Source organism: Onthophagus taurus, chromosome 10 (genome assembly GCF_036711975.1).
Source record: "Onthophagus taurus isolate NC chromosome 10, IU_Otau_3.0, whole genome shotgun sequence".
NCBI classification, from domain to species: Eukaryota; Metazoa; Arthropoda; class Insecta; order Coleoptera; family Scarabaeidae; genus Onthophagus; species Onthophagus taurus.
The window spans coordinates 7,304,234-7,376,322 of NC_091975.1; the positions used below are offsets into that span (position 1 = coordinate 7,304,234).

General features: G+C 29.6%; 3 protein-coding genes across 3 annotated transcripts in view; all 3 read right to left on the bottom strand.

Annotated features, from left to right (window-relative positions):
• Positions 1-7,965: 7,965 nt before the first annotated feature.
• LOC111420436 (uncharacterized) lies at positions 7,966-9,279 on the bottom strand. The gene is made up of 2 exons (XM_023053417.2): positions 8,621-9,279; positions 7,966-8,545 (listed from the first exon to the last, which is right to left on the bottom strand). The coding sequence occupies exons 1-2, from the start codon at positions 9,208-9,210 to the stop codon at positions 7,984-7,986; spliced, it is 1,152 nt and encodes a 383-aa protein (XP_022909185.2). The 5' UTR covers positions 9,211-9,279; the 3' UTR covers positions 7,966-7,983.
• A 32,793-nt stretch (positions 9,280-42,072) lies between these two features.
• LOC111419105 (heterogeneous nuclear ribonucleoprotein A1-like) lies at positions 42,073-43,069 on the bottom strand. The gene is made up of 2 exons (XM_023051864.2): positions 42,694-43,069; positions 42,073-42,642 (listed from the first exon to the last, which is right to left on the bottom strand). Exons 1-2 carry the CDS (start codon positions 42,703-42,705, stop codon positions 42,175-42,177), a joined length of 480 nt encoding a protein of 159 aa, XP_022907632.2. The 5' UTR covers positions 42,706-43,069; the 3' UTR covers positions 42,073-42,174.
• An 18,698-nt stretch (positions 43,070-61,767) lies between these two features.
• The window catches only part of LOC111419119 (homeotic protein deformed), an 18,873-nt gene continuing 8,551 nt past the window's right edge, over positions 61,768-72,089 (bottom strand). The window contains exon 2 of the mRNA XM_023051884.2: positions 61,768-62,447. Within this exon, the coding sequence (XP_022907652.1) occupies positions 61,873-62,447 (575 nt within the window). The 3' untranslated portion in view covers positions 61,768-61,872. The remainder of the gene's footprint in view (positions 62,448-72,089) is intronic.

The window sequence follows — 72,089 nt, forward strand, 5'->3', positions numbered from 1 at the left end:
TTGTCTTGTCTCCGTCCGTGAACGATTGGGGGAGGAGTCCGATGGGGGCCTTGGTTCTTACTGAGGCTCCGTCACGTGACCACAGACCTCTATTAATTCCATCTAAAACTTAACAAGAAACTAGAAACCAACCCCACAAATAATTTACTCGATCAAAACTGAATTTTAAACACATTTACTACATAAAAAAAGAATATTTTATCTTACTTTTTTTGAGATGCCTCCAGCGGATGGGGACAAAAAAAGAAAAGAAAAATGGTTTTCGCCGTCGCACGATAAAAGCACGCATTTCTAAAAGCCAGACAAACACGTGTTGTCACCAGTAGGAAAACACCCCAAAAAAAGCTCTGCTTGACTGACTGACTGAGTGACTTGAGGAGATATGTCTTAAAACTCACATTTTGAATTGTTGGCAAAAAAGCTTCGTTTTTTCTGCACAAAAAAAACCTGATAACAAATTGTTACAATAACCAGAAACTACAACAATTCTAGGTCAATTATGTTTTAATTGATTTTGAAAATTTATAAATTTATAAATAGGGGGGCCATAAAATGCAGCCGTCTTAAAGATGCGAGGGGTTTTGAATTTGGGGGATGGTTGTGGTGCAGCTGCTCTCTTCGTCTCTTGTTTCTGCGGCCCAATTCAATTAAACGACCGGAAAAACTGGGCGTCGTTAATTTTTTGCCATTTTCCCCGCTCGCCGAGCGATCCGAGGCAAACAATTCCACGGCTAAACAATAAATTCCTAAGTCACAAACACGTAACGGCATAATTTATTCGGTTGTTGCTCTACGTCTTTACCCAATGAATTTATTATTTTTATTTTTATATCTTAAATGAGATTAAATCTTTTTGTGTATTATCTTTTTAGGTTTTCGAAGAGGAAACGAAACCTTGCCAAATTAAAATTATCTTTCGACGCTAACCAGCTGGACACCGAAATAAACCAAAATAAACCGTTTCAAAATCGTTTCTAAACTCGCCAAGTGATACCTCGACGTTAATTACCCTTCAAAGGGATCGAAATGAGACGGAAATGCCGAGAAAAAAAGAATTTCCTAAAACTGTTTTCAACAACTAAAATTAATACGTAAAAAATAAAACGAATCTGAAGATAAACAACGTCACTGTGACGTTGTGGACAACTAAACAACCAACAAGTTGGCTACAGCAACACCAGGAGCATGAGCAAAAGCAGGAGCAGAAGCAGTAAGCAAGCGAACCCTTATTGGGGGGTCGAACGACGCCTCTGATCCGCAAGAAGGGCCATCCATCACTGCTTGCGTCACCGACGATGTAACGTGCAGTGACACGCCACTGATTGCCTCTTATTGGATAGTTAACATGAAATACTATCCGCAAACCGAAATTCACAAGAAAAAGATCTTTTTACTGACCTTTTAGAAAAAAGATGACTGGAATTGAGGTGAAGAAAAAACGAGAATTACTGCGGAGCTTTGTAATCTTAGTTATAGTAAAAATAAATTTTTGAAAATTAAAGCTCTGTTTTAAAACTTGTATGTAACTCAGCACAAACGTATAATTTTGAGGAACATGTTTAGGTTGGAAAAAAATTAAGTAATAAATTAATAAAACTTACTCGATGCGAGATGATATCAAAAAAAGATTGCCTAGTGTAGTCTTTGTACACCTATATTATATTCTATATGATGTAACCCAAAACGTTTTGTTTTAGGTCTAGTGTTGGTTCTAGATTTAATTACTATTATACTATTATTTAGTTCAATAAAAATTAACAACAATCTAGCGCTGGATAAGAATTAAAACTAGAACTAACACTAGATCTAGAACTAGAAACATTCAGGTTTAGCCGTGCGTTTGAGGACGTTAATATGTAGAACATATTATAGGACATTAATATTATCATATAGTTTTTCGTTAAGCTTCAATTTAACCTATATATCACATCATTACCTTTAAAAATACAGATAATATGATTTTTTGAAAATTTCGTGTTATCTTTGATTTGAAAATTTAACAATTTCTTCTTTAATAATCTTTTGCTGGAAATTTTATTAATATTATCGTATAGTATTTATATCGTATCATAAACTAGAATTTTTAAGCTTCAATTTAACATATATATCACATCATTACCTTTAAAAATACAGATAATATGATTTTTTGAAAATTTCGTGTTATCTTTGATTTGAAAATTTAACAATTTCTTCTTTAATAATCTTTTGCTGGAAATTTTATTAATATTATCATATAGTTTTTATATCATATCATAAACTAGAATTTTTAAGCTTAAATTTAACATATATATCATATCGTTACCTTTAAAAATACAAATGATATGATTTTTTGAAAATTTCTTATTCTTTGATTTGAAAATTTAACAATTTTTTTTTAATAAACTTTTTCTGGAAATTTTATCAATATTATCATATAGTTTTTATATCATATCATAAACTAGAATCTTTAAGCTTCAATTTAACATATATATCACATCATTACCTTTAAAAATACAGATGATATGATTTTCTGAAAATTTCTTATTATCTTTGATTTGAAAATTTAACAATTTCTTCTTTAATAATATTTACTGGAAATTTTATTAATATTATCATATAGTTTTTATATCATATCAGAAACTAGAATTTTTAAGCTTCAATTTAACATATATATCACATCATTACCTTTTAAAATACAGATGATGTGATTTTTTGAAAATTTCGTATTATCTTTGATTTGAAAATTTAACAATTTCTTCTTTAATAATCTTTTGCTGGAAATTTTATTAATATTATCATATAGTTTTTATATCATATCATAAACTAGCATTTTTAAGCTTCAATTTAACATATATATCACATCATTACCTTTAAAAATACAGATGATATGATCTTTTGAAAATTTCGTATTATCTTTGATTTGAAAATTTAACAATTTCGTCTTTAATAATCTTTTGCTGAAAATTTTATTAATATTATCATATAGTTTTTATATCATATCAGAAACTAGAATTTTTAAGCTTCAATTTAACATATATATCACATCATTATCTTTAAAAATACAGATGATATGATTTTTTGAAAATTTCTTATAATCTTTCAATTGAAAATTTGACAATTTTTTCTTTAATAATTTTTTTCTGGAAATTTTATTAATATTATCATATAGTATTTATATCATATCATAAACTAGAATTTTTAAGCTTCAATTTAATATATATCTCACATCATTACCTTTAAAAATACAGATGATATGATTTTTTGAAAATTTCTTATAATCTTTCAATTGAAAATTTGACAATTTTTTCTTTAATAATTTTTTTCTGGAAATTTTATTAATATTATCATATAGTATTTATATCATATCATAAACTAGAATTTTTAAGCTTCAATTTAACATATATATCACATCATTACCTTTAAAAATACAAATAATATGATTTTTTGAAAATTTCGTATTATCTTTGAATTGAAAATTTGACAATTTATTTTTTAATAATCTTTTGCCGGAAATTTTATTAATATTATCATATAGTTTTTATATCATATCATAAACTAGAATCTTTAAGCTTGAATTGGTCTAGTGTTAATTCTAGTTTTATATCATTATAACTAACACTAGACCTAGAACTAGAATCATTCGGATTTAGCCGTCTTAAGAGACACACGGCTAAACCCGAATGTTTCTAGATCTAGATTTAGTTCTAGTTTCATATCATTAAAATTAACACTAGACCTAGAACTAGAATCATTCGGATTTAGCCATCTTAAAAGATGTACGGCTAAACCCGAATATTTCTAGTTCCAGATCTAGTGCTACCTCTAGTTTTAGTTATTAAGCATTTGCTAATTCAAAGTGTGTTGAAAAAGTTTATTGTAGACTAAAATTTGATTGAGTACACTATTTTTTTTTATTGATTCAACTTTTGAATTCGATACTTATTTGATAACAAAAAAGATAAACAGTAAATAAAATATATTCAGGGTTGGGATAAGCGGACAATAAAGCGGAAAGAGGGATGAAAGGTCCGGTGGTGCCGATCTCCTTTTTAGACCTCGCGAAAAGCCCCTCCGTTGTCTGTCAGTTTTAAAAGCAGGATAGCCCGCCCTAAGATGGATGGCGAGCGAAATCGGAATCATGCAGCAGTCTTCGCTATGCCAACCCTCCGGGGGAACCCCGCGCTTTACCCTCCATCTCAATGGATGGCGCTGAAGGGAGATTTTAATAATTTAATTTTTCCCTAGAGCGTCGAGAAGACCTCATTAAATCCGGATTATTACTAAGTAGCCCTAAGAGACGAGTCCAAAAGGGTTGATTAGTTGTTCTAAATATTGTTTAGTTTATTGATCAAGATTTTTATTCGAATTTTTGGTGGAGGAGCCGGTATAGATAAATTTTAATACCCTCTTCCAAAAAAAAAAAATATATAAAATTCCGAATGGTTCTTGATAAAGCAAGAGTAATAAAGAGCGTCGAGGAATGCGACTCGAATAATTTCCTGTAACATTTCGGGCGTCCGCATTGATCATGCATTTTCCGTTTTGAGTATATTCGTCCTCACCCCCTGTTAACGTTTTCCCTTCGACAGGAACGAACCAACCCCCTCCCTCTCGCTTTCACCCCCATCGTTATCGCAAACCCGTTATCACAAACACCTATTAACCGCTCTCTTCGCCTGCACTTGTCATTGATCCCCGATTCGCTTCGCCGAGGCACTCTAGATAGAGACTTGCTCATTACTCACCCCCGACCGAAAGACCAACCCCCAACCCCCGACCCCCTCCGGGAAGCGTCTCTCATTTCCTCGGGAACGTCCCGAAACCACCCGAGTATTTAACGCCTCCTGTGCTTATCTGGGTCCTTGATTATGTTACACCTAACCTCAATAGCTAGGAAAATTTACAATGTGCGAATAACCAGGGTGGTTTTCGAGGGAAATTTGAGGTGGGGGGTAATATGCCCGAGTCGTATCTGTGTTACTGTGTTCAACTTCCTTTTTGGTAGATAAAATACGTTTAAAGTTTTCTTAGTTATCTGGGAGAAGAGGAAAAAAGTTAAATGTTCTGCAACCCAATTTGCATCAAATCTATATCGTATAAAAAGAACATTATTTTTTAAGACTTTTATATCTTATAACTTCATTTTAAAATATAAATTGTCTCTATGTTCTTAACGTTTAGCAATTCGATTCATTCGAAATGTTTTAATTCACAAAAAACAGTTTACGCGTCTACCTGCCAGCTTGAGAAGTACCTTACTACTTGCTCCAAGATCAGGTTATATTGTTGGGTTAAACATTCAATAGATCCAGTACAAAAAATCAAAATTGTAGTTGAAGCCAATTATACCACTCAAAACGACCACCTTAATAGAGGTACCTTGTGTAGATGGGCTGGGTTGGGTTGCTTTAAAGTTTGTACATGCTTTAGCCAAGTATTCTTCTTTTAGCACAAGCAAAAATACCAGTAAAGGACAAATTGTAAAAGTTTGTCATAACCAAATGGCCAGATCATAACTGCTTCCTATTTCCTATCCTGAAATAAATTACTGAGCTCTATTGGGTTGCATAAAAATTTTGGCTGATCCATTTCAGTTATAACGAATCTTTGAACATTGTAACATCTTGTGGAAGGTTTAATGTTTCTGCTTTTTCTTTTATTTGGTCTTCCATGTGGAGCAGATACTGGATTTAATTTTGTACATCATCTGAAAAACTGGTATCATCAATTTTGTGATGACTGCATTGTATCCTTCTAGTATTATTTTCTGTTGTATCGAACCAAAAAATTACTCCCAAAAGTAGTTATACTTACTACCCTGAATTGTGCACATATGACACAACTTTTACAACCATTAATGATTGACTATTAAGAACAATAAAACCTTGTGGTCAACATTTTTTGCAAAGGCACAACAGCATTTCTTCATTTACAAATAAGGAATTTGCAGTTTTTTTTGAAAATCTATTCAAATTTCCATTTCATAACAATTTTTTCTTCTTGGTTCTGTTTATAATATCGTTATTTCCATCTCTATTTGTAATATGCTGGATCTAAATATTCTGCTGCTTCGTCAGCATTCATCTTCTTGGTCATTTCCTTTTGAGGTGTCCCAAGTTTCAGAGCAATACAATAACCTTCTATTATTTTATGGTATATTCTGCATCCAGCTGTTATAAATCTTTATGCCTAAGTATTTTGTCTTCGCTATGTTTATTTCAAGACTCCAGGATTCGTATTCTTCTTTAAGTTTCTTTAAGTTTGCTGCATCTTCTTTATCTCAAGTTCAACCTTGTCCACTGTTTGATTGCATATCAGCATCCTTGTAATAAGCCATTAGTAGTGTGTTGTCTAATACCTTCTTAAGATGAGAACTAAATGTATTTCCCAATTCCTGACATAGTGTTGTTCATAAGTTGTTGAAAAATCGATTAAATTGTAATTATTGATTTTGATTTAACTTAGGGACACGTATGTAGTTAAATTTTTCTTCATTAATTTTGAAACAAGTTCGAATGGACATTTGTAAATGTTCCCTTTTTAAAATTCTTAAATGTGCTCTTAAATCGTTTTGTTATATTACGATCTGACCATTGTTAGGTCGTAAATAAAATTTTCAAATATGAAAAACATTTATGCGATCGACATTGTGTTTGAACCCTTGGACCTTCAACGTGGGTATCCAGACCCTTAACGGTTACCATCGGGGGGTCGGGTTTTTGAAGGGTAACACTTTCGGGGGATGCGTTGATGTTATATGCATGCGGCATAGCGATCGGGTTCGCGCGCGCCCCCTCACCCGAAACGACGAATTTTAATATGTCCCCCAGAAGAATTTTCGCAACTCTTAAAACAAGTGCCAGCTGTTTGTGATATCGGAGATGAATTTTATTTCAATATTTGATAGTTTCCCCGTGTCGGGCCGCGAACTTCCCGAAACTTCCACGACGCGTATATCTAACGTTCCCCATTTACCACCCCCCTTCACCCCCTTTCCTCCTTCTATATGCAAAGCATTTCGAGGCTATAACTTTGCTAAAACAGCGAAAACACTTCTTCGAACTTTTCGCAGAGGAAAAACGTTCACCAAAGGGGAGGGGGTGGAAATAAACTGTCAGCTGCCGGGAATTATTCTGATTATGCTAATTCTTTCGAGTCTACGCCGCGTGTGAGGGTCGCGTCTACGCCATATCCGAAGGACGAGATTTATAATACTCAAATTTAACTCACACTTATTTCAAATTTGTCTTATATAACTTTTAAGATACGATTTTATCATAGTTATTTATATTACAAGTGGGTTAAAAACATAATCACACGAGTACTGTAATTATGTTCTAGCCCACGTGTGATATACAACATTTTATCTACAACTAAATAGATAGCACTTTTTCTTTTGTATTATTGCTCGTTTCAATAAATTAAGTCTGTTCTGATTAAGCTAAAAATGCGTTATGTAATGAAACCAGTGATGTAATGAACTTCATTACGTACTTCAAATTACCTCAAATGAGTGTGGTAATGACGACTTATACAAGCAGATAATAGTTATTTACGTAACCAGTTATGAACAGACTAATTTTATTAATTTTATTTATTTATTAAACAAAATTAGCCGTTTCATAACGTGTTAAGTACAAAATTTTATATAATTTTATTAGTAACAGTTGTCAATTTATTTAGTAGTTAAATAATGGAAATTACATAACTAGTGATGTAAGGAAATCATTACATCACTAGTTATAAAAAAGTGACGTTACAAAACGTAAAATTTAATTTTTATAACGGAATTAGATAAAATTATTTAACGCCATTTTTATTTAAAGAAAATAGATGGGCGTTTAATGAATATATTTAGAGTGGTTGTTCAGAAAGTGTCACAGAAAAGGGTCCGCACGTCATGGAGATGTCAATCATCGTCAAAACGATTCCGTGGGGGTAAAAAGGGGGAGGATGGCGGCCATTTTTAGTTTTAAAAGAGACAAGAATGCTTAAAATTTTTATTTACAATTCTTTATGTACATAAATGTAAGGTTGTTTAACTTTCATTTCTTCGACGTGAAAATGTAAACAATTTCGCGATTCATCAATTTCGTTACAATCATTAAAATCAACGATATTTTTATACAAAGTTCCAAATGAAGATTGACTTTTCCCGGCTAAAAACCAACTGGCGATCAAACTAGCAGTTTTACTAAGCACCTTTTTTACCCCGGGTAATTTAGGATCGTCCTTTTCTTCGGCATTTACGAGGCACATGACGTATCGATCACAATAAGGATTTTCGATTATAAATCTATAAGCTCTATTTACTCTTAAAGTTGGTTCGATTATATCCATGTTTACGGTGTTGGTTAAAGTCTCTTCAAGTATTTCTTTATCGTTAATAATCGAAACTAAATTGTTGAAGTAATTAAATAACGGCTGAATATACTTTTCGCTTTCAATTTTAAAAACATCATTAATGAAAAGTATTATAGTTTCATTTAGATTATTAAATTTTGTTTTGGGATAACCAAATTTCCCGATGAAATTGTTTATGGTGCTTAAAGTTAATGTAACGTATCTAAAAATTGAAATAAAAATAATACTACAACTAATACTAATACTAGTTTAACAAAATAAACTTAACTTAACTTACTTTTCATGTGTTTTTGGATCAACATAAAACGAAATGAACCTTCTTATTTCCTTCGTAGCCTCATTTATCCAATATTTCCTAAACGCGTGATTTTCCATTAACTCAACGAACTTATCGTAACTAAAATTTCGACTTTTTTCGTCCATAAATATTGTTTTAATTTTCTCCAAATCGATTCGTTCCATAATTTGTGTTCCTAATCCGGAAATAAAGAATTCTTCGTATCCCAATTTCAATTTTTCCAACACTTGAGGTACTATCATGGTATTTACCATTTTTGGGACATAATCAACTGAATTTTGGACTTCATTAATAATCGAATCCAAACTTCTTATTGATCGGCCGATTATGGTTGATTCGTGGGGAATTAATTCATTGATGGTGTTCATTAAGGGCGCGTTAGTGTACTCGAGGATATTCGTAATAAATCGAGCGTTTTTGTAGATTGAAAATAACGAATCTTTGTTGTCGTCGAAATATTTAAAGAAATTTTCGATGTTTGAAGAAATTGTTGAGGGAGGAGTTTTATCCCTTAAAACTCCAGACGATATTAATGGGGTTATACTCAAAATTAAGAGGATTAACTTCATTGTACCTATCAAAATTTTATTAAAAAATGTGTTAGAAAAACACGATTTTAGTACTTACTTGTTTTGTCACTTTTAATTTAGGTGTTGACGGGTTTGAGCTTTGATTCGAACTGAAATCCTCAAAAAAATCCCCACTTTTTGAGCATCCTTAAGACAAAAGGGAAAAACCCAGAAATTCTTGGACAGGTAATTTTATTGTAATGTAGGTAAAAGTTATTTTATGGCTTTAAAACCGTAAAATTTTATAACTTCCTTAAAATAAACAAAACGTGCCTTTTTACTCATTTTTAACAAAATCTTTAAGTAGGTATAAAACTAGAATCTTCTTAGTTTAGATGAATCAGACGAATTTGAGACAATCAAAATTGTTTAATTTCAGAACTTAAACTAAAACATTTATGTATCTCAAGTAATGAATTTTATAGCGAATTTTGAAAGTTATCAAAACTTAAAATATTGTTTTTTCAAAAACTAAAAATTATTTTTCAAAACGGGTTGGTTCATTGGAAAGAGGACACTTTAATTAACACTTTGGGAAATTTTCATGCTCATATTCCAACAACTGGATTTTATACGAATTTTTAAAACTTAATCGGCGAAAATTGCAAAATTCGAAAAAATTGTCGATCATTTCAAAAATTTATTTCTCAAGAACTGAAAGCGATTTTTCAAAACGGCTTTTTGCATTAAAAAGAGGATACTTGAATTAATAATTGGTGATATTTCCACAATGTTCCTTCAAGAAATTAATTTTATAGCGAATTTTGAAAATTATCGATGAAAATTGCAACATCGAAAAATTTATCAAAACTTCAAATATTGTTTTCTCAAAAACTAAAAGTTATTTTTCAAAACGGTTTGGTTCATTGGAAAGAGGACACATTAATTAACACTTTGGGAAATTTTCATACTCATATTCCAAGAACTGGATTTTATACGAATTTTTAAAACTTAATCGGCGAAAATAGCAAAATTCGAAACAATTTTCGATCATTTCAAAAATTTATTTCTCAAGAACTGAAAGCGATTTTTCAAAACGGCTTTTTGCATTAAAAAGAGGATACTTTAATTAATAATTGGTGATATTTCCACAATGTTCCTTTAAGAAATTAATTTTATAGCGAATTTTGAAAATTATCGATGAAAATTGCAACATCGAAAAATTTATCAAAACTTCAAATATTGTTTTCTCAAAAACTAAAACTTATTTTTCAAAACGGGTTGGTTCATTGGAAAGAGAACACTTTAATTAACACTTTGGGAAATTTTCATACTCATATTCCAAGAATTGGATTTTATACGAATTTTTAAAACTTAATCGGCGAAAATTGCAAAATTCGAAAAAATTGTCGATCATTTCAAAAATTTATTTCTCAACTGAAAGCGATTTTTCAAAACGGCTTTTTGCATTAAAAAAAGGATACTTGAATTAATAATTGGTGATATTTCCACAATGTTCCTTCAAGAAATTAATTTTTTAGCGAATTTTGAAAATTATCGATGTAAATTGCAACATCGAAAATGTTATCAAAACTTCAAATATTATTTTCTCAAAAACTAAAAGTTATTTTTCAAAACGTGTTGGTTCATTGGAAAGAGGACACTTTAATTAACACTTTGAGAAATTTTCATACTCATATTCCAAGAACTGGATTTTATACGAATTTTTAAAATTTAATCGGCGAAAATTGCAAAATTCGAAAAATTTGTCGACCATTTCAAAACTTTATTTCTCAAGAACTGAAAGTGATTTTTTAAAACGGCTTGTTGCATTAAAAAGAGGATACTTTAATTAATAATTGGTGATATTTCCACAATGTTCCTTCAAGAAATTAATTTTATAGCGAATTTTGAAAATTATCGATGTAAATTGCAACATCGAAAAATTTATCAAAATGTCAAATATTGTTTTCTCAAAAACTAAAAGTTATTTTTCAAAACGGGTTAGTTCATTGAAAAGAGGACACTTTTATTAACACTGGGAAATTTTCATACTCATATTCCAAGAACTGGATTTTATACGAATTATTAAATTTTAATCGGCGAAAATTGCAAAATTCGAAAAAATTGTTGATCATTTCAAAAATTTATTTCTCAAGAACTGAAAGTGATTTTTCAAAACAGCTTTTTGCATTAAAAAGAGGATACCTTAATTAATAATTGGTGATATTTCCACAATGTTCCTTCAAGAAATTAATTTTATAGCGAATTTTGAAAATTATCGATGAAAATTGCAACATCGAAAAATTTATCAAAACTTCAAATATTGTTTTCTCAAAAACTAAAAGTTATTTTTCAAAACGGGTTGGTTCATTAGAAAGAGGACACTTTAATTAACACTTTGGGAAATTTTCATACTCATATTCCAAGAATTGGATTTTATACGAATTTTTAAAGTTTAATCGGCGAAAATTGCAAAATTCGAAAAAATTGTCGATCATTTCAAAAATTTATTTCTCAAGAACTGAAAGTGATTTTTCAAAACGGCTTTTTGCGTTAAAAAGAGGATACTTTAATTAATAATTGGTGATATTTCCACAGGGATGCTTCAAGAAATTAATTTTATAGCAACGTTTGAAAATTATCGATGAAAATTGCAACATTGAAAATTTTCTCAAAACTTCAAATATTGTTTTCTCAAAAACTAAAAGTTATTTTTCAAAACGTGTTGGTTCATTGGAAAGAGGACACTTTAATTAACACTTTGGCAAATTTTCATACTCATATTCCAAGAAATTGATTTTATACGAATTATTAAAATTTAATCGGCGAAAATTGCAAAATTCGAAAAAATTGTTGATCATTTCAAAAATTTATTTCTCAAGAACTGAAAGTGATTTTTCAAAACGGCTTGTTGCATTAAAAAGAGGATACTTTAGTTAATAATTGGTGATATTTCCCACAAGGATCCTTCAAGAAATTAATTTTATAGCGAATTTTGAAAATTATCGATGAAAATTGCAACATCGAAAAATTTATCAAAACTTCAAATATTGTTTTCTCAAAAACTAGAAGTTATTTTTCAAAACGGGTTGGTTCATTGGAAAGAGGACACTTTAATTAACACTTTGGGAAAATTGCAAAATTCGAAAATTGTCGATCATTTCAAAAATTTATTTCTCAACTGAAAGCGATTTTTCAAAACGGCTTTTTGCATTAAAAAAAGGATACTTGAATTAATAATTGGTGATATTTCCACAATGTTCCTTCAAGAAATTAATTTTTTAGCGAATTTTGAAAATTATCGATGTAAATTGCAACATCGAAAATGTTATCAAAACTTCAAATATTATTTTCTCAAAAACTAAAAGTTATTTTTCAAAACGTGTTGGTTCATTGGAAAGAGGACACTTTAATTAACACTTTGAGAAATTTTCATACTCATATTCCAAGAACTGGATTTTATACGAATTTTTAAAATTTAATCGGCGAAAATTGCAAAATTCGAAAAATTTGTCGACCATTTCAAAACTTTATTTCTCAAGAACTGAAAGTGATTTTTTAAAACGGCTTGTTGCATTAAAAAGAGGATACTTTAATTAATAATTGGTGATATTTCCACAATGTTCCTTCAAGAAATTAATTTTATAGCGAATTTTGAAAATTATCGATGTAAATTGCAACATCGAAAAATTTATCAAAATGTCAAATATTGTTTTCTCAAAAACTAAAAGTTATTTTTCAAAACGGGTTAGTTCATTGAAAAGAGGACACTTTTATTAACACTGGGAAATTTTCATACTCATATTCCAAGAATTGGATTTTATACGAATTATTAAATTTTAATCGGCGAAAATTGCAAAATTCGAAAAAATTGTTGATCATTTCAAAAATTTATTTCTCAAGAACTGAAAGTGATTTTTCAAAACAGCTTTTTGCATTAAAAAGAGGATACCTTAATTAATAATTGGTGATATTTCCACAATGTTCCTTCAAGAAATTAATTTTATAGCGAATTTTGAAAATTATCGATGAAAATTGCAACATCGAAAAATTTATCAAAACTTCAAATATTGTTTTCTCAAAAACTAAAAGTTATTTTTCAAAACGGGTTGGTTCATTAGAAAGAGGACACTTTAATTAACACTTTGGGAAATTTTCATACTCATATTCCAAGAATTGGATTTTATACGAATTTTTAAAGTTTAATCGGCGAAAATTGCAAAATTCGAAAAAATTGTCGATCATTTCAAAAATTTATTTCTCAAGAACTGAAAGTGATTTTTCAAAACGGCTTTTTGCGTTAAAAAGAGGATACTTTAATTAATAATTGGTGATATTTCCACAGGGATGCTTCAAGAAATTAATTTTATAGCAACGTTTGAAAATTATCGATGAAAATTGCAACATTGAAAATTTTCTCAAAACTTCAAATATTGTTTTCTCAAAAACTAAAAGTTATTTTTCAAAACGTGTTGGTTCATTGGAAAGAGGACACTTTAATTAACACTTTGGCAAATTTTCATACTCATATTCCAAGAAATTGATTTTATACGAATTATTAAAATTTAATCGGCGAAAATTGCAAAATTCGAAAAAATTGTTGATCATTTCAAAAATTTATTTCTCAAGAACTGAAAGTGATTTTTCAAAACGGCTTGTTGCATTAAAAAGAGGATACTTTAGTTAATAATTGGTGATATTTCCCACAAGGATCCTTCAAGAAATTAATTTTATAGCGAATTTTGAAAATTATCGATGAAAATTGCAACATCGAAAAATTTATCAAAACTTCAAATATTGTTTTCTCAAAAACTAGAAGTTATTTTGCAAAACGGGTTGGTTCATTGGAAAGAGGACACTTTAATTAACACTTTGGGAAATTTTCATACTCATATTCCAAGAACTGGATTTTATACGAATTTTTAAAACTTAATCGGCAAAAATTGCAAAATTCGAAAAAATTGTCGATCATTTCAAAAATTTATTTCTCAAGAACTGAAAGTGATTTTTCAAAACGGCTTTTTGTATTAAAAAGAGGATACTTTAATTAATAATTGGTGATATTTCCACAATGTTCCTTCAAGAAATTAATTTTATAGCGAATTTTGAAAATTATCGATGTAAATTGCAACATCGAAAAATTTATCAAAATGTCAAATATTGTTTTCTCAAAAACTAAAAGTTATTTTTCAAAACGGGTTAGTTCATTGAAAAGAGGACACTTTTATTAACACTGGGAAATTTTCATACTCATATTCCAAGAACTGGATTTTATACGAATTATTAAATTTTAATCGGCGAAAATTGCAAAATTCGAAAAAATTGTTGATCATTTCAAAAATTTATTTCTCAAGAACTGAAAGTGATTTTTCAAAACAGCTTTTTGCATTAAAAAGAGGATACCTTAATTAATAATTGGTGATATTTCCACAATGTTCCATCAAGAAATTAATTTTATAGTGAATTTTGAAAATTATCGATGAAAATTGCAACATCGAAAAATTTATCAAAACTTCAAATATTGTTTTCTCAAAAACTAAAAGTTATTTTTCAAAACGGGTTGGTTCATTGGAAAGAAGACACTTTAATTAACACTTTGAGAAATTTTCATACTCATATTCCAAGAACTGGATTTTATAAGAATTTTTAAAACTTAATCGGCGAAAATTGCAAAATTCGAAAAAATTGTCGACCATTTCAAAACTTTATTTCTCAAGAACTGAAAGTGATTTTTTAAAACGGCTTTTTGCATTAAAAAGAGGATACTTTAATTAATAATTGGTGATATTTCCACAATGTTCCTTCAAGAAATTAATTTTATAGCGAATTTTGAAAATTATCGATGTAAATTGCAACATCGAAAAATTTATCAAAATGTCAAATATTGTTTTCTCAAAAACTAAAAGTTATTTTTCAAAACGGGTTAGTTCATTGAAAAGAGGACACTTTTATTAACACTGGGAAATTTTCATACTCATATTCCAAGAACTGGATTTTATACGAATTTTTTAAACTTAATCGGCGAAAATTGCAAAATTCGAAAAAATTGTCGATCATTTCAAAAATTTATTTCTCAAGAACTGAAAGTGATTTTTCAAAACGGCTTTTTGCATTAAAAAGAGGATACTTTAATTAATAATTGGTGATATTTCCACAATGTTCCTCAAGAAATTAATTTTATAGCGAATTTTGAAAATTATCGATGAAAATTGCAACATCGAAAAATTTATCAAAACTTCAAATATTGTTTTCTCAAAAACTAAAAGTTATTTTACAAAACGGGTTGGTTCATTGGAAAGAGGACACTTTTATTAACACTTTGGGAAATTTTCATGCTCATATTCCAACAACTGGATTTTATACGAATTTTTAAAACTTAATCGGCGAAAATTGCAAAATTCGAAAAAATTGTTGATCATTTCAAAAATTTATTTCTCAAGAACTGAAAGTAATTTTTCAAAACGGCTTTTTGCATTAAAAAGAGGATACTTTAATTAATAATCGAAAGTGATAACAGCGACAGTTCTGTTAGTAATGAATGTGATGATGATTTACAAGCGAAGAGAAAAAAATTAGACGAAACTACAACAAGAGATTTTATATATCGTATTGGGATTGTTATAATGAGGTTGCTAATGACAAACCTAGTATAAATAAAGTTGTGTTTAATTAAAAAAAAGGTCCTATTGGGGTTGAACTTGATATGCAGTGTCTAACACCTAAAAGAGATACTAATTCTTGTGAATGGTGGAGTACTAAGTAACCGTTCCACCACTAATCTATATCCATAGCCGTTCTCTTCCAGTTCCTAATGCCGAGGATATTTCTCGCACCTCATCTTGCCATATCTTTCTGGATCTTCCTGCTGGCCTGCGTTAGGCTATTTTAGATTCGAGGTTGAACTTATCTGGGATAACGTTCAAAATTATTTAGTTAACCGGTGACAGAAATGAGTTTGGGGGAACTGATTAAGTTGCCAGACACAATATTGAAGAGAAGCTATGTCAAGAGTGTTTGGATTGAGGTATTGTTACTCAAATTAGAGCAAAATTAGTATCATATTTTTCTAAACGCAGAATCTGTCGATAAGGTTATCAAAGAATATACACCAGCACATCTACTCTCCAGTTTTTGTATAACGATAGCTTAGTTAGAAGATTGAAAGAATTTTAACCTTGTGCCATGACACTAGTGTTAGATATAGCTGAACTATGTAACTTTAGTATATTTCATTGAAACTAAATTGCTTAAAGTTGATTAAAAATACACTAGGGGAACGTCAAAAATCGCATTATTATTGAATGAACGATTCCTCCTGTTTTTTCGCAAGCTCTGAGCGATGCTACGTACGAATTGATTTAAATTATGGCAGCATGTGATCTCGTAACAGACGCCATATATCATCCCCGAAGCTTCCCCGGGTTTCAACGATGCGGGTGGGGGGTGAGTGACGTCAGCACGTCACAACCCTGTCATCGTCTGTATCCCTTCCCCATTTTAACAGGATATTTTACCGTCCGTTTATGGAAATTGCTCCAATATCATTCTTTTTAAAGATTTTTCTTATCATTTAAAAAAATAGAAATACATGAAAATGTTTTAAAATTCAAATAAAGATATCTTTATTTTTTTTTTGTTATTTATATATTTTTTTAAGGGTGGTAATCAGCGAAAGGAGTCGGAGAAGTTAAAGTGGAACGTTTAGGAGGGTCGACTGCAATCAGCAACTTGCACTTGGGCTCTATCAGTGAAACTGTTCCGCCCGAAAATACACTTTTCTGTGAATATGTCGGACCTTATCTAAATTAAAGCTATGTTTTCGTTCCCATTTCAAGTCGAGACCAAGATCTTCATTTTATAATTTTTTTTTTTAACAAAATATATTTTTTTTAGTAGTCACTCTGTATAATATTAGACAGTAAACCCGGTAGAAGCCGGTGGCTGATGCGACGTCAGTCTGTGCGACAGCTGCGAGCGTAGCGATTGTACCAGGATGATTGATGATCGAGGACGGCTGTGCGCCCGGAGTCCAGGGCCACCCTTGACTCGCAGGATCCCTACTCTCTATCCTACCATCGAAGGACTTGAAGAAGAGAAAACGAACCGGCGTCGTCGTCGTCGTCATCGTCTAGTTTCCCGTTTGTTGTTCGTAAGCGACCCTCTCAAACTGTTACTCTTCGAAGGGTACAACACGGGGGTAGAAACTTCTCCTGGAACTAATTAGTGCCCTTAGACTAATTAGGAATGCGCGTTTCGTGGACCTTCTGGTCGGTTTTGGCCTTGTTCCGTAAACCTCCATCCGGGGGGAAACAACAAACATCCGGATTTATGGATTAAATAAATTAAAAATTAAACAATTTACTTCCAGCATCGAATGGGACATGACTAAACATCGAACGGCAGAATTATCCACACACGTGTGAGAACTAAAACGCTCTCTGAGGAACAAAATTAACACCCTTGGCCGTTGGAAAAAGACGCAAAGGGCGCATTGTGCCCCTTTTAGCCTTGTAGGGTGCAAAGGCAATAAATTTTCGACTTGACAATGATTCAGTGGGCCCTTTTATTGCTTGAGCCACCCGAGTTTCGCGTAGAGATCAGTTAGCGATCATCTACATTAGAGTACGGTCAGTCAGTTAGTAAGTCACTATGTCAGTATATTTACCTTAAAATTACTAAGTTAACAAGTTTTTTTTGAAAATAATGTGAAAAATAATTCATTACTTAAATAAAATAGAAAAGTGGTAAATTTGAAAAGTGTGTGAAAGTGACTTAATTACAATAAAACCTCAATGTAACAGAAATCAAGGACGGTAGTTCTAGCTTTAATTGTTATTCAGCACTAGATTGTAAATTTTTATTGAACTAATAGTAGAACTAACAGTAGACCTAGAACTAGAAACATTCGGGTTTAGCCGCACGTCTTTTAAGACGGCTAAACTCGAATATTTCTAGTTCTAGGTCTGGTGTTAGTTCTAATGCTAGTGTTAGTTCTAGTTGTACTTGTTATTTAGCGTTAGATTGTTGTATTTTTGTCGTAGAACTAAAACTAGAACTAATACTAGACCTAAAACTAGAATCATTTGGGTTTATCCGCACGTCTCTAAAGTTAGCCGTCTTTAACCCAACCCAACCCAACCCAACCCAACCCCAATGATTCTAGTTCTAGGTCTAGTGTTAGTTCTAATGATATAAAACTAGAACTAACACTAGACCTAAAACTAGAATCATTTGGGTTTAGCCGCACGTCTCTAAAGTTAGCCGTCTTTAACCCAACCCAACCCAACCCCAATGATTCTAGTTCTAGGTCTAATGATATAAAACTAGAACTAACACTAGACCTAAAACTAGAATCATTTGGGTTTAGCCGCACGTCTCTAAAGACGGCTAAACCCGAATGATTCTAGTTCTAGGTCTAGTGTTAATTCTAATGATATGAAACTGAAACTAACACTAGACCTAGAACTAAAAACAATCGGGTTTAGCCGCACGTCTCTAAAGACGGCTAAACCCAAATGATTCTAGTTCTAGGTCTAGTGTTAGTTTTAATGATATGAAACTTTAACTAACACTAGACCTAGAACTAGAATCATTCGGGTTTAGCCGCACGTCTTTTAAGACGGCTAAATCCGAATGTTTCTAGTTCTAGCTCAAGTGTTAGTTGTAGTTTTAGTTATTATTCAGCATTAGATTGTTGTATTTTTGTCATTAAACTAAAACTAGAACTAACACTAGACCTAGAACTAGAAAGTTTCGGGTTTAGCCGTGCATCTTCAGACTCACGATAGTGTTAGTTCGCTATATCGAGGTTATGCTACATTTATACATAACCCTTTCGTAATAAAAATACTAAAAAAGGTAAATAAAGATTTCCACTTAAATTTAATTAATTTGTAATAAATTAATTTTTTTAACTTATAAAATATCATCATAACTCAAATCTTCCTCCATCTCTCGGTAGAAACGAAAACTTGTTACTTCGAATAACGTCGAAGAGATGGCGCTTTGGAAAAAAACTGAAATGTTACACTGCAAGAAAGCTGAAATCGTCATTACAGAGATCTTTAAATAATTTGAAATGATTAAAACTGTTATCTATTTAAAATAATATTTGATATATTTTATTTAAATTTAGAACGTTTCATAAATTTTAAACGAGCGTGAACGAAAAAGAGAAGGTAAGAAACGGAATAAAATTCATATCTCAAAAGAAAGGGGGCAACAAATGGCATCCGGGTGAGCGAACGTTCTTCTCGATTCCAATAAAATGCAAATTTTAAAACACGTTTGATCTTGAGTTAAAATAAAGGAGAAGTGGATGAAAAATTTAAAGGGAAGAAAAATGCAATATTATTTTGTTTGATTATTAAACGAAACAGTGATGTAAAGGAAAATGGAAATGTGAATGATTTTGGGGGGGTTGTAGGGTGTTCGGTATTGATCGAGCTGTGATAATGGCGGCCGCAAGGGATAGGTTCGAAAAAACCGAAGGGAGGACGTGAAGGGTGTCTCTTAGGGGACTTTCAGAGTGAACAAAAAAAAATTTCATCAAAAAGACTATACTTGACACGACCTTTTCATCATCTCTTTCTTACATTTAAAATGAACGAAACAACAAAATAAATTTTATCATAAAATAATTCAAAAGAAAGAAATTTATAGAAATTATAATAAAAATATTGTATATTAAATTTTTAAATTTATATCTTAAAAATGATTATAGGATAAACCGAAGGGTGAAAAGAGGGAAAATTCCCTTTCTCCCCGTCTATCGGCGCCCAGCATCCCTCTACCGTTGGCAAAACGACGCTCTGAGGGCGTCGTCGTCAGTTCAACTCGACGCTTCTGTCGCTCTTCTCTTGTCACCAATTTAATTATCCCTTATTTTTCACCTTTTCTTCCTTAACAACATTCCAAAGAAATCCCCCGTTCTTTAAAACGTGTTAGTGTTTGCTTTTTTTAGTGATACACCAAGATAAAAATAAAAAGAAAAGGGTTGACATTAACAAATATGGAGATTGGATGGTTTACAAAGGATCGTTTTTCAAGGTTTTTTTAAAAAAAGGAATTAATCGTTATCTTTTCAAATTGATTGAAGTATCATTATTTTAGTTATTCGATATTATAAGTGTATTTTATTAATTCTTTTCTTATATAATTTATTTAAATTAAAAATAAACTTTAAAAATTGTTTTCGATTTAAGAGTAAACAAGAGAGCACGTTGAAATATCCACCAACCAAAAATGTTCGTGTTACCCTTGACGCGACACATGCGCAAAAGTAACGATTATAATGTAGGGATCATAGAGGGTAAGATCCTCCCCTTTCCATTACAACCCTAGAAATCCCGCATATTCATTAAAAATTTAATCAAAATTATATTTTTGTTTTAGATTTCATCACTCCTTTATTACAAATTAAACGAGATTAATTGAGATGGAACAAGATTAAATAAATAATTAAAAGGGAAAAAAGATAATAATAATAAAACTACTAGGCACATTCGTGATCTACCCTGTAGATCCGGGCTTTTGTAGATTTCTACATCAGAAGCTCGTCTCTACAGGTATCTTACGGATGATAGACCTCTCGGCATTACGAAACACGTAAAATCGTTCTCCCGTCGATTTTATTTTTTGGTTTTTATCGTCTTATTGTTCGCTTTCTACGGACAGGGATCGTCCGCGCGAAGAGATCAAAAGATCCCGACCAACCACTCGACGATTCATCAACGTTACACCGAAGCCAAGAAGGAGTGGTATACCTTTTCTCCATCGTTTTCTTTTGTTCAACGATTGTTTTACTTCCATTCAACATTTATTTTTATATCTTATAAAAAAAATTATATCGAATGATGTTTTAGTAAATGAAAAAAACAAAGTTGGTCAAATCATAGATAAAATAAAAAGTAAGAGTTCCAAATACCTGTTACAACTGTTCCTCTGTTCCTACTGATATAGGATAACAACCCAGGATGATTTTTCTTAATAAAATATCATTTATAACTAGACCTTCCAAAAACCTTTCTTTAAAAAATATACCTTTCTTATAGTTGTTATCAATCTATTTCTATCACATCTATTTCTCTCACACATTATGTTAAAAAAGAATAATTAAAAAAGTTAGCTATAGATACTCAACAGATTAAAAATTTAAATCTAAGACTATAAAACAGATTCGTACCTATTTTTCATTGTCGATCATATGTTAAAACATATCCCAAGAAAATGGGACATCAAATTTAATATAGTTTTAATTTAACAGTTTTCCATTTTTTTTAACTCGTGTTAAAACTAGTGTAAAAGTCTATGAGAAATACAATTTGCTGAAAACTCTAATTTTTAACATAAATCTTTGGCTAAAACGTTACGACATAATTTTTAAAAAAATACTTACAACTTTGGCACAAGCTTTACAAAATAATTCCGCATTATTTAATTTAGTTCGGGATAACTTTTTATCCACACGATTTCAGTTTAGGCAATGTTGTTACAAATTGGTAGATTAATGTTCACTCACACTGAACACAGCCACAGTAACTATGGTTGGGGATTTCCTTAAACTTAAACTCAACAGCGCTAGGGATTCCCCGCATGTTTCTGTGAAATTTTATCAACAAATATGTATTGTGCTTAAAACGCAGTCATTATATTTATTTTATTAGGCACCAAGAAACAAAACTATTAACATGACAAAATATGCGAAAATATGCAGCAAACGGCCAATTTATTAATATGCAAAATATGCAGAACCCAACTTTGAAAGAAATATTCCAGAAAATAAACAAGATGCATTTTGCATAAAATCCGAGCCCTATTTATAACCTAAATACTAAAACTGATGGAAATAGACGCTATGAATAAAAAATGTTCCTAATGCATCAAGAAATCATAATCCATAATTATTTCATATTAATTTATCACCAGTTTGTAGTGATATAGCATAAATCATAAAATGTCAAATAGGACGATTTTTGTTAATGAAATCAACTACATATAAAATAAGTACTAAAACTGATGGAGAAAGACGTTATGAATAAAAATTATTCCTAATGCATCAAGAAATCATAATCCATAATTATTTCATATTTATCTATCGCCAGTTTGTAGTGATATAGCATAAATCATAAAATGTCAAATAGGACGATTTTTGTTAATGAAATCAACTACATATAAATAAGTACTAAAACTGATGGAGAAAGACGTTATGAATAAAAATTATTCCTAATGCATCAAGAAATCATAATCCATAATTATTTCATATTAATCTATCACCGGTTTATAGTGATATAGCATAAATCATAAAATGTTAAATAGGACGATTTTTGTTAATGAAATCAACTACATATAAAATATGCACTAAAACTGATAGAGAAAGACGTTATGAATAAAAATTATTCCTAATGCATCAAGAAATCATAATCCATAATTATTTCATATTTATCTATCACCAGTTTGTAGTGATATAGCATAAATCATAAAATGTCAAATAGGACGATTTTTGTTAATGAAATCAACTACATATAAATAAGTACTAAAACTGATGGAGAAAGACGTTATGAATAAAAATTATTCCTAATGCATCAAGAAATCATAATCCATAATTATTTCATATTTATCTATCGCCAGTTTGTAGTGATATAGCATAAATCACAAAATGTTAAAATTGGACGATTGTTCTCAATAAAATCAACTATAACGTAAGTACTAAAACTGATGGAGAAAGACGTTATGAATAAAAAATATTCCTAATGCATCAAGATATAACAATCCACACCTATTTCATATTTATCTATAAAGACCGGATTTATAGAAAATATGCCTATGCTGAAAAATTAATTTATTTAATTGCGAAAAAAAAATTTTGTTCCGCCACTGCATATTTGTTTCCTGAACGAATTCGTGCTGGAAAGAAAATGGATTAAAAATGATAAAGAATTGAAATATGAACGCAACCACTTGTTTTGCCAAGCGTGTTCAAAAATCGTAAGTTATAATTATAATTACTTAAAATTATAATATGTATTGACACTGCATTTGCTTTAAAGATTAAATGTGACAAGAAATGCTACATAATTCAGCATCTTAAAACGTCATTGCATCAGAACAAACTAAAACTAATTGAAAGCCAAATCAAGAAACAACAAACAATCAGTACAGCTATGCAATCTGTGGCATCAACTTCCGGTTATACAGAACAATCAAAATTCAATTTTGATCTTTGCAAAGCTCTGATTAAAGCAAATATTCTTATTTACATATTAAACAGATGTATGACAAACAAAATAATTTGGCATTTATAAAAACCAATTATAGTTATGTAAGTGACTCTATAAAGTCACTTGGGAGCAGGATTTGCCTTTAGTTAATGCAGTACAAGTGATTAAACAATTTCGAGACAGCACATCTATTGTACCAGGACATATTGGCCAAATAATTATAAATAAATTAAACGACGTTTTGTGCAAAAATGAAGGATTCGATACATTACCAAAAATTGCATCCATTTTAAAGGGTGAAATTGTTGCTAATTTTATTAAGAATCCCGCATTAATTTCAAAATACAAATATGCACCAATTACAAGTGTGAGACATAACCTTACAATGGAACATTTAGAACAACATTTAATAATTAGTTGTTTTCGGGATTAGTAGTTTTTTAATAAGAAAATTAGATTTGAAAATATATTTTGAATAATACATAACAATTTATGTTTTTTAGATTATAAGGTTCAGTAGTTTTTATAAAAATTTGTTCAGAAATGTTTATTTACTGAAAATAAAATGTTATTACATTATTAGTTTTTATGTTTATTTTATGCCTTATTTTAAAAAAATGTGTTTTTTAAAGCTTTTTTTTGTTAAAATTTAATGCCTTTTTCTGCGTTTTTGGTGCTTTTTAGTTCGGTGTCTATTTATCTATCACCAGTTTCTAGTGATATAGCATAAATCACAAAATGTCAAAATTGGACGATTTTTCTCAATAAAATCAACTATAACGTAAGTACTAAAACTGATGGAGAAAGACGTTATGAATAAAAATTTTTCCTAATGCACCAATAAATCATAATGCAGAATGATTTCATATTTATCTATCACCAGTTTCTAGTGATATAGCATAAATCACAAAATGTCAAAGTTGGACGATTTTTCTTATTAAAATCAACTATAAAGTAAGTACTAAAACTGATGGAGAAAGACGTTATGAATAAAAAATATTCCTAATGCATCAAGATATAACAATCCATACCTATTTCATATTTATCTATCACCAGTTTCTAGTGATATAGCATAAATCACAAAATGTCAAAATTGGACGATTTTTCTCAATAAAATCAACTATAACGTAAGTACTAAAACTGATGGAGAAAGACGTTATGAATAAAAATTTTTCCTAATGCACCAATAAATCATAATGCAGAATGATTTCATATTTATCTATCACCAGTTTCTAGTGATATAGCATAAATCACAAAATGTCAAAATTGGACGATTTTTCTCAATAAAATCAACTATAACGTATGTACTAAAACTAATGGAGAAAGACGTTATTAATACAAAATATTCCTAATGCATCAAGATATAACAATCCATACCTATTTCATATTTATCTATCACCAGTTTCTAGTGATATAGCATAAATCACAAAATGTGAAAGTTGGACGATTTTTCTCATTAAAATCAACTATAACGTATGTACTAAAACTAATGGAGAAAGACGTTATTAATACAAAATATTCCTAATGCATCAAGATATAACAATCCATACCTATTTCATATTTATCTATCACCAGTTTCTAGTGATATAGCATAAATCACAAAATGTCAAAGTTGGACGATTTTTCTCATTAAAATCAACTATAACGTATGTACTAAAACTAATGGAGAAAGACGTTATTAATACAAAATATTCCTAATGCATCAAGATATAACAATCCATACCTATTTCATATTTATCTATCACCAGTTTCTAGTGATATAGCATAAATCACAAAATGTCAAAATTGGACGATTTTTCTCAATAAAATCAACTATAACGTAAGTACTAAAACTGATGGAGAAAGACGTTATGAATAAAAATTTTTCCTAATGCACCAATAAATCATAATGCAGAATGATTTCATATTTATCTATCACCAGTTTCTAGTGATATAGCATAAATCACAAAATGTCAAAATTGGACGATTTTTCTCAATAAAATCAACTATAACGTATGTACTAAAACTAATGGAGAAAGACGTTATTAATACAAAATATTCCTAATGCATCAAGATATAACAATCCATACCTATTTCATATTTATCTATCACCAGTTTCTAGTGATATAGCATAAATCACAAAATGTCAAAATTGGACGATTTTTTCAATAAAATCAACCAAAAATTCCCAAAGAAATCATTTTATTTGATACAAAAAAGAGCTTGAATTAGATTATACTAGTATTATTTGGAGTGCTTTACACTCAATTTCAAATTATTTCATGTTTTGACTATGTTAATGATTAAAGCTTTATTATTTAAAAATTTATTGAATGGTACCATTTTTCAAGCACAAATCCAATGAGTAGCGATCAAACGGTTTTTATTTGGCAACATTACACCGTTCAAATCGCGAATTATCCCGATATGTTTTGGTAAATTAATAAAATTGAAAACGACTCACCGAATGGATGTTGCTTCCCTTGGATTGCACTTCGAAGCTCAGCTGGAAAGAAAAGATAAATTAATTTATTGTGACATAAAAAGTGAATTAATACGATACCTTTTAACATCCATAAAATAGCAATCCGATGATCTCAACCATATCACATCACTAATATCACCTAACACTTAGCACAAATATAACACTTATTTATCGCTTAATTCAAGTACTTTATCACCCTTAAATGTCTGCACATCAACTAAAATGCGTTATTAGCGAATCAACTTCCAAACATCCCCTCCTTAATTTATTGTGTAAAGAAGGAATACTTGAGGTGAATAAACAAAAAATGTAAAGACGACGAGGCGAAGCGGTTTTCAATAAAAAAATTGCTCGGTTTCTCCAAACATTTCAAATAAAACTTTATTTTATTAAAATAAAACGCACTATGGAATTTTAATGGTTAACATTTCCTGCAAAAGAATCAGGTGCCCAACAAAAAATTAAAACACTTATTCTTTGTGTCATGAAATATAAATTAAAAAAAATCGTTACCCTAAACTTAAAAAATCATAACGATGGTACATTAAATCTTCATTAAATTTGCTTTAAACTGTTTTTTTATTTAATTATAATATCTCAATTCGTTCTTGAGATACGATTTTTTTTAATTTATATTTCTTGACACAAAAAATAAGTGTTTTAATTATTTGTAGGGCACCTGATTCTTTTGCAGGAAGTGTTAACCATTAAAATTCTATAATGCGTTTTATTTTAATAAAATGTAAGTTTTATTATAAATGTTTCGAGAAAACGAATAATTTTTTTGTTGAAAGGTTGAGTTTTAACTTCAAAACAGGATTTAAAACCGCTTCGCCCCGTCGTCTTTACATTTTTTGTTTATTCACCTCCAGTATTCCTTCTTTACACAATAAATTAAGGAGGGGATGTTTAGACGTTGATTCGCTAATAACGCGTTTTAGTTGATGTGCGGCCATTTAAGGGTGATAAAGTAGTTTAGAAAAATAAAACTTATTACTTGAATTAAGCGATAAATAAAGGTGGGTTCATCTAACGTGTTTTAGTCGTAGTTGTTGGCATAGTCGTAAAGGTGAAAAGTTAAGGTATTGTATTATAGTAGTACTATTCCTGCAACACTTTTAGAATGTTGCAGGAACAAAGAGTGAGAGAACTAACGATAAGAGTTGCCCGACTTTTAACTTCTTAAAACTAAAACAATTGGTGACGTGACGCATGCGCACTTTTCTCTTTTGCGTCGTTATAATATAGCAGTGTTTTGTTTTATTTTATAAATTGTGGTTAAGTCAGTTAGGTTTTATATTTTATTGTAGGGTTATTATCAACCTTTGAGTGGGTGAAATTGCATTTTTATTTGGTGTTTTTGCTAAAAAAGGTTCAACCAGTCTTAACAATTCATTAAACTCTTCGAACGACATATTTAAAAAATCGCAAATCGTCCTCCTCTTTCTCCAACATGTTTCTAATCAGAATGGCATAATTTCCCTCTAATTTTCTTGATTGATCTCTGCCAAAACGCCGCCATCTTTTATTTCTTAATCTTAATTTCTCTAGCAGCGACAACAATTTTCTTGTTGTTCATAATAATTAAAACAGTTTCACTCCCGATTTCTTTTTTTTTTAATTTGGTACTAGTTGTGGCACGACTGTTTATATGTCAAAATTCTCCATTAATGTGTTGTGCTTAAATATTGCATGAAATAATCCCTTTTCTTATAGATCCAGCTAAAGCAAACGCTTATGACTATGACTAAAACAAAAACACTTTAAGAACCCACTTTAAGTGTTATATTTGTGCTAAGTGTTAAGTGATATTAGTGATGTGATATGGTTGAGATCATCGGATTGCTATTTTATGGATGTTAAAAGGTATTATTAATTCACTTTTTATGTCACAATAAACTAATTTATCTTTTCTTTCCAGCTGAGCTTCGAAGTAAAATCCAAGGGAAGCAACATCCATTCGGTGAGTCGTTTTTAATTTTATTAATTTACCAAAACATCGGGATAATTCGCGATTTGAACGGTGTAATGTTGCTAAATAAAAACCGTTTGAACGCTACTTATTGGATTTGTGCTTGAAAAATAATAAAGCTTTAATTATTAACATAGTCAAAACATGAAATAATTTGAAATTGAGTGTAAAGCACTCCAAATAATACTAGTATAATCTAATTCAAGCTTTTTAAGGGGGGAGTCTCTTTTTTTGTATCAAATAAAACGATTTCTTTGGGAATTTTTGGCTGCCAAATTATGTGGTATTCAATTTAATCTTTTCCGTGTGTTTTCATGATATATTTACATATTTAAAAAGAATTGTTTATAGAAAACAATCTTTACATTGAACCCAACGCGTAATCCAGGTTCATCGTGAAAATATATTAATAATAATAAACTTCAGATTAAGTACGATGAAAAATTATTTATTAAATGATATTGGTGCAACATATGTTTCGAGAAAATATCTCGTCATCAGGCACGATAGCATTGAAAAAACATTCATTAGTAAATTATACAAAAAACATATTAAAATAATTACCGTCAGAAATTTAATAGTATCTAGTTTTGGATCTCGATAATATCATCGGTTTCAAACAGCAAATAGAAAAAACAATTATTTTTTAAAATAGTGGGAGCTATCCAGAACTGTAAATAAAATAAAATATATAAAATAGGGAGAAACACAATCAAAATGAACCAGAACAAAAATGGTGTAAATTTACTTGTTTTTTTGAAAAAAATTGTAGAGATCAAGATATTAAAAGATTAAAACTAACACTATTAGTTTTATAATTATTATAACGTTGTTCAAATAAAACTTAGAAAACTATCAGAACAGAAATATACAGGGTGATTCACACAAGAATCGACACAGAGCAGGGACATGTAGACGACAATAAATTAACACTCATAACGTATATCAAGGGTATTAATTAGTAGCAAATTGAACCCAATTGAGGCATTTCATAGGGTTGATTAAGGGTGATGGTTTCCTAAATTTTGACAAATTTTTTTAACCTTTTGGCGGATTTAATACATTACTACTTCATTTCATGTGGAATTTAATTCTAAAACTTTTCTTACTCGTATTATTTTTTAAAAAACTTTGTCGTTTTCATAAAAAACTTAAATAACTAAAGACTCGTATTTCGTAGTGTTGCATAAAATACGAGAAAATTTAGTAGTCGGCTATGAAATTGTACGTCAAAGTTGACAAATAGGGTATAAAGTTATTTGACGACAAGGTTTTCTCCATCTTTTCTCCATCACCTTTCATTCTTGAGTTATGATCGATTTTAACACCAAAAGTACCCAATTTTGACATTTTGGGGATTTTCTCTTTATCACCTGAAAATCATTACATCTAAACTAAATTTGTTTATGGGTGATGTCTTCTTAGTTGACAATAAACAACTTATTCCTAAAAAACTTTTCTCCATCACCTTTCATCCTTGAGTTATGATCAATTTTAATACCAAAAGTACTCAATTTTGATATTTCGATGATTTTCTCTTTTTATCATTAAAAAATCATTATAACTAAACCAAATCTGTTTATGAGTAATGTCCTTTTAGTTCATAATAAACAATTTATTTCAAATAAACTTTTCTCCATCACCTTTAATTTTTGAGTTATGATCTATTTTAATACCAAAAGTACTCAATTTTGACATTTTGGTGATTTTTTCTTTATCACTAGAAAATCATTATACCTAAACTAAATTTGTTTATGGATGATGTTTTTTTAGTTCATAATAAACAATTTATTCCTAAAAAACTTTTCTCCATCACCTTTCATCCTTGAGTTATGATCAATTTTAATACCGAAAGTACTCAATTTTGACATTTTGGTGATTTTTTCTTTATCACTAGAAAATCATTATACCTAAACTAAATTTGTTTATGGATGATGTTTTTTTAGTTCATAATAAACAATTTATTCCTAAAAAACTTTTCTCCATCACCTTTCATCCTTGAGTTATGATCAATTTTAATACCGAAAGTACTCAATTTTGACATTTTGGTGATTTTTTCTTTATCACTAGAAAATCATTATACCTAAACTAAATTTGTTTATGGATGATGTTTTTTTAGTTCATAATAAACAATTTATTCCTAAAAAACTTTTCTCCATCACCTTTCATCCTTGAGTTATGATCAATTTTAATACCGAAAGTACTCAATTTTGACATTTTGGTGATTTTTTCTTTATCACTAGAAAATCATTATACCTAAACTAAATTTGTTTATGGATGATGTTTTTTTAGTTCATAATAAACAATTTATTCCTAAAAAACTTGTCTCCATCACCTTTCATCCTTGAGTTATGATCAATTTTAATACCAAAAGTACTCAATTTTGATATATCGATGATTTTCTCTTTTTATTATTAGAAAATCATTATAACTAAACCAAATCTGTTTATGAGTAATGTCCTTTTAGTTCATAATAAACAATTTATTTCAAATAAACTTTTCTCCATCACCTTTAATTTTTGAGTTATGATCTATTTTAATACCAAAAGTACTCAATTTTGACATTTTGGTGATTTTTTCTTTATCACTAGAAAATCATTATAACTAAACCAAATCTGTTTATGGATGATGTCTTTTTAGTTCATAATAAACAATTTATTTCAAAAAAACTTATCCCCATCACAATTAATTTTTGAGTAATGATCGATTTTGATAACAAAAGTACTCAATTTTAACATTATGGGGATTTTCTCTTTATCACTAGAAAATCATTATACCTAAACTAAATTTGTTTATGGATGCTGTTTTTTTAGTGCATAATAAACAATTTATTCCTAAAAAACTTTTCGTCATCACCTTTCATTCTTGAGTTATGATCGATTTTAAAATCAAAAATACTGAATTTTGACATTTTGGGGATTTTCTCTTTATCACTAGAAAATTATTATGCCTAAACTAAATTTGTTTATGGATGATGTCTTTTTAGTTCATAATAAACAGTTTATTCGTCAAATTACGTGCAATTTCACAGCCGACTACTGAATTTTCGATGATTTTAAGTAGCATTAACAAGATACGCGTCTTTAGATTTTTGAGTTTTTTATGAAAACGATAATGTTTTTTAAAAAATAGTAAGAGCAAAAAAAGTTTTAGAATTAAATTCCACATGAAATGAAGTAGTAATGTATTAAATCCGCCAAAAGGTTAAAAAAATCTGCCAAAATTTAGGGAACCATCACCCTTAATCAACCCTTTGAAATGCCTCAATTGGTCTCAACTTGCTACCAATTAATACCCTCGGTACACTCATAACGTATACCAAATTTGGTTTTTCTAGCTTAATGTATTACGAAGATATTCAATGTTTTAAAAATTTAAGACCCAACTTTGAAAGCCTATAACTCCTCAGGTGTACAACTTAGTATAGAGGTAAGTTGCGTTAAATCATCTTAATTTATTATCCTATACATGTCCCTGCTCTGTGTCGGTTCTTATGTGAATCACCCTGTATAGTAAAATTGTAAAGAAAAACACATTAAAAATTGACAGCACTAGCAACTCAACATAACGACGACCAGTTATGAAAGGAACAAATAAACAGGTTATACATTTCAAGACATAAATTTTATAAAGTATCTGTTTTTTATTAAATTCTGTAATTTCGTTAAGAATTAGACCTTCTTTGTGTCTTTTATGCTTAAAAATCTGGAACTCTTCAGTTAGGTCTAGCTCTCTCGATTTGTTTATTCTTTTTATTAGGTGTATGTTGTTAATGCTAGAATTGTGGTTTTCATTTTTCAAATGCTTACAAAATGTGGATGAGCTCTTAGATAAATGTTCTTTGAACCTAGTTTTTAAATTACGCCATGTTTGTCCTATATAGAATTTAGTACAATCTTCACAGGTAATTTTATAGAGTCAGTAGTGTAACAATTTTGACATTTGTAATAACGGTAAATGAATGTAAATGAAATATTTTGCATTTCCCACATACTATAACCCTTGTTAAAACCAATTTTTAGAATTTTCTTTAGTTGTAATATGTAGTCATTGGTATTTAATGGGATATTTATTAATCTATTGAAAATAAATCTAAATGATGCAAACTGTGTGAGCGTTTAGGAATGATGGAGTCAGTACATGTAGGTTTTCTGAAGAAGTTAAACTCAAGCTTATTAGTTAGGTTGTTTTTTCTTATCTCTAAATCTCAGGAAATTAATTTTCAAATTAGATTCGAGTTCTGTGGTTGTTAATTAGGTTACTAACCTCATAAACAATTAGGATGTCATCAACATATCCACAGTAGAACTTAATGTCTTTATTAAATAAATCGTATTTACCGGTGAAAATTTTTTTAAGGGGGGAATCTCTTTTTAATTTTTAATCTTTAAATAATCTTTACATTGTCCCTCAACCAAGGTGGTGCGTGGATTGTCTAAGTTGCTGGTTGACACAATATCCTCCTTAAAATGATCTGAAACTCAAAAATCCAATGGTGTTCTTTTCTATGTACTTGTGATAATCATTTGAACTAGAACTAAGCAAAAAAAACATTATTAACAAAATGACGACTAGTCAAATTAAGATAATCGTTCATGAAATCGATAAATTTATAATAATTCATATGATAGAAAGATGCTATTTGAAAGTACAGTTCAAATTTTAAGTCAATCCAATGGGTAGTTTTTTTTTTATAGAAAAACGATGTTTATAGAAAATATAAATTATATATAGCGCATTAAATTTTTCTTTATTTCATTATGATATCTCAATTCGTTCTTGAGATACGATTTTTATAAATAATCCAACGTCTTGGGTGCTTTGTTTTAATTATTTTTTGGGCAGCTGATTCTTTTGCAGGAAATGTAGAACATTAAAATTTGATAGTGCGTTTTATTTTAACAAAATGTAAGTTTTATTTGAAATGTTTCGAGAAAACGAGTAATTTTTTTATTGAAAGGTTGAGTTTTAACATCAAAACAGGATTTAAAACCGCTTCGCCCCGTCGTCTTTACATTTTTTGTTTATTCACCTCCAGTATTCCTTCTTTACACAATAAATTAAGGAGGGGATGTTTAGACGTTGATTCGCTAATAACTCGTTTTAGTTGATGTGCGAGCATTTAAGGGTGATAAAGTAGTTTAGAGAAATAAAACTTATTACTTGAATTAAGCGATAAATAAAGGTGGGTTCATCTAACGGGTTTTAGTCGTAGTTGTTGGCATAGTCGTAAGAGTGAAAAGTTAAGGTTTTGTATTATAGTAGTACTATTCCTGCAACACTTTTAGAGTGTTGCAGGAACAAAGAGTGAGAGAACTAATCGTAATAGTTGCCCAACTTTTAACTTCTTAAAACTAAAACAATTGGTGGCGTGACGCATGCGCACTTTTCTCTTTTGCGTCGTTATAATATAGCAGTGTTTTGTTTTATTTTATAAAATTGTGGTTAAGTCAGTTAGGTTTTATATTTTATTGTAGGGTTATTATCAACCTTTGAGTGGGTGAAATTGCATTTTTATTTGGTGTTTTTGCTAAAAAAGGTTCAACCAGTCTTAACAATTCATTAAACTCTTCGAACGACATATTTAAAAAATCACAAATCGTCCTCCTCTTTCTCCAACATGTTTCTAATCAGAATGGCATAATTTCCCTCTAATTTTCTAATTTTATTGATTGATCTCTGCCAAAACGCCGTCATTTTATTTCTTAATCTTAATTTCTCTAGCAGCGACAACAATTTTCTTTTTGTTCATAATAATCACAACAGTTTCACTCCCGATTTCTTTTTTTTTAATTTGGTACGAGTTGTGGCACGACTGTTTATATGTCAAAATTCTCCTTTAATGTGTTGTGCTTAAATATTGCATGAAATAATCCCTTTTCTTATAGCTACAGCTAAAGCAAACACTTATGACTATGACTAAAACAAAAACACGTTAAGAACCCACCTTAAGTGTTATATTTGTGCTAAGTGTTAAGTGATATTAGTGATGTGATATGGTTGAGATCATCGGATTGCTATTTTATGGATGTTACAAGGTATCGTATTAATTCACTTTTTATGTCACAATAAATTTATTTATCTTTTTTTTCCAGCTGAGCTTCGAAGTGCAATCCAAGGGAAGCAACATCCATTCGGTGAGTCGTTTTCAATTTTATTAATTTACCAAAACATATCGGGATAATTCGCGATTTGAACGGTTTAAACCGTTTAAAAAACCGTTTAAACGCTACTCATTGGATTTGTGCTTGAAAATAATAAAGCTTTAATTATTAACATAGTCAAAACATGAAATAATTTGAAATTGAGTGTAAAGCACTCCAAATAATACTAGTATAATCTAATTCAAGCTTTTTAAGGGGGGAGTCTCTTTTTTTGTATCAAATAAAATGATTTCTTTGAGAATTTTTGGCTGCCAAATTATGTGGTATTCAATTTAATCTTTTCCATATGTTTTCATGATATATTTATTTATTTAAAAAGAATTGTTTATAGAAAATAATCTTTACATTGAAGCCAACGCGTAATCCAGGTTCATCGTGAAAATATATTAATAATAATAAACTTCAGATTAAGTACGATGAAAAATTATTTATTAAATGATATTGGTGCAACATATGTTTCGAGAAAATATCTCGTCATCAGGCACGACTACATTAAAAGAACATTCATTAGTAAATTATATAAGAAACATATTAAAATAATTACCGTCAGAAATTTAGTAGTATCTAGTTTTGGATCTCGATAATATCATCGATTTCAAACAGCAAATAGAAAAAACAATTATTTTTTAAAAAAGGGGGAGCTATACAGAGATGTAAATAAAATAAAATAAAATACATATATAAAATAGCGAGAAACACAACTAAAATGAACCAGAACAAAAATGGTGTAAACTTACTTGTTTTTTTGAAAAAAATTGTAGAGATCAAGATATTAAAAAATTAAAACTAACACTATTAGTTTTATAATTATTATAACGTTGTTTAAATAAAACTTAGAAAACTATCAGAACGGAAATATACAGGGTGATTCACATAAGAACCGACACAGAGCAGGGACATGTAGAGGACAATAAATTAAGATGATTTAACGCAATTTATCTCTATACTAAGTTGTACCCCTGAGGAGTTATAGGCCTTCAAAGTTGGGTCTTAAATTTTGAAATCATTGAATATCTTCATAATACATTAAGCTAGAAAAAACAAATTTGGTATACGTTATGAGTGTACTGAAGGTATTAATTGGTAGCAAATTGAGACCAATTATGGCATTTCAAAGGGTTGATTAAGGGTGATGGTCTCCTAAATTTTGACAGATTTTTTTAACCTTTTGGTGGATTTAACACATTATTGCCTCATTTCATGTGGAATTTAATTCTAAAACGTTTTTTACTCTTATTATTTTTTAAAAAACATTGTCGTTTTCATAGAAAACTCAAATAACTAAAGACACGTATTTCGTTAATGCTACTTAAAATCATCGAAAATTCAGTAGTCGGCTGTGAAATTGTACGTCAAACTTGACAAATAGGTTATAAAACCTTGTTGTCAAATAATTTTATAACCTTTTTGTCAAGTTTGACGTACAATTTCATAGCCGACTACTGAATTTTCGCTTATTTTAAGTAAAATTACGAAATAAGTGTGTTTAGTTATTTAATTTTTTTATGAAAACGACAAAGTTTTTTAAAAAATAATAAGAGTAAAAAAAGTTTTAGAATTAAATTCCACATGAAATGAAGTAGTAATTTATTAAATCCGCCAAAAGATTAAAAAAATCTATCAAAATTTATGGTACCATCACCCTTAATCAACCTTTTGAAATGCCTCAATTGAGTTCAATTTGCTACCAATTAATACCCTTGGTACACTCATAACGTATACCAAACTTGGTTCTTCTAGCTTAATTTATTACGAAGATATTGAACTTTTTAAAAATTTAAGAGCCAACTGTGAAGGCCCATAACTCCTCAGGTGTACAACTTAGTATAGAGGTAAGTTACTTTAAATCATCTTAATTTATTGTCCTCTACATGTCCCTGCTCTGTGTCGGTTTTTATGTGAATCACCCTGTATATAGCGCATTAAATTTGCTTTAAAATGTTCTTTATTTCATTATGATATCTCAATTCGTTCTTGAGATACGATTTTTATAAATAATCCAACGACTTGGGTGCTTTGTTTTAATTATTTTTTGGGCAGGTGATTCTTTTGCAGGAAATGTTGAACATTAAAATTTCATAGTGCGTTTTATTTTAATAAAATGTAAGTTTTATTTAAAATGTTTCGAGAAAACAGGTAATTTTTTTATTGAAAGGTTGAGTTTTAAAACCAAAACACGATTTAAAACCGCTTTGCCCCGTCGTCTTTACATTTTTTGTTTATTCACCTCCAGTATTCCTTCTTTACACAATAAATTAAGGAGGGGATGTTTGGATGTTGATTCGCTAATAACTCGTTTTAGTTGATGTGCGAGCATTTAAAGGTGATAAAGTGGTTTAGAAAAATAAAACTTATTATTTGAATTAAGTGATAAATAAGTGTTATATTTGTGCTAAGTGTTAGGTGATATTAGTGATGTGATATAGTTGAGATCATCGGATTGCTATTTTCTGGATGTTAAAAGGTATGGTATTGATTCACTTTTTATGTCGCAATAAATTAATTTATCTTTTCTTTCCAGCTGAGCTTCGAAGTACAATCCAAGGGAAGCAACATCCATTCGGTGAGTCGTTTTCAATTTTATTAATTTACCAAAACATATCGGGATAATTCGCGATTTGAACGGTGTAATGTTGCCAAATAAAAACCGTTTGAACGCTACTCATTGGATTTGTGCTTGAAAAACGGTACCATTCAATAAATTTTTACATTTTGTGCTTGAAAAATAATAAAGCTTTAATCATTAACATTGTCAAAACATGAAATAATTTGAAATTGAGTGTAAAGCACTCCAAATAATACTAGTATAATCTAATTCAAGCTTTTTTAAGGGGGAGTCTCTTTTTTTGTATCAAATAAAATGATTTCTTTGCCAATTTTTGGTCGATTTTATTGAAAAAATCGTCCAATTTTGACATTTTGTGATTTATGCTGTATCACTAGAAACTGGTGATAGATAAATATGTAATAGGTATGGATTGTTATATCTTGATGCATTAGGAATATTTTTTATTCATAACGTCTTTCTCCATCAGTTTTAGTACTTCCGTTATAGTTGATTTTATTGAGAAAAATCGTCCAATTTTGACATTTTGTGATTTATGCTATATCACAAGAAACTGGTGATAGATAAATATGAAATAGGTATGGATTGTTATATCTTGATGCATTAGGAATATTTTTTGTTCATAACGTCTTTCTCCATCAGTTTTAGTACTTACGTTATAGTTGATTTTATTGAGAAAAATCTTCCAATTTTGACATTTTGTGATTTATGGTATATCACTAGAAACTGGTGATAGATAAATATGAAATAGGTATGGATTGTTATATCTTGATGCATTAGGAATATTTTTTGTTCATAACGTCTTTCTCCATCAGTTTTAGTACTTACGTTATAGTTGATTTTATTGAGAAAAATCGTCTAATTTTGACATTTTGTGATTTATGGTATATCACTAGAAACTGGTGATAGATAAATATGAAATAGGTATGGATTGTTATATCTTGAGGCATTAGGCATATTTTTTATTTATAGCGTCTTTCTCCATCAGTTTTAGTACTTACGTTATAGTTGATTTTATTGAGAAAAATCTTCCAATTTTGACATTTTGTGATTTATGGTATATCACTAGAAACTGGTGATAGATAAATATGAAATAGGTATGGATTGTTATATCTTGATGCATTAGGAATATTTTTTATTCATAACGTCTTTCTCCATCAGTTTTAGTACTTACGTTATAGTTGATTTTATTGAGAAATATCGTCCAATTTTGACATTTTGTGATTTATGGTATATCACTAGAAACTGGTGATAGATAAATATGAAATAGGTATGGATTGTTATATCTTGATGCATTAGGAATATTTTTTATTCATAACGTCTTTCTCCATCAGTTTTAGTACTTACGTTATAGTTGATTTTATTGAGAAAAATCGTCCAATTTTGACATTTTGTGATTTATGGTATATCACTAGAAACTGGTGATAGATAAATATGAAATAGGTATGGATTGTTATATCTTGATGCATTAGGAATATTTTTTGTTCATAACGTCTTTCTCCATCAGTTTTAGTACTTACGTTATAGTTGATTTTATTGAGAAAAATCGTCCAATTTTGACATTTTGTGATTTATGCTATATCACAAGAAACTGGTGATAGATAAATATGAAATAGGTATGGATTGTTATATCTTGATGCATTAGGAATATTTTTTGTTCATAACGTCTTTCTCCATCAGTTTTAGTACTTACGTTATAGTTGATTTTATTGAGAAAAATCGTCTAATTTTGACATTTTGTGATTTATGGTATATCACTAGAAACTGGTGATAGATAAATATGAAATAGGTATGGATTGTTATATCTTGAGGCATTAGGCATATTTTTTATTTATAGCGTCTTTCTCCATCAGTTTTAGTACTTACGTTATAGTTGATTTTATTGAGAAAAATCTTCCAATTTTGACATTTTGTGATTTATGGTATATCACTAGAAACTGGTGATAGATAAATATGAAATAGGTATGGATTGTTATATCTTGATGCATTAGCAATATTTTTTATTCATAACGTCTTTCTCCATCAGTTTTAGTACTTACATTATAGTTGATTTTATTGAGAAAAATCGTCCAATTTTGACATTTTGTGATTTATGGTATATCACTAGAAACTGGTGATAGATAAATATGAAATAGGTATGGATTGTTATATCTTGATGCATTAGGAATATTTTTTATTCATAACGTCTTTCTCCATCAGTTTTAGTACTTACGTTATAGTTGATTTTATTGAGAAAAATCGTCCAATTTTGACATTTTGTGATTTATGGTATATCACTAGAAACTGGTGATAGATAAATATGAAATAGGTATGGATTGTTATATCTTGATGCATTAGGAATATTTTTTGTTCATAACTTCTTTCTCCATCAGTTTTAGTACTTACGTTATAGTTGATTTTATTGAGAAAAATCGTCCAATTTTGACATTTTGTGATTTATGCTATATCACAAGAAACTGGTGATAAATAAATATGAAATAGGTATGGATTGTTATATCTTGATGCATTAGGAATATTTTTTGTTCATAACGTCTTTCTCCATCAGTTTTAGTACTTACGTTATAGTTGATTTTATTGAGAAAAATCGTCTAATTTTGACATTTTGTGATTTATGGTATATCACTAGAAACTGGTGATAGATAAATATGAAATAGGTATGGATTGTTATATCTTGATGCATTAGGAATATTTTTTATTCATAACGTCTTTCTCCATCAGTTTTAGTACTTCCGTTATAGTTGATTTTATTGAGAAAAATCGTCCAATTTTGACATTTTGTGATTTATGCTATATCACAAGAAACTGGTGATAGATAAATATGAAATAGGTATGGATTGTTATATCTTGATGCATTAGGAATATTTTTTGTTCATAACGTCTTTCTCCATCAGTTTTAGTACTTACGTTATAGTTGATTTTATTGAGAAAAATCGTCTAATTTTGACATTTTGTGATTTATGGTATATCACTAGAAACTGGTGATAAATAAATATGAAATAGGTATGGATTGTTATATCTTGAGGCATTAGGAATATTTTTTATTCATAACGTCTTTCTCCATCAGTTTTAGTACTTACGTTATAGTTGATTTTATTGAGAAAAATCGTCTAATTTTGACATTTTGTGATTTATGGTATATCACTAGAAACTGGTGATAGATAAATATGAAATAGGTATGGATTGTTATATCTTGATGCATTAGGAATATTTTTTATTCATAACGTCTTTCTCCATCAGTTTTAGTACTTACATTATAGTTGATTTTATTGAGAAAAATCGTCCAATTTTGACATTTTGTGATTTATGCTATATCACTAAAAACTGGTGATAGATAAATATGAAATATGTATGGATTGTTATATCTTGATGCATTAGGAATATTTTTTATTCATAACGTCTTTCTCCATCAGTTTTAGTACTTACGTTATAGTTGATTTTATTGAGAAAAATCGTCCAATTTTAACATTTTGTGATTTATGCTATATCACTAGAAACTGGTGATAAATAAATATGAAATAGGTATGGATTGTTATATCTTGAGGCATTAGCAATATTTTTTATTCATAACGTCTTTCTCCATCAGTTTTAGTACTTACGTTATAGTTGATTTTATTGAGAAAAATCGTCTAATGTTGACATTTTGTGATTTATGCTATATCACTAGAAACTGGTGATAGATAAATATAAAATATGTATGGATTGTTATATCTTGATGCATTAGGAATATTTTTTATTCATAGCTTCTTTCTCCATCAGTTTTAGTACTTACGTTATAGTTGATTTTATTGAGAAAAATCGTCCAATGTTAACATTATGTGATTTATGCTATATCACTAGAAACTGGTGATAGATAAGTAGAAACCGAACTAAAAAGCACCAAAAACGAAAAAAAAGGCATTAAATTTTAAGAAAAAAAGCTTTAAAAAGCACATTTTTTTAAAATAAGGCATAAAATAAGCATAAAAACTAATAATGTAATAACATTTTATTTTCAGTAAATAAACATTTCTGAACAAATTTTTATAAAAACTACTAGCTTTAATTATTAACATTGTCAAAACATGAAATAATTTGAAATTGAGTGTAAAGCACTCCTAATAATACTAGTATTATTTAATTCAAGCTTTTTAAAGGGGGACTTTCTTTTTTGTGTATCAAATAAAATGATTTCTTTGGGAATTTAGTAGTAACAGTAGTAGCAGTAGTAAAAGTTGAACTATCTAAATTTGCAGGTTGAGACCTGTTCGAATTGCTATAGAGATGTAGGAACGGCAGCATTTGCTTATAAATTTCTGCACTTTTAAGCAATTGCTAGCAGCAAGAGTAATTACTGCAATTTTTATTCATTGGTTTTCAAATATTTGCTTTGATTTTGCAAGAAAAAATTGCAAAATTTTTATTCATTAGGGCCATTAAGCTTGGTTAATCAATTTAGGCATTATTCAATCTTTTTAAGATACTATTTGTTTAGTAAAACCATTGACCCCGTGAATAAACCAGATCTTACCCAATATAGCAGATATTCATTACTGTCAAAGAGAATTCTCTTTGACCTCAAATTATATATATCTCTATACGTTCCAAGATATTCAGCGAGGTTTTCTTCAACTTGCGAAGTGTAGGTACAACTTCCCTAAACCAAAATTAATACTATGGTTTCTTTTTTCAACTTCTTTTTGTAGTCTTTTTTATTTCTTTATTCCATTTACGACTTGCATTGTGTAAGATCAAAAAATACTGATGGAGATTAAAGTAAAAACTGTTAGTCTTAGGAATGTTAGTCCGATTTCCTTTATATTTCTGCATTAAGGTTATTAATGTAGTAAACAAACCTGACCCTATCTAACAAAGCAGGTAATCCCAACACAATAACCATGAACATTCTTAACATTCCTGCAATAAAGTCACCTTAATAAGCAGATGTGACCTTACCATATCATTCTTTAAGTAAGGAAATTGAGGAAATTTTTGCAAAAATCATTACAACTATATTACAACTATTAATTGATGATGAGTTGTTTTGATAATATGACCTTTTGATGAATTAATTTTTTGATTCTAAACAAATTTGTTACAAGATCGTTCTTTTTTCTTTTACCTATTTTTTTTTTTTTCGTTCAGTGAATGTATTCTCGCGTGTCCTTTTACTAAAATCAGATAAAACCGTCAACGTGTTTTAAATGACCACGCCTTTATGGCACCCGCCATACATATTATCTTGCACCACGGAGCGTTCACATTCTCATTTACCACATTTCACACCCACACGACGACATTAAATTTACTAGTAACAATAAATTTTAAGTTGTTGAATTTTATTAGAATCAATTTTAAACAAAAATCAATACATTAAACAAAAATATCTGCGTGGAGAGCCATCTAGTTATGAATGGAGTTATTTGTATTTTAATGGAGTGTAAAGATAGTCAATTGTTTGTGGGGTTGGTGAGGCTTTTGGAATGGAGATGGCGCAAATTAAGGATAATAAGATTTTTTTTGAAAATAATTAGTTGCGAGTAAAAATTTGGTTTTTAATTAAAATGTTTATTCAATAACTAAATTAATATAAACATTACCGTGTGTGATAAATAATAACTTCGTTGATGGTCTTATAATCTTTATCTTTAATTTTAATCTTACCATTTCTTATCCCAACCCCATCCACCATTATTTCCCCACCTTCCATTTCCCCATCCCCCATTATTTCCCCATCCCCCATTTCCCCATCCTCCATTATTACCCCATCCACCATTATTTCCCCATCCACCGTTATTTCCCCATCCACCACTCCATCCTTTTCCACCCCAATTATTGTTGTTACCCCATCCATTTCCACGTCCATCTCGGTTCCAAACACTCCATCCTTTTCCACCCCAATTTCCATTTCCATTCCAACCCCATTGACCATCGCCTCTATCACCCCTATTTCCACCATTACCCCATCCTCCATTCCATCCTTTTCCCCATCCATTATCACCATTCCTTTCACCGCCCCAACCGCCATCTCTGACTACTTTCACGGGATTCCATGCTTCTGAGTTGGAATTTATGGTTGAGATAGCTTCGTACGATGCAACCACCGCTAAGAGGGTGGAAATTAAAATCTAGAAATAATTAAAATTAAAGGAAATCAAAAAGGAAAAAAAATTACTTACCAATTTAAACATATTTATAAAAATGATATGTATGTGTTGGAGTTGCTCAGATACTTCTGATGATTCCAAAGTTGAATTGAATCCATTTTATAGTTAAAATTGGGTACAGGGTTAAATTTGATCTAGTATTGGTAGGGTTTATTTGAATTTTAAATGAAGGTAATTAACTTATTTAGGATTTGGGGTAAGAATGCTCGAGAAACATACATGACCGGCTTCTTTGGATTTAAACATTTTTTAACCCGGTTCGCTCGAAACGTAGGAACTAATTGGACCGCGCCTTACAGTAATTATGTAATTTTCGTATCTATATAGAAAACGCGTTATGGATATTAAGTGTTAATTTGAAGGTTATATATAACGTGCAAATATTATTAATACATTAAAATTTTTATGGAATTATATTAAATCGATCTTAAAATTGAAAAGTAACTTTTTCAACCCCTATATCCCTAGTAGTTACCTTTTGCCCCCCTCAAACCTAAACTAATAACCGTCCATGAGTCAGCAAGATCGCATCACGACGATCGTCAGCACCAAACGTGTCGTGTTCACGTAACACATACGCATACAGAAACGTGGGCGAACACCTCTTCGAGAGCTTCACACTTCACACCACCGGGTACCATCCAACCAACGAATCCAATGGTAGTAGTGTAAAAGCGTGGGTGATCAGAGAACGTCAACGTCCAGGTGGTCGATGTCAGATGGTTCAAAACGAACAATAATCATAAAAACGATCATTTCAATATTGATAAAATATGTCAGAAATGAAAATAAAAAAACTAATAATAATCGGAGATTAAGAAAATTGTTGATGTAGAAAAAGAAAAAGATGGTTAAGATGAGGAAGAGTTGAGACCACACCATTTGACAGTGCTAACTGACGTCCAAGTGAAGATACAAGAGAAACACGCTGCGTGGGTATTAGCGGTATGGACGTAGGTTCAAGATAGGGTATAGAAGGAGTTGACGCGTGGTTATGACAGGGAAAAAGGGGGGTCTCGATGTCCAAGAAGAAGTATTCGATCTTGATTTGAGGGTGACAGTGTCTCGTGGTTAGGAATTCAAGAAGGGCTAATTGGGTTTTGAGACCAGCTACTGAGATACGCACTTTATTTTTTATATTAACATTAAAAAATTAAAGTTATATTTATTCAGATCACGTTTTGTCATATATCGGGTTAATTTTTTGTTTGGTGATTTTGTTAGATTTAATTTGAACGGGGGGGTCATAACGAGACTTCGTGGGTTCGCATCCTCCACCCGAAAGACGCCAAAGAAGGGAAGGACGTATCTCATTATCCCCGGGTTCGTATGCACCGAGCCATCTGATCGCACGATAAAATATTACACGCCATTTTTCATGCCGTCAGTTCACCGTCCTCCTCGCGCTGCCTTGTCAGATCGGACTTGATCATTGAAGGGGGTATTAAAAAAATCCGACGGGGATGGAGAAAAGAAATTTTCTCCCATTAATATCGATTCTTCAATTCTTAGAATTTTTTAAATCGGTAAAAACGATATTTAATTTTCGAACGATATCGTAACGGAAACTTTTTCGCATAATCATCGTCGAGTAGTTACCCTCATGATTGAAACGGCGAAGTGGAGGGAAACAAAAAAATTACCTCTGTTATAAGTATTATAACCGGTGAAATGTACTTCGTTTTATACGGTACATAGAACGTAGGCAGTTGATAAAACCTTAATGAGTACCACTATGGGGATATATACTTTGTAAAAGCGATGGGGTTTTTAGACGTGTAGGCGCCCGCATGTGACAGGAGATGCCAAATTACGTCTAATAACACATACGTTGATGTGGTGTTTGAGTTGTGGATGTAATATTTTGAAGGAATGGTCATTCTTTCAATTAAAATTTTCAATAAAATGAAAAAATGCAGAGTTTCTAGATTTTGATATAAAACTAAGGGTATCTGCGAATTTTTTGGTGCAGGGTGTGAACGGTAAGGGTAATCCACCCTTCTCGTCTACTCCGTCAGCGAGGGATTTTCCATTTCGTGCCATCTCCAAAGGGCCATTTCTCACGCAGCGACGTTCTCCAATCCCACGAGAAAACGATCAAAAAAGAAAAATAAAACAAAGGGGGGTACCTTTTTACCACATTATATATTTCCTAAAAAGAAAAATTTAAATCCCCTTTTAAATTGGCATACTCACAAGGTTTTATATATTAAAAAAAATCACAATAAATCAAGGTTTTAACTGAATTTTATACCATTACTAGTATTTATAAACAAAATAATGAATTTTTCAATGAAAAAGGTCGCTTTTGAATATATCTTTTAGTTTTTGAGATATCAACCTTTAAATTCGCTTTTAAAATTTAATTAATTTTACATCATACAAAAAAAATCGTCAATAATCGATTTATTAAGATATCATCATGAAATTTTCGGAAACTACACAAAAAAAGGCTTAGCTTTTTAATGAAAAAAACCGTTCTTAAAAATATATTTTAGTTTTTGAGAAAAACATTTTTAAACACAATACTACTTTTTCTCGTTTTTTGGGTCACATTTTTTCCTAATGCTTTTAAAAAAATTGTAATAAATTGGGGTTGTAGTAAAGCGGATGAAATTAGCATTCCTTATAAATAAAAGCATAAGCTTTTCAGCCAAAAAGACCGATTTTCAATGTATCTTTTAGTTTTTGAGATATCATCTTTTAAATTTGCTTTTAAAATTTAAGTAATTTTCCATCAAATAAAAAGATCGTCAATAATCGGTTTCTTAAGATATCATGATAAAATTGTCGGAAACTATACAAAAAAGTCTCAGCTTTTTAATGACAAAACCCATTTTCAAAAATATATTTTAGTTTTTGAGAAAAACATTTTTAAACACAATACTACTTTTTCTCGTTTTTTGGGTAAACATTTTTTCCTAATGCTTTTAAAAAAATCGTAATAAATTGGGGTTTTAATAAAACGTGATGAAATTAGCATAACTTATAAATAAAATCATGAGCTTTTCAGCGAAAAAGACCACTTTACAAAATCACTTTTAGTTTTTGAGATATCAACCTTTAAAGTCGCTTTTAAAATTTAACTAATTTTACATCATACAAAAAAAATCGTCAATAATCGATTTCTTAAGATATCATCATGAAATTTTCGGAAACTATACAACAAAGTCTTAGCTTTTTAATGAAAAAAACCGTTTTTAAAAATATATTTTAGTTTTTGAAAAAAAAATTTTAAACATAATGCTACTTTTTCTCGTTTTTTTTTGGGTAAACGTTTGTTCCTAATGTTATTAAAAAAATCGTAATAAATCAGGGTGTTAATAAAACGTGATGAAATTAGCACTTCTTATAAATAAAACCACGAGCTTTTCAACGAAAAAGACCGCTTTTCAATATATCTTTTAGTTTTTGAGATATCAAGCTTTGAATTCGGTTTTAAAATTTAACTAATTTTACATCATACAAAAAAAATCGTCAATAATCGATTTCTTAAGATATCATCATGAAATTTTCGGAATCTATACAACAAAGTCTTGGCTTTTTAATGAAAAAACCCGTTTTTAAAAATATATTTTAGTTTTTGAGAAAAATAGTTTTAAACATAATGGTACTTTTTCTTGTTTTTTTGGGTAAACGTTTTTCCCTAATGTTATTAAAAAAATCGTAATAAATCGGGGTTTTAATAAAACGTGATGAAATTAGCACTCCTTATAAATAAAATCATGAGCTTTTCAACGAAAAAGACCACTTTTCAAAATCACTTTTAGTTTTTGAGATATCAAGCTTTGAATTTGGTTTTAAAATTTAACTAATTTTACATCATACAAAAAAAATCGTCAATAATCGATTTCTTAAGATATCATCATGAAATTTTCGGAAAGTATACAAAAAAGTGTCAGCTTTTTAATGAAAAAAACCGTTCTTAAAAATGTATTTTAGTTTTTAAGAAAAAAAATTTTAAACAATACTACTTTTTCTCGTTTTTTAGGGTAAACATTTTTTCCTAATGTTTTTAAAAAAATCGTAATAAATCGGGGTTTTAATACAACATAATGAAATTAGCATTCCTTCTAAATAAAATCATGAGCTTTTCAACGAAAAAGACCGCTTTTCACTATATCTTTTAGTTTTTGAGATATCAAGCTTTGAATTTGGTTTTAAAATTTAACTAATTTTACATCATACAAAAAAACTCGTCAATAATCGATTTATTAAGATATCATCATGAAATTTTCGGAAACTACACAAAAAAAGGCTTAGCTTTTTAATGAAAAAAACCGTTCTTAAAAATATATTTTAGTTTTTGAGAAAAAAATTTTTAAACGTAATACTACTTTTTCTCGTTTTTTGGGTCACATTTTTTCCTAATGCTTTTAAAAAAATTGTAATAAATTGGGGTTGTAGTAAAGCGGATGAAATTAGCATTCCTTATAAATAAAAGCATAAGCTTTTCAGCCAAAAAGACCGATTTTCAATGTATCTTTTAGTTTTTGAGATATCATCTTTTAAATTTGCTTTTAAAATTTAAGTAATTTTCCATCAAATAAAAAGATCGTCAATAATCGGTTTCTTAAGATATCATGATTAAATTGTCGGAAACTATACAAAAAAGTCTCAGCTTTTTAATGACAAAACCCATTTTTAAAAATATATTTTAGTTTTTGAGAAAAACATTTTTAAACACAATACTACTTTTTCTCGTTTTTTGGGTAAACATTTTTTCCTAATGCTTTTAAAAAAATCGTAATAAATAGGGGTTTTAATAAAACGTGATGAAATTAGCATAACTTACAAATAAAATCATGAGCTTTTCAACGAAAAAGACCACTTTTCAAAATCATTTTTAGTTTTTGAGATATCAAGCTTTGAATTCGCTTTTAAAATTTAACTAATTTTACATCATACAAAAAAAATCGTCAATAATCGATTTCTTAAGATATCATCATGAAATTTTCGGAAACTATACAACAAAGTCTTAGCTTATTAATGAAAAAAACCGTTTTTAAAAATATATTTTAGATTTTGAGAAAAATAGTTTTAAACATAATGGTACTTTTTCTCGTTTTTTTGGGTAAACGATTTTTCCTAATGTTATTAAAAAAATCGTAATAAATCAGGGTGTTAATAAAACGTGATGAAATTAGCATTCCTTATAAATAAAATCATGAGCTTTTCAACGAAAAAGACCGCTTTTCAATATATCTTTTAGTTTTTGAGATATCAAGCTTTGAATTTGGTTTTAAAATTTAACTAATTTTACATCATACAAAAAAAATCGTCAATAATCGATTTCTTAAGATATCATCATGAAATTTTCAAAAACTATACAACAAAGTCTTAGGTTTTTAATGAAAAAACCCGTTTTTAAGAATATATTTTAGTTTTTGAGAAAAACATTTACAACATTTTCTCATTTTTTAGGGTAAGCATTTTTTCCTAATGTTTTTAAAAAAATCGTAATAAATCGGGGTTTTAATACAACGTGATGAAATTAGCATTCCTTATAAATAAAATCACGAGCTTTTCAACGAAAAAGACCGCTTTTCAATATATCTTTTAGTTTTTGAGATATCAAGCTTTGAATTTGGTTTTAATATTTAACTAATTTTACATCATACAAAAAAAATCGTCAATAATCGATTTCTTAAGATATTATCATGAAATTTTCGGAAACTATACAAAAAAGTCTCAGCTTTTTAATGAAAAACCCCGTTTTTAAAAATATATTTTAGTTTTTGAGAAAAACATTTACAACATTTTCTCATTTTTTAGGGTAAGCATTTTTTCCTAATGTTTTTAAAAACATCGTAATAAATTGGGGTTTTAATGAAATGTTGTAAAATTGGTAGTATTTGTAAATAAAATCACGAGCTTTTCAATGATGAAAACCGTTTTTGAAAGTATCTTTTAGTTTTTGAGATATCTATTTTCAAATTTAAACACTTTTTAATAAAGAAATGTTTGAATTTTAAATATTTTGATTTCTTATGCAAAACCAATACCGTTAAATATAGAAAACGGTAAAAGTCATTATTTGAGTTTCTTCTTTAGGTTATCGGTTATTAAAAGTTTTACCTGACCTAATAATAACTTAGGTGAAACTTCTAAACACCGTTTAAAATTTAAATTACTTAAAATTTGCGTAAAAATGTCCCGTTTGAAATTATCGATCGTTATTCCGGGAAGTTCATAACCCCCGTGGATTATCGACCAAACAAACCCCTCCTCAATCTTCCCCGGTTATTTTTTTTTTCTATTTTTTATATATACTTTTTTTCGAGTACCTTTCTTCGTTCGTTTTAATCCAACCCTAATAACCGTTTTCCCCCCACGGAGGCAATTTTTCGTATCCTCTTGTTGAAACTCCTTTTCTACGTTTCTCTTTTCTGGTGTGGTCGTTCACAAAGGTCCTCGTTTCCAGAGGCAGGTGAAGGGGGTCCTGGGGGAAACGGCGGCGGAGTTACCGCTCCAGAGGAGCTCAGCTCGTGGAACCCAAAGGGCCCAGAGACATGTCCAAAGCTCCACGGTTAGGAGCCGGACTGACATCAGATCATTAATCAACAAACACGCTGCGCAGCCGGCAAATGTTGCCAACAACACAAGCCTAAATCGGAACGTACCTTGTAGTTGTATATTATATGCAGAAGTTTTCTCCTCTCTCGCTTTAGCAATTATAATTATATAGAAAAAAAAAATTAGAATTTTCTTGAAATATTATTGGTGTAACTTAACACCAATAAAGCATAGTAATATCTTCATCGCCCACGGTGTAATAAATCGCAAAACTCGCTGGATGGACACGTAGCAATTAAAGAAGCCCACGAAAGGCTTGGTGTTGCTGGAAGAAGTCTTCCACGTTAAACATTTTTCAAGGTGCATTAACGCCTTCGGTCGACGCCGTCGTCGTCCGTTATGCAAAACTTAAAATATACCTTTACAAGCCGCCGTTATTATTACATGGTATACACCCTTGCACGTCACCGCTAGTTCACCTCGTTTTCGTCGCTTCACCATTAAATCATTATTAATTACACCACCATGAACGCTAAAGAAATAACTTTTCTAATGAAGAAAACAAATTTCCAACACAAAAATTAACCACTTTGTAGCGTTCTTTTCAAATAAATTAACGCGTAAAATGTATAGAAGAAATAAAGCTAAGAAGTTAAGATGTTGCGGTATAAAGAAATTTTCTGGTAATAATTTTCTACTAGAATTTAACGGGACAAGAACAATCGACTATTTGTTTATTTATTACCTAACCATAAACAAACCAAATACTTAAGATTTTATTACTTTTTTAACCATCTTATTACTTTAACATTTTAATTTACTTCATACTTAGTATAAGAGCAAAAACATCCCTCTACTTATCAGCTATCATCCCTCCAGGTTAATTTTAGGGTCGTTAACGAGACGTGGAGACATTCAATTTGCAGGAGGGAAGATGAGAAACTTGGAAACTCGGGTTAATACGGCGTGTTCTAAGCGTTGAGGTGAAGTAATCGAAAGAAGGGAAAAGGGAAAAGGAATCGAAACGAGAGGAAAGTTGATTAGTGTGTAGGTAGTTGGGTGATTGAACGTCGACGTCGTCGACGGTGGTTCGAGGGGGTCAGAGGGGACCGAGGACTTCGTGGGGCGGCGCGGGGCGTTGCTGGAGCCTGGGGCACGTTGAGTAGGGTGCCCCTTCGGAGATTGGCAGGCAATCACCACACTGGCTCGCTGGGAGTTAACCTGGACACCCGCTGAATCCTAATTTCCTCGCCTTAGAACCTTTCTTCTTCTTTTGGATCCACCTTCCAATGTAGTGTTTTCTCAAAACGAACTTCAATAGGTCCAAAAATAAAATAAAAAAAATACTTTGTTTATCCTTTTTTTAATCCAATCGCAAAAGTGGTAATCAATTAATGTCGAAGTAATTTACACACGACAGTCTTTAATTGAGTGCAAATTGCGCTCAATGTATTTTTCCTTTTTACTACGAAGATAATGAAGGTTGCGTGCAGTAAACAAATTGTAAAAACGAAATTGAAATTTGACCCCGAATCGAGCTGACATTGTCGATAGTCAGAGTGACAATGCGGTTTTCTCTCAGTGTGTCCACGTCGAGTGCTTATTATAAAAAGTGTGCCAGACGACGATGACGGTTGATGTTAAAAATACAATGAAAACGAAAATAGATAAACAACAACAAAAACAAATCAATAAATTTAACTTCTTTAAGTTTTATTAAAATAAAATGATTATAACTAGAAAGATTTTGATAAACAATATCTTATTCGAAAGCAAAAATAACACAAAAATTGCCTTTTTTTAGCTGGCTATAACTCATAAACGATATACTTGGTCATCAAGATCTATAATAAGATACAATTAATTTAGCAGAAGTGTAAACGAGCAATATTGTTAAGAATAAAGTTTGCTACAAGTTTTATACTAAAACTTTTTTTCTAACTTGTTCGGAATTCCGTACTCTACCAAGAACAATATGTAAAACCACGATTTTATCTAATTTTCAGTTTTTCGATTTTTTCTCTATATTGATGCATTTGAGAGCAAAAGTGTAAAAGAGCAATATTGTTAAGAATTAAATTTGCTATAACTTTTATATTAAAACTTTTTTTCTAAATCGATCCAAATCCCGTGCTTTCCTAACAACAATATGTAAAACCACGATTTCTATTAATTTTTATTTTTTCGATTTTTTCTCTATATTGATGCATTTGAGAGCAAAAGTGTAAAAGAGCAATATTGTTAAGAATTAAATTTGCTATAACTTTTATATTAAAACTTTTTTTCTAAATCGATCCAAATCACGTGGGTTCCCAACAACAATATGTAAAACCACGATTTCTATTAATTTTTACTTTTTCGATTTTTTCTCTATATTCATGCATTTGAGAGCAAAAGTGTAAAAGAGCAATATTGTTAAGAATTAAATTTGCTACAACTTCAATATTAAAACTTTTTTCCTAAAATGTCCCGAATCTCCCGTGCTTTATAAACAATAATATGTAAAACCACGATTTCATCTAATTTTCACGATTTTCTCCCTATATTGATGCATTTGAGAGCAAAAGTGTAAAAGAGCAATATTGTTAAGAATACAATTTGCTACAACTTTTATACTAAAACTTTTTTTCTAAAATGTTTCGAATCCAGTACTCTACCAACAACAAGATGTAAAACCACGATTTCATCTAATTTTCGATTTTTTCTCTATATTGATGCATTTGAGAGCAAATGTGTAAAAGAGCAATATTGTTGAGACTAAAATTTGCTACAACTTTAATTTTAAAACTTTTTCTAAAACGATCCGAACCCGTGCTCTACCAAACAACAATATGTAAAACCACGATTTCTTCTAATTTTCACTTTTTCGATTTTATCTCTATATTTATGCATTTGAGAGCAAAAGTACAAGAGAGCAATATTGTTAAGAATTAAATTTGCTATAACTTTTATATTAAAACTTTTTTTCTAAAACGATCCGAACCCGTGCTCTACCAACAACAATATGGAAAACCACGATTTCTTCTAATTTTCACTTTTTCGATTTTATCTCTATATTTATGCATTTGAGAGCAAAAGTACAAGAGAGCAATATTGTTAAGAATAAAATTTGCCACAACTTTTATACTAAAACTTCTTTCCTAAAATGTTCCGAATCTCCCGTGCTCTATAAATAATAATATGTAAAACCACGATTTCATCTAATTTTCACTTTTTCGATTTTTTCTCTATATTGATGCATTTGAGAGCAAAAGTGTAAAAGAACAATATTGTTAAGAATAAAATTTGCTATAACTTTTATATTAAAACGTTTTTCCTAAAATATTCCGAATCTCCCGTGCTCTATAAACAATAATATGTAAAACCACGATTTCATCTAATTTTCTATTTTTTCTCTATATTGATGCATTTGAGAGCAAAAGTGTAAAAGAGCAATATTGTTAAGAATACAATTTGCTACAACTTTTATACTAAAACTTTTTTTCTAAAATGTTTCGAATCCAGTACTCTACCAACAACAAGATGTAAAACCACGATTTCATCTAATTTTCGATTTTTTCTCTATATTGATGCATTTGAGAGCAAAAATGTAAAAGAGCAATATTGTTAAGAATAAAATTTGCTACAACTTCAATATTAAAACTTCTTTCCTAAAATGTTCCGAATCCCCCGTGCTCTATAAACAATAATATGTAAAACCACGATTTCTTCTAATTATCACTTTTTCGATTTTATCTCTATATTGATGCATTTGAGAGCAAAAGTGTAAAAGAGCAATATTGTTAAGAATTAAATTTGCTATAACTTTTATATTAAAACTTTTTTTCTAAATCGATCCAAATCCCATGGGTTCCCAACAACAATATGTAAAACCACGATTTCTATTAATTTTTACTTTTTCGATTTTATCTCTATATTTATGCATTTGAGAGCAAAAATGTAAAAGAGCAATATTGTTAAGAATAAAATTTGCTACAACTTTTATACTAAAACTTTTTTTCTAAAGCGGTCCGAATCCCCCGTGCTTTACCAACAACAATATGTAAAACCACGATTACATCTAATTTTCACTTCTTCGATTTTCTCCCTATATTGATGCATTTGAGAGCAAAAGTGTAAAAGAGCAATATTGTTAAGAATACCATTTGCTACAACTTTTATACTAAAACTTTTTTTCTAAAATGTTTCGAATCCGGTACTCTACCAACAACAAGATGTAAAACCACGATTGCATCTAATTTTCGATTTTTTCTCTATATTGATGCATTTGAGAGCAAATGTGTAAAAGAGCAATATTGTTGAGACTAAAATTTGCTACAACTTTAATATTAAAACTTTTTTTCTAAAACGATCCGAACCCATGCTCTACCAACAACAATATGTAAAACCACGATTTTATCTAATTTTCACTTTTTTGATTTTTTCTCTATATTGATGCATTTGAGAGCAATAGTATAAAAGAGCAATATTGTTAAGAATAAAATTTGCTACAACTTTGATACTAAAACTTCTTTTCTAAAGCGTTCCGAATCCCCCGTGCTTTACCAACAACAATATGTAAAAGCACGATTTCTTCTAATTTTCACTTTTACGATTTTTTCTCTTTATTGATGCGTTTGAGAGCAATAGTGTAAAAGAGCAATATTGTTAAGAATACAATTTGCCACAACTTTTATACTAAAACTTTTTTCCTAAAATGTTCCGAATCTCCCGTGCTTTATAAACAATAATATGTAAAACCACGATTTCATCTAATTTTCACTTTTTCGATTTTCTCCCTATATTGATGCATTTGAGAGCAAAAGTGTAAAAGAGCAATATTGTTAAGAATACAATTTGCTACAACTTTTATACTAAAACTTTTTTTCTAAAACATTCCGAATTTCGTGCTCTCCCAACAACAATACATTATGTAAAATCACGATTTCTTTTAATTTTCACTTTTTCGATTCTTTCTCTTTATTGATGCATTTGAGAGTAAAAGTATAAAAGAGCAATATTGCTAAGAATGAAATTTACTACAACTTTTATACCAAAACTTTTTTTTTAAATATTCCGTTCGTAGTTAAACTTAAAAAATTAAGTTTTCTTTTTAAGATTTTTTAAGTATACTTTCGTGTGTCTACATTCCGAGAACTCTAGAAAGTTAATGGGATTGAATTGAGAGTAGGCAATTTGTGATTTCTATAAAAGAAACTATGACGTAGAGATCTTGATAATCGGTTACATCGTTTAGGAGTTAAATAAGGTCATTTTTGTATATTTTGGCAAAGTTTCATTATTATACAATTTCGTACTTGGTATAGGTCTTTATTTATTTATTTATTTAGTTAAAATAAGCACTTTGTGGGTGTATAATTCTCAAAGGATTACTTTGGGATTGTCACACATTAACGGTGCCCTCTGTGAAAAGCGGTAACCCTTTGACGACGGGCCACTGTCCACTGAACGTCCAGACGAAAAGACTCCCGGAGGGCCAATACAACCCCTTCAAAGTTAAACGACCCCGGGGATTGCAAAACTTTCGGAAGAGTTGCACGGTAGGCTTGGTAAAGAATGACTTTTTGACAACTCCAACCATACACTTGAGTAATGATGGCAAACAGTAGCCCCTTTACATTTTCTTGGAAGATATTCCATTGGGGACGTTTTTATTTTTCTTGTCTTTATGTTTAGTTTTCGTTTTCTGTTTAATTTTTGTTTGTGTTAAACTGGGTCATAATCATTATTTACCTGATGCCTTTTACGTTTTACGGTTTAAAGATTTAAAAGAAAACGAGTTGAAAATTGAAATTCGTTTCTTTTTTTTAATTTTATGTCGGTTGATACGAAAACGATCCTGAAGTACCTTATGAATATTAAAATGCCATTATGTTGGATGTCGTCGCTATTTCTTCATTAGTAACAGAATACCGATGGACATCAGAACGGACTCAACCTAACGTGGTTATTTTTAATGTAACTTTTAATGGATGTCCATCCAAATAGATAACGATGTCATCACGGTTTTTAACGATAATGCGTATAACTAAATACTCTTTTAAAAAAAGTAATCATAAAAGTTTTTTTTTTGAATTTCCGTCGGCCATTTTGGGAATGAAACCCCTCACATCTTTCGCCACCCTTAACTGTAGAACCAGCGGGGGTTTTCGAGCAAATTGAATACGAGAGATCTCGTCTCCCAACCCCCTCCTTTCGAAAGAAAAAAGGGGACTCCCCACATTCTGTGTTATTTATTGGCAGCAGCTTTTAATTCCATTCCGGAGCATTTTATTAGCAGAGGGATGATATGAGGAAATAGTGCGAAATACTTATAGTAAAAGTGTAGAGGGGAATTTTCCTTCATCATCTCTTAATTAATTTTTCGAGGGTGGAAATCCCATTTAAACAGTTTCAAACAATTTCATTATTATTGAAAGATGAAATTTTTGATATTATTAAAAATTTGTAATAGAATTAGTTTTTTTTTTGATGGAGTAATTGCATTTGCCGTAATCGAAAGTGATTCTATTAGCGGTGTTCGAAATTTTTCGTCAAGTCATTGCTGTGTGGAGTCGGCGGAACTGACCCCCCAACTATTAAGGCGAGTCGATGGTGTTCAAAAAAGACGAAGAAAACGAACGACGATGATGAAAGAAGAAGAACACGAAAGAAAAAAAAAACATCAACCAAAACTTCAACTCCTCTCCTTTCGATAGATTGATTGTGATCTGCGCGGTTGGACACAAAGCGATCTCGATTGGAGAACCTTCATCTATTTGGAGTCACGGCAAATCGGCGGCTCTTTTCTTTCTTAATAAGAACGTTTTTTTATAGAATTGTTTGGATCTTTATTCGCCAATCAATACAAATTGATTCCAAAAAAGAAACACAAATAAAAAAGTTTCTAACAAATTTCACGAAGATTTCAATAAAATTCGATTTAAAAATTATTCTAAACCTTAATTCTAAACAAACAAGTGTCTGAGATTATATTATCTGAAGTCTAAACATCAAGAAACCTTCTGGATTTACACTGGACTTCAAAAAACTACTGTTCCTACTATAACTATAGGCAGAAAAATTTTAAGATTGAAAAAGATGCTATAAAGATTGCTATAAACTGCAAGAAGATATATGGAATATCACTGGTCTACCTCTAAACTGCAAGAAAGTATCTGCAACACCTTGCTATAACTCTAAATTGACAGAAAATTTCTAGAATTATACTGGTAAAACTTTAAACTGCAAGAAAATGTCTGAAAATACATCTACCATGCTATAAACTACAAGAAAATATCTTGAATATCACTGGCCTACGTCTGGACTTCAAGAAAGTATCTGCAACTACCTTGCTGTAACTTTAAATTCTCAAAAACTTTCTAGAATTATACTGGTAAAACTTTAAATTGCAAGAAAATGTCTGAAAATACACCTACCATGCTATGAAGTGCAAGAAAATATCTGGAATATCACTGGCCTACGTCTGGACTTCAAGAAAGTATCTGCAACTACCTTGCTGTAACTTTAAATTCTCAAAAACTTTCTAGAATTATACTGGTAAAACTTTGAATTGCAAGAAAATATCTGAAAATACACCTACCATGCTATGAAGTGCAAGAAAATATCTGGAATATCACTGGCCTACGTCTGGACTTCAAGAAAGTATCTGCAACTACCTTGCTGTAACTCTAAATTCTCGAAAAATTTATAGAATTATACTGGTAAAATTTTAAATTGCAAGAAAATGTCTGAAAATACACCTACCATGCTATTAACTGCAAGAAAATATCTGGAATATCACTGGCCTACGTCTGGACTTCAAGAAAGTATCTGCAACTACCTTGCTGTAACTTTAAATTCTCAAAAACTTTCTAGAATTATACTGGTAAAACTTTAAATTATGAGAAAATGTCTGAAAATACATCTACCATGCTAGAAACTGCAAGAAAATATCTTGAATAGCACTGGCCTACGTCTGGGCTTCAAGAAAGTATCTGCAACTACCTTGCTGTAACTTTAAATTCTCAAAAATTTTTTAGAATTATACTGGTAAAACTTTGAATTGCAAGAAAATATCTGAAAATACACCTACCATGCTATGAAGTGCAAAAAAATATCTGGAATATCACTGGCCTACGTCTGGACTTCAAGAAAGTATCTGCAACTACCTTGCTGTAACTTTAAATTCTCAAAAACTTTCTAGAATTATACTGGTAAAACTTTGAATTGCAAGAAAATATCTGAAAATACACCTACCATGCTATGAAGTGCAAGAAAATATCTGGAATATCACTGGTCTACGTCTGGACTTCAAGAAAGTATCTGCAACTACCTTGCTGTAACTCTAAATTCTCAAAAAAATTCTAAAATTATACTGGTAAAACTTTAAATTGCAAGAAAATGTCTGAAAATACAACTACCATGCTATTAACCGCAAGAAAATATCTGGAATATCACTGGCTTACGTCTGGACTGCAAGAAAATATCTGCAACTACCTTGCTGTAACTCTAAATTCTCAAAAAATTTCTAGAATTATACTGGTAAAACTTTAAATTGCAAGAAAATGTCTGAATATACACCTACCATGCTATTAACTGCAAGATAATATCTGGAATATCACTGGCCTACGCCTGGACTTCAAGAAAGTATCTGCAACTACCTTGCTGTAACTCTAAATTCTCAAAAAATTTCTAGAATTATACTGGTAAAACTTTAAATTGCAAGAAAATGTCTGAAAATACACCTACCATGCTATTAACTGCAAGATAATATCTGGAATATCACTGGCCTACGTCTGGACTTCAAGAAAGTATCTGCAACTACCTTGCTGTAACTTTAAATTCTCAAAAACTTTCTAGAATTATACTGGTAAAACTTTGAATTGCAAGAAAATATCTGAAAATACACCTACCATGCTATGAAGTGCAAGAAAATATCTGGAATATCATTGGCCTACGTGTGGACTTCAAGAAAGTATCTGCAACTACCTTGCTGTAACTTTAAATTCTCAAAAACTTTCTAGAATTATACTGGTAAAACTTTGAATTGCAAGAAAATATCTGAAAATACACTTACCATGCTATGAAGTGCAAGAAAATATCTGGAATATCACTGGCCTACGTGTGGACTTCAAGAAAGTATCTGCAATTACCTTGCTGTAACTTTAAATTCTCAAAAACTTTCTAGAATTATACTGGTAAAACTTTTAATTGCAAGAAAATATCTGAAAATACACCTACCATGCTACGAAGTGCAAGAAAATATCTGGAATATCACTGGCCTACGACTGGACTTCAAGAAAGTATCTGCAATTACCTTGCTGTAACTTTAAATTCTCAAAAACTTTCTAGAATTATACTGGTAAAACTTTGAATTGCAAGAAAATATCTGAAAATACACCTACCATGCTATGAAGTGCAAAAAAATATCTGGAATATCACTGGCCTACGTCTGGACTTCAAGAAAGTATCTGCAATTACCTTGCTGTAACTTTAAATTCTCAAAAACTTTCTAGAATTATACTGGTAAAACTTTGAATTGCAAGAAAATATCTGAAAATACACCCACCATGCTATGAAGTGCAAGAAAATATCTGGAATATCATTGGCCTACGTGTGGACTTCAAGAAAGTATCTGCAACTACCTTGCTGTAACTTTAAATTCTCAAAAACTTTCTAGAATTATACTGGTAAAACTTTGAATTGCAAGAAAATATCTGAAAATACACTTACCATGCTATGAAGTGCAAGAAAATATCTGGAATATCACTGGCCTACGTCTGGACTTCAAGAAAGTATCTGCAACTACCTTGCTGTAACTTTAAATTCTCAAAAACTTTCTAGAATTATACTGGTAAATCTTTGAATTGCAAGAAAATATCTGAAAATACACCTACCATGCTATGAAGTGCAAGAAAATATCTGGAATATCACTGGCCTACGTCTGGACTTCAAGAAAGTATCTGCATCTACCTTGCTGTAACTTTAAATTCTCAAAAAATTTCTAGAATTATACTAACAAAACTTTAAACTGTAAGAATAAGTTTGGATTTGTACTAAGTTAAACCTTTATTGAAAGAAGAACATTAAAAACACTAAGAAAACTTTAAGTCGCAAAAAAATATCTGCTCTAGTATCTGGCCTACACTTGACAAAGTTTGTCTTTCGAAGTGTTTGTAAAATTACACTGATTGTATTATAAAAGAATAAAAATGTCTAGAATGGCCTTTATAAAACACTAAGCTTTTTTAGAATTACATTATCAGAATGCTAACGATTTTTATAATCATACTGACAAGCTTTAGAGTGAATGAAAAAGTCCGAAATTGCACTGGCTATGTTGTAAAAGTCTGAAATCGTTTGAAAATCTCTTGGTAAAACTATAGGATACAGAAAAATTTTTAGAATTTCATTGCAAAAATTTTAATGATTACTGGAATCATACTGGTAAAGTTTGTAGTGAAGGTAAAAGTCAAAAAATGCGTTGGATATGTTGTAAAAGTCTGAAATCGTTTGGCAATCCCTTGGTAAAACGATAGGATACAGAAAATTTCTAGAATTACATCGTTAAAACTCGAATGATTTCTGGAATCATAGTAGCTAACTTTGCAGCGCAGAGAAAAGTCCAAAATTGCGCTGAATATATCGTAAAAATTTGAAATCGTTTGGCAATCCCTTGGTAAAACACTAAGCTGCAGAAAAATTTTAGAATTGCATTGTCAAAACTCCAATGACTTCTGGAATCATACTGGTAAATTTTGTAATAAAGGAAAAAGTCCAAAATTGCGTTGGCTATGTTATAAAAGTCTGAAAATTCTTGAATCGAAGCTATGAGAGTCAATATTCCAATTATTTTTGTGTCCGTACTCATAAAAGGATAAATCACAAGTTATGATATGATCCTATTAAGCAAGAAGAACTCGTGTCAAAATCATTGTCATAATAATAATAGCAAAATGTAAAAATCGATGATATATTTCAACCAATATTTGAAATTTAAATACTTTGAATAATGATATTAGAAATTGTGATGATTTACATTTCCAATTTTACTCTGTCATAGTTTAAGTAACATAACTCGATTCCGTTTGGCAATTATCGAATGCTAATTTTTGGTAGCAGACGTTGGTTAGGTTCTGAATTCAGGATGCACCATTGATTGACAAGCTACGACGGGTACATTACAGAGCGGAAATTGGAAAGCAAACGTTCATCACTTGATTTCCTGATGGGTTTCAAACGGGATTTACCCCTTTAAAATTCCAACAACCATCTTAATCCCTTATTCCATGTAAACCACTTTCCGTTCCTAAAAGATACAATTAATTCTAATAAAATGGTAGAAAAACTTGTCGGAACACGTGATTAATCATAATTTGAAGTGTCCCCGCGTTAATTTTAATGCAATTATGATGTCGGCTCGCGCCGTGGTCTCATCTGGCGTCTGGGACGTCGTTCTAATCTAAAATTTACGAACCGAAAGCTTTAATTTTGAGGCAGAAGGAACAAAGTCCCCTTCGAAATGAAAAAATTGATCTAAAATTAACTTTGCGCAACCTGCCAACAATTGTACCTCATGAAACACGAATTATATTTCAATTCGAATTTTTAAAATACTACTTTTTCGCAACTAAAATGTTGATGATTAAATTAGGAATTTTTCCAACCCTCATCTAAAAGAAACCCTTGATAATGCGCCCTTCTTTCGCCTGTCTGGGCAATTTTCCCTCTCTCTATATTTTTGGACCTTTCAACCATAGAAGAGAAGGCCAGGCTAAAGAAATCCCTTTTCGAAAGCTCCCTTTGTGCCAATATACGAGTGCATGCGCCACTACGTTTTGGGTTCTAACACAAAATGGCTTCGGGTTGTTAACGATTTTTTTTAGGGTCTTATAATCGCGGATGAATCATAAAGAAAAAATTTTTAAACTCGGTATTTCATCATTACTCTTGTTGGTTACATAAAATGAGTGTTGAAACTAAATTGAATAGCACGATTATTATGTTTTGAATTTCAACACACAAATATCATTTATAAAATAAGTTTTGTATCACTTACCTTTTCTTTTTGTTATTAAATTATTTAATTTTCTTTTAGGTGTTTCACTCATGTTTTAAATCAATAAAAACCACGTTGACTTTATTTAATTAAAATTATATTTATTCACCTAAAACTGTATGTACACACAACTATATGTTACTTAGAACTATTGAAACTCGACGAAAAAATCGTTCGTTTCGAAAATATTAAAAAAAGATAACCATAAAATGTACATCAGTAAAATCACAAAATAAAACAATAAAATTAATAATAATAAACTCGATGGGGCAGAAAAAGACGAGTGTGTACAATAAGTCCATAAAGTGTCTTTCGTGATTATTTATTTATTTATTTATTTTTTTTTAATTATTTTTTTTTGGTAACGATTAACGAAGATTTATTTTATTATCGATGGCACAGAAAATACTAATAAGAAAAATATCTTTTTTACATCGAATTTATTAACGATCTTTTTATTATCGAACACGCACTTTTTTTTACACCAACAAATCCTTATTGACTTCACAGAAAAAAAATAATAAAATACCAAAATATTGTCACTTCGTTTTTTTCTTTTTGGTTATTATTTTTTCTTCTTTACAACTTAAATATCTTTACAATTTCTTTTTTCGATGTAAATTGTTCGTTTAAAATTAAAGAGCAGTCAATCCATAATCCGATTTTATCGAACTATTTTGATTTTGTCCACAATTCGGTGAAACATTTAAAGGTGTTAAAGTGGTCATTGAATTCACATGGATTGAGTCTCCATGTAACAACGATTGATGCAAATTCGTATTCGCCATCGGATGATGATTCCCCAAATGGCTCATATTCGGCAAATCCAACATATTTTCTCCAATCGCATCGATATCTCGATTTCTGTTCTTCTTTTTATCGTTATTATTCGGCGATTGGGTTTTACATCGAGAATTTTTCGCCGATTTTCCGTTCGATGTCGTCGTCGTTACTCCGGCGGGATTCGTTTTTCTTCGTACATTTTTTGTATTTGGTAATTTATTATCTTTCTTCCATTTCATTCGCCTATTTTGAAACCATATTTTTATTTGTCTTTCGGACAACACTAAAGTGTGTGCGATTTCTATTCGTCTTCGCCTCGTTAGGTAACGATTATAATGAAATTCTTTTTCTAATTCTAAAATTTGGTGTCGTGTGTATGCTGTTCTTTGTCTTTTTGGTTCCATACCAGGCGTAAATGTACCATTTGCTATAATGAAAAAACAAAATAAGATTTAGATAAGTAAAAAATCGATTTAATCTAATTATTTATGTACAGAATTTTTTCTCAATAATTTTTATAAAAAAGTTGTATATATTTATGGGTTATCATAAAGTAGGATCATTCAGCTCCATTTTGTTGTATAAATCACATCTCAACTCCCAAAAATAAAGTTTCGGCGATTTTTTAAAGAATTCGCTTCTCATAAGTAAAAAAATCGATTTAAACTAACAATATTTTATCAGGATTTATCTCAAAAAATTTTATAATAAAGTTGTATATACCTATGGATTATCTTAAAGTATAATCATTCAGCTTCATTTTGGGGTATAAATCATATCTTAACTCTCAAAAATAAAGTTTCCACAAGTTTTTTAAGATTTTCTTTCTCTCACAAGATTTTTCTCAAAATTTTTTATAATAAAATTGTACATATTTATGAATTATCTTAAAGTATGATCTTTTATCTTCAATTTGGTATATGAATCACATCTTGACTCCTAAAATTAAAGCTTCGGCGATTCTCTTAAATTTTCATCTTTTTTTGAAAGTACACAAACAATATTTTTTGAGGAACCAGTTTCTCAAAATTTTTTATAATGAAGTTGTATATATCTATAGATAGTCTTAAAGTATAATCTTTCAGCTTCATTTTGGTATATAAATCACATGATAGCTCCCAAAAATAAAGCATCGACGATTTTTTTAAGATTTCGCTTCTCCTATAAGTAAAGAAAATCAATTTATACAAACAATACTTTATCAGGATTTTTTTAAAATTTTTTTAGATAAATCTATGGATTATCTTAAAGTATAATCATTGAGCTTCATTTTGGTGTATAAATCACACCTTAACTCTCAAAAATAAAGTTTTCACAATTTTTTTAAGATTTCCCTTCTCACATAAGTAAAAATATGCACTTAAACTAACAATACTTTATCAGGATTTTCCTCAAAAATTTTTATAATAAAATTACATAAATTTATGAATTGTCTTAAAGTATGATCTTTTATCTTTAATTTGGTATATGAATCACATCTTGACTCCTAAAATTAAAGCTTCGGCGATTTTCTTAAATTTTCATCTTTTTTAAAAGTACGCAAACAATATTTTTTCTGGAATCAGTTTCTCAAAATTCTTTATTATAAAGTTATATATACCAATGGATTTTGTTAAAGTATAATCATTGAGCTTCATTTTGGTGTATAAATCACATCTTAACTTTCATAAATAAAGTTGCCACAAGATTTTTAAGATTTTCTTTCTCTCACAAGTAAAAATATACATTTAAACTAACAATACTTTATCAGGATTTTTCTCAAATATTTTTATAATAAAATTATATATATTTATGAATTATCTTAAAGTATGATCTTTTATCTTCAATTTGGTATATGAATCACATCTTGACTCCTAAAAATAAAGTTTCGGCGATTTTCTTAAATTTTCATCTTTTTTTAAAAGTACGCAAACAATATTTTTTCAGGAATCAGTTTCTCAAATTTTTTTATAATAAACTTGTATATACTTATGGATTATCTTAAAGTATAATCATTCAGCTTCATTTTGGTGTATAAATCACATCTTAACTCCCAAAAATAAAGCTTCTACAATTTTTTTTAAGGTTTCCCTTCTCTCACAAGTAAAAATATGCATTTAAACTAACAATACTTTATCAGGATTTGTTCCAAAAATTTTTATAATAAAATTATATATGTATATTTATGAATTATCTTAAAGTATGACCTCTTATCTTCAATTTGGTATATGAATCACATCTTGACTCCTAAAAGTAAAGTTTCGGCGATTTCTCTAATTTTTCACCTTTTCTTGAAAGTACGCCTTTCTTCAGGATTCAGTTTCTCAAAAGTTTTTATAATAAAGTTGTATATATCTATGGATTGTCTTAAAGTATCATCTTTCAGCTTCATTTTGATATATAAATCACATCTTAACTCCTAAAAATAAAGTATCGACGATTTTTTAAGATTTCGCTTCTCTCATAAGTAAAAAAATCAATTTAAACTAACAATACTTTATCCGAATTTTTCTCAAAAATTTTTATAATAAACTTATGTATATCTATAGATTAGCTTAAAGTATGATCTTTCAGCTCCATTTTGGTGTATAAATCACATCTCAACTCCTAAAAATAAAGTTTCGGCGATTTTTTAAAGAATTCGCTTGTCTCATAAGTAAAAAAATCGATTTAAACTAACAATACTTTATCAGGATTTTTCTCAAAAATATTTATAATAAAGTTGTATATACCTATGGATTATCTTAAAGTATAATCATTCAGCTTCATTTTGGAGTATAAATCACATCTTAACTCTCAAAAATAAAATTTCCACAATTTTTTTAAGATTTTCTTTCTCTCACCAGTAAAAATATGCATTTAAGCTAACAATACTTTATCAGGATTTTTCTCAAATATTTTTATAATAAAATTATATATATTTATGAATTATCTTAAAGTATGATCTTTTATCTTCAATTTGGTATATGAATCACATCTTGACTCCTAAAAATAAAGTTTCGGCGATTCTCTTAAATTTTCATCTTTTTTTGAAAGTACACAAACAATATTTTTTGAGGAATCAGTTTCTCAAAATTTTTTATAATGAAGTTGTATATATCTATGGATAGTCTTAAAGTATAATCTTTCAGCTTCATTTTGGTATATAAATCACATCTTAGCTCCCAAAAATAAAGCATCGACGATTTTTTTAAGATTTCGCTTCTCCCATAAGTAAAGAAAATCAATTTAAACAAACAATATTTTATCAGGATTTTCCTCAAAAATTTTTATAATAAAATTGTGTGTATTTATGAATTATCTTAAAGTATGATCTTTTATCTTCAACTTGATATATGAATCACATCTTGACTCCTAAAAGTAAAACTTCGGCAATTTCTTTAAATTTTCACCTTTTTTTGAAAGTACGCAAACAATATGTTTTCAGGAACCAGTTTCACAAAATTTTTTATAATAAAGTTGTATGTATCTACGGATTATCTTAAAGTATAATCATTGAGCTTCATTTTGGTGTATAAATCACATCTTAACTCTCATAAATAAAGTTTCCACAATTCTTTTAAGATATTCTTTCTCTCACAAATAAAAATATGCATTTAAGAAGCTAACAATACTTTATCCGGATTTTTCTCAAAAATTTTTAGAATAAAATTACATAAATTTATGAATTATCTTAAAGTATGATCTTTTATCTTTAATTTGGTATATGAATCACATCTTGACTCCTAAAATTAAAGCTTCGACGATTCTCTTAAATTTTCATCTTTTTTTGAAAGTACGCAAACAATATGTTTTCAGGAATCAGTTTCTCAAACATTTTTATAATAAACTTGTATATACCTATAGATTATCTTAAAGTATACTTATTCAGCTTCATTTTGGTGTATAAATCACATCTTAACTCCCAAAAACAAAGCTTCTACAATTTTTTTAAGATTTCTCTTCTCTCACAAGTAAAAATACGCATTTAAACTAACAATACTTTATCAGGATTTTTCTCAAAAATTTTTATAATAAAATTATATATATTTATGAATTATCTTAAAGTATAATCTTTTATCTTCAATTTGGTATATGAATCACATCTTGACTCCTAAAAGTAAATCTTCGGCGATTTCTTTAAATTTTCACCTTTTTTTTGAAAGTACGCCTCTTTTCAGGAGTCAGTCTCTCAAAATTTTTTATAATAAAATTTTATATATCTATGGATTATCTTAAAGTATAATCATTGAGCTTCATTTTGGTGTATAAATCACATCTTAACTCTCATAAATAAAGTTTCCACAATTCTTTTAAGATATTCTTTCTCTCACAAATAAAAATATGCATTTAAACTAACAATACTTTATCAGGATTTGTTCCAAAAATTTTTATAATAAAATTATATATGTATATTTATGAATTATCTTAAAGTATGACCTTTTATCTTCAATTTAGTATATGAATCACATCTTGACTCCTAATAGTAAATCTTCGGCGATTTCTTTAAATTTTCACCTTTTTTTGAAAGTACGCCTCTTTTCAGGAATCAGTCTCTCAAAATTTTTTATAATAAAGTTGTATATATCTATAGATTATCTTAAAGTATAATCATTGAGCTTCATTTTGGTGTATAAATCACATCTTAACTCTCATAAATAAAGTTTCCACAATTCTTTTAAAATATTCTTTCTCTCACAAATAAAAATATGCATTTAAACTAACAATACTTCATCAGGATTTGTTCCAAAAATTTTTATAATAAAATTATATATGTATATTTATGAATGATCTTAAAGTATGACCTTTTATCTTCAATTTGGTATATGAATCACATCTTGACTCCTAAAAGTAAAGCTTCGGCGATTTCTTTAAATTTTCACCTTTATTTGAAAGTACGCAAACAATATGTTTTCAGGAATCAGTTTCTCAAAACTTTTTATAATAAACTTGTATATATCTATGGATTATTTTAAAGTATAATCTTTCAGCTTCATTTTGGTGTATAAATCACATCTTAACTCCCAAAAATAAAGCTTCTACATTTTTTTTAAGATTCCCCTTCTCTCACAAGTAAAAATATGCATTTAAACTAACAATACTTTATCAGGATTTTTCTCAAAAATTTTTATAATAAAATTATATACATTTATGAATTATTTTAAAGTATGACCTCTTATCTTCAATTTGGTATATGAATCACATCTTGACTCCTAAAAGTAAAGTTTCGGCGATTTCTTTAATTTTTCACCTTTTCTGGAAAGTACGCCTGTCTTCAGGATTCAGTTTCTCAAAAGTTTTTATAATAAAGTTGTATATATCTATGGATTGTCTTAAAGTATCATCTTTCAGCTTCATTTTGATATATAAATCACATCTTAACTCCTAAAAATAAAGTATCGACGATTTTTTTAAAATTTCACTTCTCTCATAAGTAAAAAATCAATTTAAACTAACAATACTTTATCCGAATTTTTCTCAAAAAGTTTTATAATAAAGTTATGTATATCTATAGATTACCTTAAAGTATGATCTTTCAGCTTCATTTTGGTATATAAATCACATCTTAACTCCTAAAAATAAAGTATTGACGATTTTTTTAAGATTTCACTTCTCTCATAAGTAAAAAACTAATTTAAACTAACAATACTTTGTCCGAATTTTTCTCAAAAATTTTTATAACAAAGTTATGTATATCTATAGATTAGCTTAAAGTATGATCTTTCAGCTTCATTTTGGTATATAAATCACATCTTAACTCCCAAAAATAAAGTATTGACGATTTTTTTAAGATTTCACTTCTCTCATAAGTAAAAAATCAATTTAAACTAACAATACTTTATCCGAATTTTTCTCAAAAATTTTTATAATAAAGTTATGTATATCTATAGATTAGCTTAAAGTATGATCTTTCAGCTTCATTTTGGTATATAAATCACATCTTAACTCTTAAAAATAAAGTATCGACGATTTTTTTAAAATTTCACTTCTCTCATAAGTAAAAAATCAATTTAAACTAACAATACTTTATCCGAATTTTTCTCAAAAATTTTTATAATAAAGTTATGTATATCTATAGATTAGCTTAAAGTATGATCTTTCAGCTTCATTTTGGTATATAAATCACATCTTAACTCCTAAAAATAAAGTATCGACGATTTTTTTCAAATTTCACTTCTCTCATAAGTAAAAAATCAATTTAAACTAACAATACTTTATCCGAATTTTTCTCAAAAATTTTTATAATAAAGTTATGTATATCTATAGATTAGCTTAAAGTATGATCTTTCAGCTTCATTTTGGTATATAAATCACATCTTAACTCCTAAAAATAAAGTATCGACGATTTTTTTAAAATTTCACTTCTCTCATAAGTAAAAAATCAATTTAAACTAACAATACTTTATCCGAATTTTTCTCAAAAATTTTTATAATAAAGTTATGTATATCTATAGATTAGCTTAAAGTATGATCTTTCAGCTTCATTTTGGTATATAAATCACATCTTAACTCCTAAAAATAAAGTATCGACGATTGTTTTTAAATTTCACTTCTCTCATAAGTAAAAAATCAATTTAAACTAACAATACTTTATCCGAATTTTTCTCAAAAATTTTTATAATAAAGTTATGTATATCTATAGATTAGCTTAAAGTATGATCTTTCAGCTTCAATCTGGTGTATAAATCACATCTTAACTCCAAAAAATAAAGTTTCCGCGATTTTTTTAAGATTTCATATATAAAAAATCAATTTAATCTAACAATATTTCATTAGGATTTTCTCAATTTTTTTTATAATAAGTTTATATATATTTATGGGTTATCTTAAAGTATGCTCTTTCAGCTTCAATTTAATGTATAAACCACATATAATTCATAGAAGTAAAGCTCCAGCGATTTTTTTTTCAATTTTCGCCGTTTTGACAAGTAAATCTGTCAATTTCTTTTCAGGAACTTTTTATCAAATTTTTTTATAATAAAGTTATATATATTTATCGGTTATAATAAAAGCTGACCTTTTAGCTTTAATTTGATGTACAAATCGCATCGTAATTCCTACAAGTGAAGCTTCCGCGATATAACATTCTTCAGGACTTTTCGTAAAATTTTTTAAATTAATTTTGTATGTATTTATTAGTTATATTAAAGCGTGATCTTTCAGCTTCGATATAGTGCAAATATCTTTTCTTTATTCTTAACAATAAAGCTTTGACTAAGCTTTGTTTAAAGACGAAATTTTCGATGATGTTTTAAATATCTCAAAATAACAGATATTATTTACTTAAATCTTTTTTATTTATGTACAATTTTCGAGTCAATTCCTTAACAATACTCTTTTGGATGGACAACTCTATCTCGTGCACGACAAGAAAGTGTCAATTGAAACCTCTATAGCCGTGACTGATTGAGAAATTTCACGTTGCCTTTCATCAAAATTAACTCTTATAACGGTAAAAACTTGGATGGCGAGTTAAAATTTGACTCTATTTCTTTGAAATCCTCAAAGGTTCGTTTCCAATTACCCTTTTTTTCTGGGGAAGAAATTATTTGGGGTTGTCCTATATAATATTTTTTCGTCTAAGTTTTTCGTTGTCGTCGTCGGCATGACCAATTTAGTGACCTTGTCCCGGAGGCCCCCGGAGGCAATCATTGTTGTTTACGTCAATAATGTGCACGATCATCATTGGGACAATGGGGGGACGCCGCTAGAGCGCGCCCCGAAAGCAATCGCTTTGAAGAAACGCGCCGTTCGTCGGTCTCTTCTTCTTCTTCGGAGACCGACTTGTTTATTTACGCCGGAATTATTACGGGACCGAAAACGAGCAAAAAAATGTACCTACTACTATAAGGGGTTTTGGATGTGGTGAAGAAAAATGGAAGATGAGCGGCCATCTACTACACAAAAAAGAACCCTAACGCTAATTAGAGCTATATTCAAGTTCTTATTCGATGATTTTTAAAAATAAAAAAGGTTTCTTGGTTGAAATATTTTCTGCTAAAAACATTAGTTAACGCTATGGAAAATCCTTAATGGCAATTCTATGTCACGAAACATCCGAGGCGGTGTCGGTTAAAAGCTTCTTTTATACTACCGTAAGTTAACATCACCGAGTCGGTTTACTTTTGGTTTTTGAAAGGTTCCTAAAAGAATTTCAAATCCCGAAGGAGTCAAGGTATACATATAGTTTTGCCGAAATTTGGCGATCACTTTTAGGAAGGTAAAAGGGTCAAGTTCTGTCAATCTGGAATGTTTGGAATCCAGATTTTCTGACCTCAAACCCAACAGGACCTAATTTACAACTTAAAATCTAACTAAATGAGTTGCTTTTAACTTTTAACTAAAAATTGATTCATTTATTCTTATATAAAGATTAAATAAATGATGATTTGATCGTTTCTTCTTTAACTTGAGACGAGACAGTTAGTAATTATTTTCAGTGATGCCGTAATTACTTTGGTCCCGCTTGTTCTGACATGTACACAAACAAGAAAATTATCGGTAATTAACTCGGCGCGGAGTCTCGTCTGCTTCCTGCTAATTTTCTTTCTCCGATACACACACTCCCGTTCGTTTTTGCAATATAAAATTAGAAAAATCGTTAACCTATTGTACTACTGTTAAGTGGGCATATCGGGTTTTTCACCATTAAATCGTTCTTCTTCTTCTGAAGATAGCTCCTTGTTATTGGCACTTAAATTGGCCAAGCAACAGACGGCGTTTTCATTAATTCCTAGTTACGAAGGCGTCAGAGTGAAAACTAGTTAGTAACAAGATTTCAAGATGTCCATTATAATTGAGGAAATCGAAAAAAGATTAAAAATATTCATTTAAATCCTGATAAAGTATTGTTATATTATGATTTTTATAACTAAATTATATATATTTATGAATTATCTTAAAGTGTGATCTTTTATCTTCAATTTGGTATATAAATCACATTTTAACTCTTAAAAGTAAAGATTCGGCGATTTTATTAAGATTTCGCGTCTCTAATAAGTAAAAAATCAATTTAAACTTACTTTATTAGGATTTTTCTCAAATTTTTTTATAATAAAATTGTGTATATTTATGAATTATTTTAAAGTATGATCTTTTCCCTTCACTTTGGTGTATAAATCACAACTTGACTCCTAAAAGTAAAGCTTTGGCGATTTTTTTAAGTTTTGATAAGTACGCAAATTAATTTAACCTAACAATGCTTTTCCAGGAATCAGTTTCTCAAAAATTTTTATAATAAAATTGTATATATCTATGGATTATCTTAAAGTATGATCTTTTATGTTCAATTTGGTGTATAAATCACATCTTAACTCTTAAAAGTAAAGATTGGGCGATTTTATTAAAATTTTGTTTATCTCGTAAGTAAAAAAATCAGTTTAAACTAACAATACTTTATCAGGATTTTTCTCAAAATTTTTTATAATAAAATTGTGTATATTTATGAATTATTTTAAAGTATGATCTTTTCCCTTCACTTTGGTGTATAAATCACAACTTGACTCCTAAAAGTAAAGCTTTGGCGATTTTTTTAAGTTTTGATAAGTACGGAAATTAATTTAACCTAACAATGTTTTTCCAGGAATCAGTTTCTCAAAAATTTTTATAATAAAATTGTATATATCTATGGATTGTCTTAAAGTATGATCTTTTATCTACAATTTGGTGTATAAATTACATCTTAACTCTTAGATGTAAAGGTTAGGGAATTTTTTAAGATTTCCCTTGTCTCATAATTAAAAGAATCAATTTAAACTAATAATACTTTATCAGGATTTTTCTCAAAAATTTTTATAATAAAATTATATATATTTATGAATTATCTTCAAGTATGATCTTTTATGTTCAATTTGGTGTATAAATCACATCTTAACTCTTAAAAGTAAATATTCGGCGATTTTATTAATATTTCGTTTGTCTCATAAGTAAAAAAATCAATTTAAACTTACTTTATTAGGATTTTTCTCAAAAATTTTTATAATAAAAATGTGTATATTTATGAATTATTTTAAAGTATGATCTTTTCCCTTCACTTTGGTGTATAAATCACAACTTGACTCCTAAAAGTAAAGCTTTGGCGATTTTTTTAAGTTTTGATAAGTGCGCAAAT

Coding starts and splice junctions, on each gene's coding strand:
- LOC111420436 (XM_023053417.2), bottom strand. CDS start 9,210: ATGAAGTTAATCCTCTTAATTTTGAGTATAACCCCATTAATATCGTCT. Junction 8,546..8,620: donor GATCCAAAAACACATGAAAA/GTAAGTTAAGTT, acceptor TTCAATTTTTAG/ATACGTTACATTAACTTTAA.